Source organism: Homo sapiens, chromosome 13 (genome assembly GCF_000001405.40).
Source record: "Homo sapiens chromosome 13, GRCh38.p14 Primary Assembly".
Classification (NCBI taxonomy): Eukaryota; Metazoa; Chordata; class Mammalia; order Primates; family Hominidae; genus Homo; species Homo sapiens.
Genome location: NC_000013.11, coordinates 111587639 through 111658372, shown reverse-complemented (window position 1 = coordinate 111658372; position 70734 = coordinate 111587639). Strand labels below are relative to the sequence as shown.

The 70734-nt window shown below is 46.8% G+C and overlaps 1 protein-coding gene and 1 long non-coding RNA gene across 2 annotated transcripts, besides 8 other annotated features; both read right to left on the bottom strand.

The window, feature by feature from the left end:
• Nucleotides 1–16293: 16293 nt before the first annotated feature.
• Nucleotides 16294–62364, bottom strand: LINC02337 (long intergenic non-protein coding RNA 2337). The gene is made up of 2 exons (NR_135814.1): nt 62326–62364; nt 16294–16628 (listed from the first exon to the last, which is right to left on the bottom strand). It is a non-coding gene; the product is annotated as a long intergenic non-protein coding RNA 2337 (long non-coding RNA).
• Nucleotides 18548–19467: an enhancer, noted in NCBI's record as "H3K4me1 hESC enhancer chr13:112291253-112292172 (GRCh37/hg19 assembly coordinates)". NCBI's record gives its function as "activates a minimal SCP1, AML or CMV promoter by ChIP-STARR-seq in primed H9 embryonic stem cells {active_cell/tissue: H9 hESC(primed)}" and the evidence as "EXISTENCE:reporter gene assay evidence [ECO:0000049][PMID:30033119]".
• LOC107983958 (uncharacterized) lies at nt 20921–35124 on the bottom strand. The gene is made up of 4 exons (XM_017020886.1): nt 35040–35124; nt 34083–34516; nt 22729–23069; nt 20921–22145 (listed from the first exon to the last, which is right to left on the bottom strand). Exons 1-4 carry the CDS (start codon nt 35122–35124, stop codon nt 21770–21772), a joined length of 1236 nt encoding a protein of 411 aa, XP_016876375.1. The 3' UTR covers nt 20921–21769.
• Nucleotides 21352–21852: an enhancer, noted in NCBI's record as "H3K4me1 hESC enhancer chr13:112288868-112289368 (GRCh37/hg19 assembly coordinates)". NCBI's record gives its function as "activates a minimal SCP1, AML or CMV promoter by ChIP-STARR-seq in naive H9 embryonic stem cells {active_cell/tissue: H9 hESC(naive)}" and the evidence as "EXISTENCE:reporter gene assay evidence [ECO:0000049][PMID:30033119]".
• Nucleotides 23475–24041: an enhancer, noted in NCBI's record as "OCT4-NANOG hESC enhancer chr13:112286679-112287245 (GRCh37/hg19 assembly coordinates)". NCBI's record gives its function as "activates a minimal SCP1, AML or CMV promoter by ChIP-STARR-seq in naive H9 embryonic stem cells {active_cell/tissue: H9 hESC(naive)}" and the evidence as "EXISTENCE:reporter gene assay evidence [ECO:0000049][PMID:30033119]".
• Nucleotides 24742–25241: an enhancer, noted in NCBI's record as "H3K4me1 hESC enhancer chr13:112285479-112285978 (GRCh37/hg19 assembly coordinates)". NCBI's record gives its function as "activates a minimal SCP1, AML or CMV promoter by ChIP-STARR-seq in naive H9 embryonic stem cells {active_cell/tissue: H9 hESC(naive)}" and the evidence as "EXISTENCE:reporter gene assay evidence [ECO:0000049][PMID:30033119]".
• Nucleotides 28836–29654: an enhancer, noted in NCBI's record as "H3K4me1 hESC enhancer chr13:112281066-112281884 (GRCh37/hg19 assembly coordinates)". NCBI's record gives its function as "activates a minimal SCP1, AML or CMV promoter by ChIP-STARR-seq in primed H9 embryonic stem cells {active_cell/tissue: H9 hESC(primed)}" and the evidence as "EXISTENCE:reporter gene assay evidence [ECO:0000049][PMID:30033119]".
• Nucleotides 35729–36253: an enhancer, noted in NCBI's record as "H3K27ac-H3K4me1 hESC enhancer chr13:112274467-112274991 (GRCh37/hg19 assembly coordinates)". NCBI's record gives its function as "activates a minimal SCP1, AML or CMV promoter by ChIP-STARR-seq in naive H9 embryonic stem cells {active_cell/tissue: H9 hESC(naive)}" and the evidence as "EXISTENCE:reporter gene assay evidence [ECO:0000049][PMID:30033119]".
• Nucleotides 36254–36779: an enhancer, noted in NCBI's record as "H3K27ac-H3K4me1 hESC enhancer chr13:112273941-112274466 (GRCh37/hg19 assembly coordinates)". NCBI's record gives its function as "activates a minimal SCP1, AML or CMV promoter by ChIP-STARR-seq in naive H9 embryonic stem cells {active_cell/tissue: H9 hESC(naive)}" and the evidence as "EXISTENCE:reporter gene assay evidence [ECO:0000049][PMID:30033119]".
• Nucleotides 41632–42653: an enhancer, noted in NCBI's record as "VISTA enhancer hs1246". NCBI's record gives its function as "enhancer in: dorsal root ganglion[4/12]" and the evidence as "EXISTENCE:transgenic organism evidence [ECO:0001131][PMID:17130149]".
• Nucleotides 62365–70734: the final 8370 nt, after the last annotated feature.

Sequence of the window (70734 nt, the reverse complement as noted above, 5' to 3'; positions counted from 1 at the left end):
GGAGACCTTAACAAAGAGGTATCAGAAGAGAGAGGCGGAATGCATTCAGCCTTCCCGGGCCTGCTGCCTGGGCCCTGTGGCCGCCGTGCCTGGAGCAAGCAGGGATCCTCAATCTTTGCTGAAATGCATCATGTTTGGGGAGAACGATTTGAAATGGGGACTGGTTTGGTTGGCCTGCTGTGCCTGGGTCTTTAATGTCAAACAGTCAACAATTGTGCAGTTTTATTTATTAATCAGAGTTTTGCTTTGTTGCATTTTGAAGTTCCCCACACTGTGGGTTGAGAGCAGATTGGAAATATTTCAGAAGTGCAGTTCCATGTCCCTAACAGAACTTAGCAGATCATATAGATGAGAGAAAGCAAGGGAAGTGCCAGGCATAACCTCTAGTGCAGGCGTCAGCAAACTTCTTCTCTGAAAAAAGAAGTAATAAATAGTTTTGGCTTCTCAGGCCACACAGTCTCCATTGTGGCTACTCAGTGCTGCCAGTGCAGCTCAAAAGCAGCCCCAGATATGCAAATGCTTGGGTGTGGGGTTGTTCCAGTCAAACTTTATTTAGGAACATTGAAATTTGAATTTTATATAAATTTCATGTGTCATGAGATACCATGCTTCTTGTAATTTGTTTTCCAACCACTTAAAAATGGAGAGACCATTCTGAGATCACCAGCCGTACAAAGCCAGGTGTGGGCTACCATGAGTTGGCCCCTGCTCTGATGGTTAGCAGGGCTTTGACAAACTGGAACTTCCTGGTTCTAAGGTAAGGATGCTATGCCGATGACCTGAAAGTGGTACCTGTGCTTAGAAAAAAGCTAGATGTGGGTTTTCTACTCCCCAAAACTCACCTAGCCTAATCTTTTCATGGTTGATGGAAATTGGAGCACACATCTTACAGGATGTCTGGCTTCCTGCTGGACATCATGAGACGATCTTTTCTAGTCCTCAAAGAGGCTGCTAACAAGTCCATGCAACTAGGGCAGACAGTAAAAGCAGAAATGAGAGTAAAGAGGTTGCTAGTCTTTTGTGAAGGTCTGGTTGCTGGCATAAACTCCCAGTGTCTTTCGGCAATCAGCTTTCTGCTGCATGTTTGCATTCCAGGAGCCAGGAGACTCTCCAGGCATTTTGGACAGACCACGCCTCATCTCTGATGATGCCCTCAGGCTTCACAGGTGCGCTCTCATGGACATAGCAAGGCTGAGGCGTGACTGCTGGGCAGAGGTGAAACTATGAGGAAGGAGGAGGCTCAGAGGAGACACTTCAAGACAAAAAGAAGTCTTTCTTGGTGCTGCTGAGGGACAGAGGTGAGAGGAAGAGGTAAAGTGGTGATGGTGAAGTTTCTGGAGCATCCTTCCTGGGCACGGAGTGAGGCTGCAGGTTCTACTCCTGGGCAGCCGCGGTGGCTGCCAGTGGTGATGGCGAAGTTTCTGGAGCACGCTTCGTGGGCACGGAGTGAGGTTGCAGGTTCTACTCCCGGGCAGCTGCAGTGGCTGCCAGTGGTGATGGTGAAGTCTCTGGAGCACCCTTCGTGGGCATGGGGTGAGGCTGCGGGTTCTACTCCTGGGCGGCCGCAGTGGCTGCCAGTGGTGATGGTGACGTTTCTGGAGCCCCCTTCCTGGGCACGGGGTGAGGCTGCAGGTTCTACTCCTGGGCGGCCACGGTGGCTGCCAGTGGTGATGGTGACGTTTCTGGAGCGCCCTTCGTGGGCACGGGGTAAGGCTGCAGGTTCTACTCCTGGGTGGCCGCAGTGGCTGCCAGTGGTGATGGTGACGTTTCTGGAGACCCCTTCGTGGGCACAGGGTGAGGCTGCAGAGGTTCTACTCCTGGGCGGCCGCAGTGGCTGCCAGTGGTGATGGTGAGATTTCTGGAGCGCCCTTCAAGGGCACGGGGTGAGGCTGCAGGTTCTACTGGGTGGCCGCTGCACCCTTGAGTTGCTTCCTCATTGGATGAGAGGCATGGTCTTCCATAGTTTTCTTCAAACTGTTGATGCAGGTCAGTGCTTTGCAACTGAAAGGTCAAGTTTGTGCTGATATACCACCTCCCTGTTTCATTTTCAAGGTCTTTTACTGTCAGCAAGAAGGAATTATAAAAGTACCTGTAGCAGAGTGCTTCAGACAAGCAGAAAGTGCACACACACACCAATCCCAAAATTTCATCAGGTCACTTTCACTGGCTGAAAAATCGTTCCTGCTCACATTTGATATTTGTATAGAAAACATAGAAGACTTAGAACAATTCTCTTGACTCCCAACCCTACAAAAGAGAGAGCGATCACAAGAGCTCCGAGCTGGGAATAAAACCTGCACAAGCTCAGCTCTGCATCGCCCCTCAGTTGGGGCTGAGCTCCCTCCTGGGAGCCTCCCGAGCACATCTCAGGAAGGTGCGGGACTGAACAGCTTCTGGGGAGAACACTGGGAATAGGAGAAGATACTGGGGACTGGGGCTTAGGACAGAAAATACTCAATCAAGGACACTGAGTTAGTTAATTTATATTTTTTAAGTATAGGAAAAATGTTTAGGAGCACAAATGATTATGAAAGTTTTAAACTGCGATAAGAATCACCGTCATCATAACCTGCTGGTAGCCACAGCATCACCTTGTCTTGTCTCTAATAAACTTGCTCCTCGGTCTCCTACGCTATCCTCTTTCTGTTACCCTCAGGGGATACTGAACCCCCTTCCTGCAGTGGAGCTGCTCACTTTTATGTAAACCAGGCCACAGCAAATTAGGCTCTCAGGCCAACTCTGGCCCACTGCCTGTTTTGTAAATAAAGTTTTATTGGTGCACAGCTATGACCATTCATTTATATATGCCTGCAGCTCCTTTGGGGCTACATAAATAGGGTTAAGAAGCTGTTAAGAGAGATTATGAGACAAGTAAAGCTCAAAAGCATGACTACCTAGCTCTGTACAGAAAACATTTGCCACCTCTGATGCAGACCATATTCTGTGCAATGGCAAGGCCAGTGGGCAGGCGGGACAGATCCGGCTGTGAATTCTGCCCCTGTCCCTTAGCAGCTGTGCGACGCTGGAAACTCCATTCTTTGAGACGTGGTTTCCTCACCGTAAAGTCTGGACCATAATATCCACCTCATGGGCTTGTTGGGGAGGCTGTGAGACTCCATATGTGAGGTACTCAGCATGGTGCCTGGTATTTAATATGTTCTCAGTAAAGGGAAGCTATGACAAAGCAGCTGTGATTTCAGCCCCGCTGCCTGTTCTGGCTCTAATGCCCTTCCTCCATCTTCACTCCCCATCTCTCCTCTCCAATCCACCTTTCCTACATCTTGCTGCTTTTCATGTCCTGGTCCTCTGAGGTTTTTGTTCTCCTTTTCTCCTCCTTTGTGTTACCCCTCTCCCCCTTTGCCTTAACCATGAGGCTCATTCACGTCTCTGAAGACCCTCATTATTCCCACCAGCATCTACACACTGGGGATCCAGTACCCTATTTTTTCTGGGGAGCTGTTCCCTGCTTCTCATGCTTCCCAGTAACAGCCGCCATCATCAGAAAATGATAAATCTAGAGGAACCGAAATCCAGACCTAGGGCTCTGTCCTGCCCCTTGAGAGGTCCTCTTCTTGCTCACGGCTGAGGGCAGCAGCCTGCACAACCCGCACCAGTCTCATCAGAAGCTGGCCCCATTGCATCAGCTCAGCACCTGGCTGCCACGCTCAGGTGTGACTGCCGACATCGCATCAGCAGCCTGCAAAGCATGGGGTCATTGGCTATCGACCCAATTCCACATATTGAGAAATGAGAGCCCTCCAGAGTTAAGTGACTCAAGGAAGCAAAGTGAAAGCATGATCACAAATATCCAGTCAAGTGGATTTGCAGGCACTCTGTCTTTTTTGGAAACTCTGGCAACCCTGCCACAGGTCTGTGTGTGGAAGAATGTAGGTGTTTCAGCATTAATACAGGGGCTGATGTACAACAGTAGATTAGAGGGGAGAGAGATGGAATGAACTAGGTGCTCCAAGGGCCCATGCCACCTGCTGCAAGTCCACACAAGAATTTTCATAATTACCCAAGGGCAGGGATGGTGCTGCTAAGCTGCACCCATCTTTGATGAGCCCCCAGTTTACCTGAGGAGACACACACACAAGCAAAGAGAAGACACAGCTTCCTCATCCCGTGCTGTCTTAGTCCAGAAGGGAGTGCAACTCCCTTTTGGGGCAAGATTATTGTTTCTGATTTAAATCCATCACCCGACTGGAGAGAAAGGGACTGAATTCATCTTCGAGTCTCTGAAGTCTTATAATTGCCTAATATTTGACTCCCTGATTGCAGTATTTATCTTCTAAAGACCTGGGTAAACAGACACAGGTGAAACTGAACCGCCATGCACCACTTTCTTATCTCCGTCCTGTAAGAAACGCTATGAAAGGGTTCCACTGAATTTAACGGAGGTGTTATGTAGCTGATAAATGTTTGTTGATCTCTTTACCCAGAGGTGGCCGTGTTCTAGGAGTGGATTAGTGGCCTCCGCGAATCAATGGTGGGTTATCTTCATTTGCTAGATTTCTAAACGCTTGGGGGTTCTGGAAGATGAAAGGTGCCTTGGAGGGGATGTGTACAGGATTTCAAAACCCAGAGTCAGAAATATGTTAATGGACAGGATGTTTAATAAACTACAAAATGCTTTTGCTTTTTCCCCATAGTCATAGGAACAGAGAAGGGTGTAATTCTTAAATACCCATGCTGTGCTGAGGTCTGAAGTGCACGCTTTACATGTATTTATACACATGATTTCATTTAATCCTCATAATCCAGGTGAGGTGGCATTATCCCATTTCACAGATATGGAGCCTAAAGCTTTAAGAGATTAAATCACAGGTTACACCGTCTCAGGCTACACAGCCAGGAAGCGGTGAAGTCAGAGGGCTCCCACACGACTTATTTAATACTGTTTGCCATCGAACATGTGGCTTCTGAAGATATCAACATCTTCAGTAAAACTCGTTTCACCTCCTGCCACATGTTGAACAGTGCTTCCTAAAACCGAAGCCATTTCGCCAGATGAACTTTCTAACTGAGCGATTTGTATATTAACATAATAGATCTTCTGATATTTATGTCTTTAATTACTTTTAGTTTGCAAGAGGCATTGAGCCCCTGAATTATTTTGAAATTCCTATGTTCTACTGGAATTCTCATCATCTCCTACACTATAATTGTTGCATGCTTGTAAAGGAGCTGAAGTTAATCAGGAAGGATTGGGGCCAACATTGCTCTCTGGAACATAGATATAGAGTCATGGTTTAATCTCATCCCTGTCATTTGGGACCCTGGGAGAGAACAGGGAGGGGAAACCCAGGCAGAGCTGGGAAGACGATAGACTTTGTGAGTGCTGTGCACATGGCTACAATGAGCACCTCCATCTTCCTGGATACACAGGGAACAGCAATGCCTGCAGCAGGTGCCGTTTCAGGGTCCCCGCCCAGCAGACCCAGTTCTACCCAGGCCATATCAACATCTGTCCCTCAATAGCTTCACCTGTCAGATGGGAAAATAAAATCATCATGGGATACCATAAAGGTGCCATTGCACAGTAAGGTCCTTCACCTGCCAGGCATGTGGCCACAGCTCCCAAGAGTTGACCAGCTCGTGACATGAAATACCTAGAATGTTCATTACAGCCCTCGAGGTAGGCATTTTTTACATCCATTTTGCAAATAAAGAATGTCAAGCGCAAAGACACCAAGTGAGCAGACCAAACCAAACAGTGGGTAAGTGCTGGCTCCAGACATGTTCAGAAAGCCATTGCCAATATTCAATATGTTCTGTGGGAAGTGGAATCTTTTATGTTGTTTGCGCCATGAATACACCTGCAAACAAATGGTCACCGTCACTTAATGAGCACATACTATGTGCTGGGGTTGTCTGCATCCTCTCCAGTCCATGTGAAGTTGACACTGTTGTCCACATTTTAAAACCTAGGTAACAGACTCAAGGAGCTAAAATAGATCCCCCAGAGTACAACAGCTAGAAGCAGTAGAACTGGGGCCGAACCCCAAGGCCAGGTGGCTGAGAAGGCCATCATCTTAAACTACTAATTTTTTTTTTGTTTCTTTTGTTTTTGTTTTTGTTTTTTTGGGGATGGAATCTTGCTCTGTCACCCAGGCTGGAGTGCAGTGGCACGATCTCAGCTCACTGCAACCTCTGCTCCTGGGTTCAAGTGATTCTCCTGCTTCAGCCTCCCCAATAGCTGGGATTACAGGTGTGTGCCACCACCACGCCTGGCTAATTTTTGTGCATATATATATATATATTTTAGTAGAGACGGGGTTTCACCATGTGGCCAGGCTGGTCTTGAACTCCTGATCTCAAGCAATGCACCTGTCTTGGCCTCCCACAGTAGTGAGATTACAGGTGTGATCCACCACACCCAGCCATTAAAACTATTAATGTTAACCCCGTAAAAAGAGAGTCTAGAGTCAGCCAGCAGGTAGAACAAATGCTTAGAGCCGTGACACCACCAAAGATGGTGGTGGCCCCTTTTCCCATAGTCTTCAGTGTTGGATCTGTATTTCAGCCTCAGGTGTAACATGACCACAGGCTGCTCTGAGCCCCCAGCTCCAGCACATTCTTCCAGGTGAGGGGCTGTTAGGGCAGCATCCCGCAAGAGGCCTCAAGACCGGCCACTAGGGAAGTCATCTCCTTCCAGCTGCCCTAGAAAAGCTTGAGTATTAAGAAATTATATAAAAAATCATCATTAATTATGCTAATGCTGCCTATGATGTTTAAGGGTGCTTATTGCTATGGAAAATCTCAAGTCATGTTTCCACTGAGGGGAGGAACTGGGCACCTGCTTTCTTCATCTCCAGAAAAATTGCAAAAGCAGATATTTCGCTTTGATAAGCTAATTTAAATAGAAAATAGCTGTGTGTGTACTAAAGCATGAGTTATTTTTGAATAGACCTTTAAATTGAAAACTACAAGTACAAAGCCATAAATCTAATTATTTCCTCCCTTCAGCCCCGTAGTTTAACACAGGAAGCGCTAACACGCAAACAATACAAAACATCAATGGAAATGACATCTAATGGGGATAGAGAATATATCAAATAAAGAAATGCCATTTAATAGGCTAATATCACACATTAAGCTTGAAAAACAGAAACCTGATCTGAAGTCTGGGCTGAACACATCCATTTGTCTAATTCTTTTGCTTTAAAAATTAAGCATTATTTAAATGTCTCTTAAGGCTGCAATTGCTCATCCCATAAGAAATAAAAAGATCAGCAGCATTTCACAGATTCTGAAGGTAAAATAAATAGCAGTCCAAAGAGAAATCATCGATAAAATCTGAATTTGCTCTTACACAGAGGCTGCTTTCAGGGACACGTGATCTGCTTTAGGATGTGAGTGATTAATGCCATATCCTTCTCCCTTAACATTAAAAACACCGAGATGAGGGCATTTTATTTACTGACAATAATGCACTTCTAAATAATGGGAGGCTTTCTTGTCAGATTATTCCATATGGTGAAGCCAGCAGTGCCCGCTTTTGCCTTTGGCTCTGCAGGGTGGGTGAGGCACCCTATCAGGATCTGGACAGTCTCTTGCTCCTACAAACAGCAAGCCAAGCCAGGCCACAAGTGGCCCCTGACTCTACGTTCTCCTGTGTGTGCACCCCACACCTCCACAATAACCACCCAACTTCACCATCATGGCCAATCAAACGAGGTTCTGTGGGGTATCTGTTTCTCATGAAAAATGTAAAATACATTTGGAACATTTGCAAGGTATATTTGATAAAGACAAATTATCTTACCATGGGTCTTGATGACATAATTTGTATCTCTCTCCGAGCTAAATAAAAAAACATATTTTTGAAATAATGCACACAAAAGCCCTTTATAAATGTTACCTGGTGGCAAGTATGTTTCTAGATCCCAGAGGGAAAGGAATTGTCAAGTGCCACATACCAGTAGCCAGCGTACCAGGTACAGAGAGTATCCTCGTAGCCTTCTATTTCCCACAGATGTTTTTAAGCAGCCTTAGAAAGGAGACATTACGCTCCAGAAGCATTACACTTTCTAACTCGGGCTCCCTTGACTGACATTGCTATAGGTCATGGGGGATCTTGAGATTCATTTGCTGCCATAACGTGGATGGTTTAAAACTTTACTTCACACAAACAGGGACGTTGCCGGGAATCGATTTTTAGCTTCCATTAGTTACTGGGGCAGATGCTTGCTTTGTGTAACAAACTCAAGCAAAGAAATCAACTTTGGAAACACTTCTAAATATAATAGAGGGAGGAAAAAAGAGAGAGAGTGGAAACTAGGTTAAAACCACAAGTATTTCTATCCTGTAAGGGTTCAAGATTTTTAAAAGAGTAAGAGAAATAAGAAACGATGGAGTTTATCCAAATAATATCAAAAATGTCTTAAGAATATAATATATAAGGAGAAAGGTGAACTTCTGCATCAATGCTGCATTCAATAAATGGACTGTTTTGTAAGTGAGGAATGTCAGGATCATGGCAGCACTGGTCCACGTCATCTACATTTCTCATTCCTTCACCCCGCCACAAACCTGTGCTTCTTACTGAAGAAGCTCTCATAGAGTCTGCCTCTGGCATTTCAAAGATGAAAACATGTGTAGTATTATACCTTTTAAAGAACTGAATTTGTAATTTTAAAACTCTAGAAAAAGAAATATCCATGCCCAGATGGTTTCACTGAAGGATCTTACAAAGATTTAAAGGAGAATTAAAACCAATTTTACACAATCTTCTCCAGAAAATAGAACAGGAAGGAACAACTCATTTTATGAGGCCAGTAGTACTGTGATAACCAAATCAGCCAAACATAAGACTACAAACCAATGTTTCTAATGAACTTGGATATCATATATATATATATATATATATATATATATATATATATATACACACACACACACACATGTATTTATATATATGCCAACCAAATCCAGAATTGCACAAAAATAATAATACACCATGGCCAAGTGGGATTTATTTTAAGTATGCAAAGTATTTTTCGATATCAATATCCAAAAATAAATCAGTGTCATCCACCACATCAACAGGCTACAGAAAAATCACATGCTCATACTAATTGATGCAGAAAAAGGACTTGATAAAATCTAATACCTACTTATGATAAGAATTCTGAGCAAACAATGGATACAGTGGAACTTCATAAACTGTGTAGACAGTACCTACAAAAAAATCCGCAGCTAATCATGCTTAATGGTAAAAGACTGAATGCTTTCTTTTTGAGTTTAGCAAAAGGCAAAAATGTCGGCTTTCACTGCTCTTATTCAGCCTAGTAGTAGAAGTTCTAGTCAGGACAATAAGGCAAGAAAGGAAAATGAAAGGCATATAGATTGAAAGGAAAAAAGAAAACGGTCTATATTTGCAGATGACTTTCCGTATAGAAAATTCCAGGAATCTGCAAAAACTCTTAGAACTAATAAATGAGTTCAACATGGTTTTAGGATATAATACAAAAATCAGTTGCATTTTTATAAACTAACAATAAACAAGTGGAAACCAAAAGCAGAAATTTAATACCATTTATAATTGCTCCAAAGGAAGAAAGATGTACAGAATACGTATGAAGAAATGAATTTTAAAAGACCTAAATAATTGGAGAGACATACTACGTTTACGGATTAGAAGACTTAACATAGTGAAAATGTCAAATATTTCCAAGTGGATGTATAGGTTTAATATAATTGCTATTTAAATCCTAGCACTTTTTTTCGTAAACATAGATGAGCCTATTCTAAAATATATATATATATGAAAATAGGAATGTCCTAGAATAGCCAAAAGAATTTTGAAAAAGAAGAATAAAGTAGAAGGAAAGAGTCTACCAGATTTGGAGACACACCATATCCATAGTAATCAAGTGTGGTGTTGGCAGAGGGGCAGACACATGGATCAGTGGAACAGGGCAAAGAATCCAGATATAGACACACACAAATACACCCAACAGATTTTTGATAAAAGTGTAGAAGCAACTTAATGAAGGAGGGACAGCCTTTTCAACAAATGGTGCTGGAACCATTGGACATTCATAGGTACAAAAAATGGACCTTGATCCAAACTTCACATCTTACACACAAATTAACTCAAAATAGATCACAGGCTTAAGGTAAAATATAAAACTCTAAAACTTTTAGGAAAAAATAATTACAAGAGAAAATCTTCAGGACTTAGGTAGGGCTGGTCAAAGAATGCTTAGACTTGATACCAAAAGCAAGGAAAAAATTGAAAAATTAGAACTCATCAACTTTTTTTTAAATGTCAAGAGGATGAGAAAAGACCAAGATAAAATATTTGCAAATGATATACCTGGCAAAGAGCTTGCATTAAAATATAGAAAGAAATCTCAAAATTCAATATAATGAGCAAATGGGCAAAAGACATGAATAGATATTTCACCAGGAGGACATTCAAATAAGTACATGAATAGAAGTTCAACATTATCAGCTATTAGGAAAACGAAAATTAAAACCACAATCACTGTATATTTATCACAGTACTGAAAACAAAAATAATAATACCAAAGGTTGGTGAGGATGAGGTAAAACTGGGTCACTTATACATTAATGGCAGGAATGTAAAATGGTACAGCTACTCTGGAAAATAGTTGGATAGTTTCTTTAAAAACTGAAATCAACTTCCCATATAACCCAGCAACTGTGCTTCTAGGCGTGTATTCCAAAGAAACTTAGGTACATACAAAACCTAGACATGAATGGCCGTAGCAGCTTTATACAAGAGAAGCCCAAACTGAAAACAATCCAAGCACCTTCCAGTGGGTGAATGGTCACCAACATGTATCCACAGCATAGATTACTACTTAGCAATGCAAAGGAACAAATCATTCATACATACAAAAACTGGGTGAACCTCAAGAAGATTGTGTGACATGGTTCAACCTCAAAAAGCACATACTGTGTGATATGGGGTGATTCATCTGCCGGGGATGGTGCCATAAAATAGCTTGATTGAGGCTCACGTGAGGCAATGGCATAGAATTGTGTTCACACCAGAAATGTGTCGTGCACAACTGGTGAAATTGAAATGAGGCCTTGAAGGGTGCCCTTGTCAGTGTCCTGGTTTCGATATTGTCCTACGGGCATGCAAAAGCCTCCACTGAGGAAGGCAGGGTTTGGGCATCTGCCGCCTCCGTGTACATGTCTTTGCAACTTCCTGTGAATTTATCCTTATTTCAGAATAGAATGAAAAATTACTTTAAGGCAACTTAATTACAGTACAGAACAAAGAGAAGGAAAAGGAAAAAGAGGAAGAGGAGGAGGAGAAAGGGAAGAGGAGGGGGAGGTGGACAGAGGTGGAAAGGGGTGGGGGAGGGGAGGAGAGGCAGGGGAGGATGAAGGAGAGGAGGAGTGTGCTTGAGTGTACAACTCAGAAGTGTAAAACTGAGAAAGACCCAAAGAACAGAGCCAACTGAGGCCGTTTTTTCCAAGGAGATACTGACAACTTGTCACTGGTGAGTGAATGCTCAAGTCTGAATTGGTCTTACATGTGTCATTTATAGGAGAGAGGAATCCATTCCATTTTACTTTACTACTTCCCCAAAGGCTACCAGCTTAGAACAGGGTGCGGAATAGGGCAGCGTCAGGGAAGAAGGGAAGGAGAGGCACCAGGAGGCCACCGCCCTAGGCAGGTCCTCTGGAAGGCCGTGGCTGCCATGATGCATCTGTCCTGAGTCCTAACAATTGACCGCCTGGGATGCAGACTCTATCCCTCCCCGTCACACAGTTCTCCTGCCTCAGTTTCCTCATCTGGGAGGTGCGGATGGTAAAGACTCCACATGCTGATGCGTGTTAACGGTGTGGGTTTCACAGAGCAGGGTGTAAGCCTTATCATTATAGTTAAGGACGTGTGCTGATGCAAGGGAACAAGAAATCAGAAAGTAGGGGGCCCTGGGTTCAAGTCCCAGCTCTGCCACGGCTGGGAGAAATGACACAGTGACCGTAACAGAGTGGGCCCCTGACAGAGACGCTGGCACAGTGGAAGGAACGCCTGCCATCAGCCCCGTGGGCATCATCTCACTTAAGTCTCGGTCTTGTTCTGCGAGGGAGATTCTGATCCCGCCCCCACTTGGCAGAAACCGGATCCTGAGCAGTGATGTGATGGGTCAGCTCAGCCTGGTGGAGTGAGGATGTGAACAGCCAGCTCACCTGCAGTCAAGGAGGTTCCAAAGGCCAGGCATTGGCGGGGTCCCACCAGCACACCCCAACCAGCCTTCTCTCACTGGACCACAACAGAGGCTCCACAGGCCTCTCTGTGGCCCCGCGCCCCGCCGGCCCCAGCCACAGGGCCAGCCTCTGCTGGGGGGGTTCAGGCTTTTTTCTCCCAGCTGCCGGGCAGCGTCCACCGTTTGTGTCCTCTTCAGCCCTTTCCACTTCACCTATTGCAGCCTCACCTATGGCTGTGAGCAGTCATGCTAACCGGAGGGGCCTGTGACCTGCGAAGGGGCTGGGTGGGGATCCCACGGGGCGTCCATGCCACAGGGATGACAGTGCTGCGTGAAAGCACCACCAAAGGCAGTTGTTCCCACCTCTCCCCCACCCCGCCTCCTGGCCTCTCCCACTGCTCCTCCATCAATTAGGATGTGCACGGTCACCCATCAGCCCCCTGCTCAGCCTGCAGGATTCATCCCACGTCCGAGAGTCACCACAAATGTGAGGGGTGCCCCCCAATCCCACTAGTCCTGTGCTCTTTCTAGAATATAAGCCACCCCTCTCGTGTCCCAGGTTGGAGTGAAATCACCTATACACATGGGACCCACTGCCTGCTTTCCAGAGACCTCGATTTCATGTTCCTGGGGCTGGGCTGGAGCCACTGTGAGAACCACAAGCCTACTGAAGTGACCCCACCCTGCCATGCCCAGCCTGGTCCTGGAACCCTGGCAGCCCTGGCTCTGTACCTCTCTCCCAGGGTGAGTGTCTGGTGAGGGCACCGTGTGCCTGAGGCCACCAGGCTCGCCCGGCTGAGAGCCAGGGCAGCCTCTATGCTGCAGGGCCCGACGCCACACCGGAGCGGCTGGCTCCCCACAAGGCCTGAGCCCACAGCCAGCCCTGTCACAGACACACGGGAGACGCTGCTGGCAGAAAGGAAAGAGCACGGCTTCCCACACTTACACTCATGTCCCGCAGGGCCCAGGAACCCACCTGCCACCACGTTCAGCTCCTCAACGTTTCTCCAGAGATCTGCGTGAGGCACACCTGAGTGGGGCATGAGAGAGGTAATTATCCTTGAAGTGAGGAGGATGGGAAGGGCAGCGAGAGAAGTGGGTGACACAGCGCTGGCCCCAGTAGGGGACGACGGCCGGCCCCTGCCAGGCGCACTCGAGGTGCTGCCTCCGTGAGTGTCAAAGACACCCTGTGCTGGGCCCAGTTCCCTGGGGCGTGGATGGAGATGAGAAACAGGCCCAAAGAGGGAACCCGGCACATCAAGGATGCCAGCCAGCCTGGGGCCGCCCCTCCCGGTGCACACTTGGGAGCTAAGGGGCTCCTTTCCCCCCCTGGCGCTGCCCCAGGCAGGAGAGAGAGGCACCCGCACAGAAAAGCAGTGCACACAGCGCTTTGAAGGCCAGCCCCGGCCATGGGGGGCTGAAATGCACAATGATGATGAGAAGAAACAGGTGGGGGACGCAAATGGATAAGCACCCACCCCCCATAGCCCAGCCCCTCCTCAGGCAGTCCAGGATTTCACTACCAAAGTTTCATTGCAACATACAAAGGGAGAGGGTAGTCCAAGGCCCTGGCAGCAGGCTGGCTACAAAGTGAGGGTCAGAAAGTGTGAGCCCAGTTCATCCTCTCCCCCGATTCATCTCCGTGTGATCAGTTCTCTGGAGTGACGGAACGGAAGTGCATCTTTCCTCCCACGTCGAGGAATTCTGTTTACATGGTTTTTATCCTCAGTCGTCTGTGCTTACAATAGTATACCTTTCTTATGGTTCAATATTTACCAAAGAACTGCAAAATTAAAAGCAATCCTATGGCTGCAGAAGACAACATAATTATAAGGGTCAACTTGATAAGACATATAATCTTCAGAAACCTGCAGGTTTGCCTAATAAAATATTTATATCAGTCACGGTTGGACACCCAGAGAGAGCAACGTAAATGAGTCCTCAACCTCAACTTTCCAGCGCGTGCAGAAATGTCACATGCATGCCATATGCATGGGGAAATGCCTGCTTAACAAGAAGGGTCCTTGTTTTCTTGTAGTCTGTTGACACTAGATATTGCTAAGGAATAACGACTGCTCTATCAGGCAATTCAATTGAAATTGAATTCAGTTTCTTTCATAAATTTGAAAGAAGCTAATATTTTTTAGTTATATTTCATTAAAAAGAAGCAAACTGAAGACACCTGCCTCCTCCCCTTTCCGGGGTTCCTTGGCCTGAGTTCCATTCAGGAGAATTAAACAAGGTTTATTTGGCACTGTAGTTTTTATTCTCATATATTTTAATATTCTTTAATATGGCATCAATGTTTCCTTTTGAATGTAGTTATAATCAAACATTTGGAAATAATAAAATCATATTAACAAATAAAAAGGGATCATTTTATTGTTTCTCCCTGTTGAGTTTAAAATGTGAATTTCCGTCAGCCACTTATTGCAGGTCTTTCTGGCTCTGAGGTGTTTTTATGCAGATTGTCTCTGCCTGCACAGGACTTAGCACTCAGAGAGGGTGAGCTCCTTGGAAATCACCCACTGGACACTTGGCATTCCAGGATGGAGACAACCACGGTGTTGGAAGTTGAGGAACTTACTGGGGGGTACCCCACAAGCTTCAGAGCCCAAGGGGTCTCAAGTCCCAGCTCATCCTCCTGAGAGCCGTGGGGCCTGGAACCAACTCTTTCACCTCAGCACCTCGCTTCCTCTTCCTATCAAACGGGGCTCATCTAACAGCTTAGGAACCTATTGCAAGCGCTAGAAGTTCTTATTCTACAGTAGAGATGTAAAGAGATGGCCGCTCTCTGAGTAAAAAACGTTCCTATGAGTAGTACCGTGTCTATAATGCTAATATCAGACGAGGGAGAAAACCGGGTGTTTTGTTCTCTCAGACCTAAAGATAAATTTGCAACAAACAAGACAACTCTCTCCCCATCCAAAAATTAAATAAAATAGAGTCAACCACAAGAATTTTTAGAAACAAATACATTAGACGTTTTCTTCAGCTGATGATTTTATTTCATTTATGTTATTCGTCATCTTCTGGAGGCCACTTGGGCATTGGGGGGCTGGTTGTAAAGGTATCATTAACTTAGATTTGTGAAAATATGGAAACGTTTCCATATGTGGAACTCATAAGAAGCTAACTAAAAATGAAGCTTTAAGAAAGAAGTAGCAATAAATATTTTTTCTCTAAACATAAGGGATGAGAAAAATACACATGCTTTTTCAATTCCTGGACACAATCTGGCCTGTTCTGCCGCCTGGTGCCTCTTCTTCCCAGGCTGCCCCTGGTCTATGCAGTCAGCACAGTGAGGATGTAGGAGCCTGGCCCCCAGACCCCATGTGTCTCACCACCACCGTGCCGAATGCCCCACTTCACAGATCTGTAAAAGTGGAGGCAGAAAGGGAAAACACAGGGCTCACGCACGTGTGCACACCTGGATTAGAAAAAGAAATATTACTTGGTCTGTTTAAATATTTTGCTTTGAGTTTAAATGAAACAATTGATTCAAAGGAAGGTAGGAACGGTGTGCCCCTGTGGCCTGGGCCCAGGGCTCTGTGTGCGGGCATCTCCCAGCTGGGCTTTGACAATTACTTGAGAAGTGGCCAAAATAGACATTAATGGTCATTCTTGGATGGGAGCAGGTTGTGAGCGATTTCCCACTCATGCATGGCGGTCCTGCCAGCAGAGATGCTGGGGACATGGTGTTCCAAGGCTGCCCTGGAAGGTCGTCTCCCAGAGCTGCGTCCTTGGCCTCTTTTCCCAGCTCCACCTGAGGAAAGGGCTGGCCCAGAGAAGACGGGAGAAATCTGGGCAACGATCCAGAGCGTTCCCTATGAGCAGAATTTACAGAGTAAAGCCCAAAGCAAAGCATTCACTTCTCCCCTCAGTTGCCATGGCCCCAGGGAGCGGGTCACAGTGCCACATGGCCTAGAGGGAGGGAGCCAGGCTCCTGGGTCAGCCAGCATCAGCCATGAAGTCAGGATGAAAACCAGCCCTGGAAGGCCTGCTGCAAACCACATCCAACCCTGCCTCAGAGCGGGCACCAAGACACGAGATGCTGGACAGCGGTGGGGTTCAGTGGAAGGCTAACCTTGCGCTTGGTTTTTAAAGGTTAATTTATTTATTTTTTAGAGACAAGGTCTTGCTCTGTCACCCAGTCTGGAGTGCAGTGGTACAATCATAGCTAGCTGCAGCGTCCAACTCCTGGGCCTCAAACGATCCTCCTGCCCCAGCCTCCCTAGTGTTTTCTTTTAAAAACAGTTCTTAACCCCCAGAATTGTTCACTGTCTTCCCAAGAAGCTGCCCTGGAGGTGAGCAGCTGGCCAGGCTTTCTGATTGCTTCATCACATCATCTGTTTAATGAGAGTCCAGGTAGATGCAGACAGGGGTCCCAAATCTTCCCCCACACTGATGTTTTTTTCTCAGCCTGAGAAACTGCCAACAGAGAGAAAAGGGTTTTGCATTCTGTGCATGACCAGTCGTGTTTATTAAGAGTTACTAGGAGGGGCTACAGCAATTAGCAGGATACGCGCTGAGGATTCTGTGCGACCCCTCTACTCATGAGAACAGGGCTTTGCCCTTCCCCAAAGCCAGAATTAGGCCCACAAATCTGCCAGCAGCACCTCCAGCAGGCCCCATCTATGCGACATGGTGGTCCTCACAGCCGGGACACTCTTACTTACAGCAGGCACATTGCGGGCAACCTCCCTGACCTTCTTAAGTCCTGGTGGCAATGTCAAAAGGGAGAAGGACAGAGGCATTGAGGAGAGCCTTGGTACCCAAGACAGGAGGGGAGAAACAAATATTGGCAAACACTGTTAAGAGGAGAAAGCACCTGCGACAATTCGTGCTCTGAAAGCCTGAAGTCCACGAGGCGTTCACTCCATTTCTATGTGCAGAAGACATTCCCATTCTGCTCCCATCACTGAAGTGATACACATGACAGGATAAAGTCACTTTTAAGCTGAAAATTTGGTAATGTGATCTCTAAAGTAATTCTGAAGCATCTTAGAGTGAATGAATTTACAATTATAAAAATTACTTTTGTAATGCTGGCTGAGCTTGGAGATATGATCAGATGATCATATTGCTAAAATAAAACATGTTAAATTTAACATTATGGCAATTCTGTCATTTCATTCAAGACACCATAAATTGCCACAGCATTCTGGGTGAGCCATTAGCTCACTCTTTTTACTTATGTTCCTTCTTTCTTCTCTTTTTAATCCCAAAGAAATGGCTGTAATGAGTTGCTAATAAAATGACAAATAGGAACAATCTGATTTCATTCAAAGATTGCACATTCAGACAAGACTGACTCTCATTCTGAGAAGGGCTAAAGAAGGCAGCCCTGAGCAGGTAGTACCCTCATCCGTCCCTCTCGTCCAGCTGGGTCTGGTGGGGGTAGACAGACAAAAGGCAAAGGGCCGTCATGGCTGGTGAACACGCTGGGCTCAAGGCCACGGGGAATGTGGCCGTCATTTTCCAGGCTGGGCTCTGCAGCAAAGCCTCTAGTGCAACCCTGGGAGCCACTTTGATTGATCCATGCGGTTTCCATTCCTGATCACCGTCAAGGTCTCCGGAGGTGCTGAGAACTCCAAGCACCCTTGACTGCACTGAAAGGCACTGCTGCACATCATTTGAAACAAACAAGTGCCCACATACCTCACATTTAAACTGATTTTTACTTTAAAGCTTTGGAAGGACTTTATAATTGTTCTTTTGAGAGACAGCATGGGACGGTGCTGAAGTGCCGTGTGGAAAGCCCAGCTCCGCCTTTCCAAGCTGTAGGATCTGGAAAAAAGTTACTTAAAATCTCTCTGCCTCGTCTATAGGATGGAAATAGCAATAGCACTCATCCCATGGGTGATTATGACCAGGAAGTAAATTAACGTAATAGGGACTTGGAGGGAGCCGAGCGCCTCCCAGGCGCTGCTGCGTGCTCCTCTGCACTGCCATTTGGCAGCCGCGAACTCACGTGACTTGCAGCTGGCGAGGCTGCCTTGGCACTCTCTCTGCACACTCAGGGGTGCTTGATGAGTAAGGAAAGCTGACTTATAAGCCATTTCCAAAGGCGGTGCAATTGCGATGGAAACTCAGTGTAACCTTCGCAAACTTGACCTGATATTGTTTTAAAAACATTTAATTAGAAAGTTTAGGGGCCAGGCACAGTAGTTCATGCCTGAAATCCCAGCACTTTGGGTGGTTGAGTCAGGAGGATCACTTGAGCCCAGGAGTTCGAGACCACCCTGGGCAACATAACAAGACTCCATCTCTATGGAAAAATAAAAAATGAATTAGCCAGTGTGGTGGGCACGTGCTGGTGGTCCCAGCTACTTGGGGGACTGAGGCGGGAGGATCACTTAAGCTTAGGGGTTCAAGGCTGTGAGCGTGAATGCACCACTGCACTCCAGCCTGGGCAACAGAGCAAGACCCTGTCTCAGAAAAAAATAAATTTTAAATTAAAAAAAAGTATGAATTACAGTTTTGTAGTTTTCTCATCCTCAATTCTGAAAAAATCTCACATATCTTTATGGATTGATAAAGAGCCTACGGCCCCCCCAAGTCCTTGGCCTAAGGCTTCTGCACTGATCACCTGCTGAGCCGAGCAATGCTAGCTACAATTCAGGCGTGTGGGAGGTGCAGGTTGGTGGGATGCCACAGGCCTGGGCTCTGAGGGCCGGGACATCACCTGTGACTGTCACCTCTGTCACTAAACATCCCCTCTGCGCATTGCACTCTTTCCATGTCCCTGCTTCCCAAGCCCTCCCTCGAGGCCGGAAGCTAGGTCAGTGGCCCCCCCGCCCAAACTACCACATGCAGGAGGGGTTTCTTCCTCTTGCATCGTGGGCAGGAGGGGCCCTGTAGTTCATGCCACCCCCGTGGCTCAGTCTTTGTTGAACTGTCCAGGCTTTGGAATTCCATTGTTTTGAGCTCAGGGCTTTCCTGGGTGGCTGTGGCTTCTTGATGCTGACTGCATCTCTATCAGGTTTTCTTCTAAACATAATCGATCACTCCACATATATTATCTCTTCTAATCAGATATAAAACTCTTCAAAAAACTAAAAATTGGAGGCCGGGTATGCTGGCTCATGCCTGTAATCCCAGCACTTTGGGAGGCTGAGATGGGTGGATCACCTGAGGTCAGGAGTTCGAGACCAGCCTGGCCAACATAGTGAAACCATGTCTCTACTGAAAATACAAAAATTAGCCAGGCGTGGTGGCGCTTGCCAGTAGTCCCAGCTACTGAGGAGGCTGAGGCAGGAGAATCACTTGAACCTGGGAGGCAGAGGCTGCAGTGAGCCAAGATCATGCCACTGCACCCCAGCCTGGGTGACAGAGTGAGACTCTGTCTCAAATAAATAAATTAAATAAATAAATAAATGTTATTTATATTTATGAAATAGCTTATCAAATATAGTCTACATCTAACACTTAATATATAATTTTTAATATATAACCCATACTTATTAATACTTAATATACAATACTTAACATAAATCATAACATATATATAACATGAAATATAAATCCTTCTATAAAAAGTCCTCTCCTAAAAAAAACCTCTGTCATAATCAATATTGCCTGCCAGTTTAATTATGAGACATTAAATGTCACTTTCCCTCCTGTTGGCCATAAATGCTATTTGCAGTGGTCAAAAAGGTATTTAGTACCATGTGGCTTGGGATGGTCCAGTGATAAGCAATTGCTGGGAAGAAGTGGTGAGCTGAATTAATTGGTGGCTGACATTCTGACACTGATAGACACCCATTACCTTATAATGGACACTAATGCACAAAAAAGCACCAAAGCAAATTGGCCCTTCAGCTCCCACTGGCAGCAGAGTATATTAAATGCAAGTCAATGAGAGTCTAACAGAAATGCCAATGGCTTTGCTATTAGCCCTTTATATCAATGTCCATCCGACAGGTATCCAAACTCACCTTTGGTAGTACACCACAGGCTTGCTTTCCCCATGGTGGCTAATCACCATGTAGCCCCCTACCCACCCAAAACCCACCCTCCTGAGAAGTTGCACGTCAGTATCAATGACTTCCCCTCCCCACCCAAAACCTGCCCTCCTGAGAAGTTGCACATCAGTATCAATGATTTCCCCCTCCCCACCCAAAACCCTCCCTCCTGAGAAGTTGCACATCAGTATCAATGACTTCCCCCTCCCCACCCAAAACCCGCCCTCCTGAGAAGTTGCATGTCAGTATCAATGACTTCCCCCTCCCCACCCAAACCCCCTCCTCCTGAGAAGTTGCATGTCAGTATCAATGACTTCCTATCCAGTGTCGCCATCCTCACCCAAGTAGGGAACAATTTCAAGGTTCCCTAGAGCCAGGAAGCATTTACAGCACGAAGAGATTTCTCAGCTCACCCCTGAAGAGTGATTTCTCATGACTTGGTCCATTCACTGAATGGAACTCTCACGCATTAGCCTCCTTCCCCTGAGATATCTGAGTTCTCAAAGCACAACAGTATCCTTTATTCCTTCCGCGTTTTCAAAGGTGGAAACGTGTGTCTGCGTGTGTGAGTGTGCACCCATCCCTGAACCCAAGACGCATGGTAGACTCCTGTGACCTCTTCCTGTGAACAGACCGAGAAGCTCTGATGCAGAAGCAGGTCAGAATCAACAAGGCCTTCCCTTGCAGAGAACGGCCCAACACGGAAATACAGCAGAACATCACTGAGCATCGTAGCGCTACCACGGGTGTTTTTATGAGATGGTTAAGGTAGGAGGCATATCACATACATGCATCTCTCTGCCTCTCTATCTGTCATCTATCTATCTATCTATCTATCTATCTATTTATCTATCTATCTATTTATCTATCTGTAATTACAAAATATTCAGAAGTTTGCCTTCTTTAATCTTTCAGGAGCCCTACTATTTATGGTCACTTTGCATTCTCAAAGGCAAGGTCATAGACCTGGGAGACAGAACAAAGAAAAGGAAAGCCCAGACTGTTGGCCGTTAGTGGGAGGATGAGCGGGGAAGCTCAGCATGTTTACCACCAGGAATCCCAAGCATCCTCTGGACTGCAGGCAGCAGGAGCTTTCCTTCCTGGGGTGTTGATGCCATGGCATGGCGGTGGCAGCCAGGGGAGACAGCAGAGGTTGCCTCAGTTGTCCTCCAGAACAAGGTCAGTCCTGCATCTGACAATACTGTGTAAGGCGCCATAAATACCGCCGTCCACTAAAGCACAGTGTTGGCAGATGCTGTGTGGGGCAACACTGAGCAAATGGGCCATCACGGGAATCTTCAGCTGTCTGTGCGTGTGTGTGCACGTATGTATGTGTGCACATACGTGTATGTGTGCATGTGTGTGAGGGTGCACGTGTGTGTGCACAATGCAAAGAGAGATGAAGAGAGAAAGAAGCAGGGATGGGGCGGATGAGGGGAGGGGCATTGAGATGAGGACTCCATTGTGGAAAAGTTAAGGGAACTGTTGACGTCGATGCCATTCATTGGGATCAATAAAATAAAGACAGAAAGTGGGGGCAAGGCATTCGGCTTTGTAGTAGCATACCAGTTACCGCCGTTTACCAGAGCTGCTTACCGTTGATGGCTAATGACCATGTGCAGAATGACTGTTGTGCATGTCACTAATATGTGGTGGATTAAGTTTTCTTTGATTACAGCACACACTCGGATCCTGGATGCCTGGTCCTTGGTTGTCATGTAGCTGGTGTCGCCATCCACTCAGCTCCAAGGCATTAAATAAGGTTTTTGCAAGGCTCAGGGCTGGGAGTGGAGTCGCATCAATGACATGGCCTCCAACGCAGGAATCGCAAGACAAGTGACATGCAGGACTCAGAAAGAAGCTGCTCCTCAGGGACCTGTCTATGCAGGACTCAGGAAGAAGCTGCTCCTTTGGGACCTGGCTGTGCTGGGAAGAAGCCGCTCCTCTGGGACCTGGCTGTGCTGGACTCTCAATGGGGTGTCTGAGTTTAAATCGATGTTTAGAGAATGAAGCAGGTTAGGGAAGATGGACATGCTGTGACACTCTGCTGCCCAAACAGACTCTGGCAGACAAGAGTGTGGGCCCCACGCCTGCCACTGCTCATTCACTCAGTGGGGTAAAAAATTTAACCTCTGTGCATCTCACTTCCCCCATTTTTAAAAATATGAATATTATTTGCCTGGGAGGGTTTTTCTGAGGATTTTATAAGATACTGACTTAGAGAAACTGACACAGTTTCCGGAATCTCCCAGGTGCCTATTAAAAATATGTATAATATCTTTACTTATCATATACTTTATATCACAGTATATTTTATATGTTACATATCACATGTATTCAAAATTCTTCTCAAAACAGAGAAAGAAAATATGCTATGCTAGGACATTTTGAAGGGATTAGGGTGCTGATCAGGCAGAGTGGCTTATTTATGTGAATGGTTTCTTATGGAGAAGGTTTATTTGTCTACACAAATCTCAAATTAGAGGGGTCCCCATTCGGCCATGACCTCTCTTACAGTCGTCCTGAGCAAGGGGTGTCACCTCTTCAGGACACCAGTTACTCACAAAATGAAGGCATTGCATGTATTGTTCCTAAAGTTCTGGCCAGCCCTGCAATTCCAGAATGGCTGAAACGGGATCTTGGTTAACCAGGAGGAAGACCGTGTTGGCTGTGATGACGCTCTGCATGAACGCACAGCCATGGCTGCTTGCAGGGTCTCTAGCCTTGTGCTGCCTGGGATCCTGGGTTCGCATGCGGTCTCCACCTTCTGGGTGCAGCTGCTGTCGCTCAGCTCTTTTCCTAAGTGAGCTTGGGCGGCTCCTGCGATTGGTTCTCTTGCACCAAATCTGCTCGTACCAGTTGCTTCTTCATTTGTTTTTTGTTTTTGTTTTTTCTTTTTAATTCGCTAAGGAATGGAAAAGAGAAGGACAAATCTGTAGGTTCTTTCAGTAGCTGAAAGGCGTCGCGGTGAATGTCTCATGGCTGAATTTCTCATAGCGGGGCATCTTTGACTAAATTCATCATCCTTCCGAGGATTTTAGGGCAGATTTGAACTTGAGTGTTTTACTTTTAACTCATCCAGGGGTAGATAGGAAATTGTGCTGGATTAAACAGAGGTTAGAAAACCAAATGAAATGAGTTAAACAGCTAGAGATGCGGGAGGTTTGTCCTGGACGGGCCATTTGTCTGAAAGCAGCTCTGACCGATCCCCAAGTCAGTGCCGCACACCTCCCACACTGAGAGACGTCGCCTCGTAGAAACTTTTCACTCCTGTGTCTTACCTCCCTTTTCAGTGACCACCCTTGACTTGCATAAAATAACACACATGTTTTATGTGTGCCTAACAATTACACAGTTCACCTCAGCCTGTTTGTTCTATCTGTAGCCTGGGTTTCAAAGCACATAAAGATCACAAATTGTTTTGTTTCAAGTACTTTATACGGTGCCCACAGAGGAACCACAGGCAATAAACGCTTTCAATAATAATGGAATTATCTTAGTGCTCAAGGTATTACCCCAGTTCTTCAGGCCCCTGAGTGCGTGTGACTTCTGCAGGCCCCCTGTAGTCAATCCATTCACGATACCATCGTACCCCGCATGGCCCAAAGTCATCTCTCTTTGTTATGCATATTATGGATCCTCAAAACTATACAGAGAGTTTAAATATTAATTTGCCTTTCTGTATATTCTAATTTCAGAACACCAAGGAAAAACTCGGCGATTGGTGATTGCTATCACATTATTTAAATATAGCATGTATTTACTTGATAATACACAGTCATTTTTCTGTTGTATATGAAATAAATACACTCCCAATCCATAATGCACTATGATATTTATCTGAGTGATATAAACATTCCTTTGAACAATAATGCTTTGTGTAACCTCCCATGACAGTTTGTCTATTAAAAAGGAAATTAAATATACAAAGGTATGGGAAAAATCACTATAAGGCAATAATGAACTAGTAAATTCAAGAAGAAAAATGAAATAAGACTGATTTGAAGCCTAAACTTCCGTTGCTGTTTCTCATGATTCATCACTTATCACCAGAAATTCGGCTGGAGGGCCCTCGCACCCATGAACGCACAGATCCCGGTGATTATGTGCCGGACGCTGGGCCGGAAGAAGCCACAGTAACTGCGGCTGGACTCACTGATCAGTGAAGAGCTGAGGTCTGTACTTCTGTGGGATGCATCTGCTCTAATTTCTCCAAGTTCCCGATTATTTACTTAGAAATGCTCCCAAATTAATTTTCAATTCACAACCCAGTTCCTGATTTGATATCATTCAGCCAAGGGTCTGATGATTGTATTTTCTCAAACAGTAAAAATCCTCTGGATTCCAGAGTATCACCCAATCTCCACCAGCCTTTTTCTTATTTAAACTGCACAAATCTGTGTAAAAGGGAAGTATTTGGTGTGGATATTCAAATGTATGCTTAGTGATATACGCTTACTTTAAAACTAGCCAAGTGCAGATACTCAAACATTGGAAAACTTTTTAAGTATTTTTGGAGGACAATTGGGGAATGCCACCTTTACGTGTCAATGATAACTATGAGTATGAGCAACAGTTATACACGATACCTGTTGTTTTTCTTTTACTGCCCAATTATTTCTGGCAGCAAATCTGCCTAAAATTGTCACTTAATTGAAATCAAGCATGTATGGCCACAATGACTTATGATTTCTTTTAAAAGGAAAAAACATTTTAAGTTGGGGTGGAAATCTTATCTCCTCAAACAAAGTATAATTTGGCTTTCTACGAGCAATAACAAAAAGCTAGACCCAACTACAAAAAGTCATACCCTCCACAGAACTAGAATTGCCCCTCCCCGCAGTAAGCCAAGCTCTGTTCCTGAGGCTCGGCAGCTGTGGGTGCACTGGGCTCCTACTTGGGTCAGCGATGTGTTTAGCTGAAGGCATGAAAAGACAGTACAGTGCATATTGTGTTGCAGCTATAAAGTAAAAGTCATCCTTGTAAAAGCCTTCCTGGTAACGCCTTTAAAATCAGCAGTCAGAAAACCATTAGAGTGATTACCAGTGCCCAGGAGGCCTGGAGCCACTCTGGGAGCAGCCGGGGCTGCTCCTGAGGTGGGGCTGAGCCGCCCTCCAGGGCCAGAGCAGCCGAGACAGGAGGGCAGGTTTGCTCAGCTTCGCTAGGTGCTTGCTGCGAGTGAGGAATCCTGTTTTCTGCATAGAGGGAGGAGGTGCTCTTTCCTCAGTGCCCTTCAGATCCGGTTCCTCCCTACAGCCCAGGAGGGAGTGGCTTCCCTCTGACTTGGAGTTAGGAACTCGAAGCCCAGGGCATCAAAGCTCTGCAGAAAGCTCTGGAAGTTGAGAACTTGGAAGTCTGGCCTTTTGGCCCCCAAAGCCTGTATCCTCTCTATTCCCCCTTCAGCCTCTCATGTTATTATTACCATTAACACTGGAAACCAAAAATGAAATATGAAGGCCCCCCAACCATCAGAATGGACTTCCTCCTCAACAAGGGCTCTTTAAAAATTTAACCCGAGAGACTGGTTCAGGCCATGACGGGCAGTGAGGGTTAGACATGCCTCACTCTACCTCTCTGCCATTAACATCAACGCAGACTTTCGGTCTGATAAGAAACATTATACAACCGATTCCCTCTGAAGTCTGCTACCTGAAGGCCTCCTTTGCAAATAAGAACTTGGGTCTCCACCGTCCTTTATCTTCACCCAGACATTCCTTTCTCTTGATGCCAGGTCTTTAAATAAACCCAGTCAATTGTCAATGAGAAAACGTTGAAATTTACCTATAAGCTGGAAGCCCCCGCTTGGAGTTATCCCGCCTTTCTGGACGAAATCAATGTATTTGATTTTTCGTAAATGTGTTTGGTTGAAGTCTTATGTCTCCCTAAAATACATAAAACCAAGCCGCACCCCAACCACCTGGGACATATGTTCTCAGGATCCCCTGAGGGCTGGGTCATGGCCATGGTCATACATATTTGGCTCAGAATAAATCTCCTTAAACATTTCAGAGTTTGGCTCTTTTCATCAATAACAACCACTATTGATAAACTTACCCAGGATCTGACTCTTGTGGTACACATTTTACATTCTAGAAGCAGTGTTTTCAATAAAGCCAGGAAAATGAGAATTTTACTCCAAATAAAGTAAAGAGTTCTGCGTATTTGCTTGTTTGCTTATTGTTGTTTTTTTCTATAGCGATAGACACTGGATAACAGAAATTAAATTCACAACTCTTGATCATACTGTATAAAAGGACTAAAGAAAAAAGAAATTACACCACATGTGAAAGTTGACCCCATATGACAATAGAGAGGGGAAACATTTGAAGTTTGCCTCCTGATAAGTTCTTGTCCTTCCTGCCTTTTTTCCCTTTACCTCCTCTTTTGAAGCCTGAGACTTCATTGGGCCTGCAGGGGCCCCATGCTTATGCTGTCCCAGGCTAGACAGCCCATGCCCCAGGTCTCTGCAGCTGTCCCAGGCTAGACCAGCCCATGCCCCGGGTCTCTGCAGCTGTTCCAGGCTAGACCAGCCCATGCCCCGGGTCTCTGCAGCTGTTCCAGGCTAGACCAGCCCATGCCCCGGGTCTCTGCAGCTGTCCCAGGCTAGACCAGCCCATGCCCCGGGTCTCTGCAGCTGTCCCAGGCTAGACCAGCCCATGCCCGAGGTCTCTGCAGCTGTCCCAGGCTAGACCAGCCCATGCCCGAGGTCTCTGCAGCTGTCCCAGGCTAGACCAGCCCATGTCCCAGGTCTCTGCAGCTGTCCCAGGCTAGACCAGCCCATGCCCCAGGTCTCTGCAGCTGTCCCAGGCTAGACCAGCCCATGCCCCAGGTCTCTGCAGCTGTCCCAGGCTAGACCAGCCCATGTCCCAGGTCTCTGCAGCTGTCCCAGGCTAGACCAGCCCACACCTGAGGTCTCTGCATCCTCCTGTCCCTTGGGGTGTGGGCCTGCCCCGGGCTCTTGCCTCACAGCCTGCGACTGACTTCCCAGTTTGGCAAATAAATATCTGCCAAGGCATTAATGGGCAAAAAATGGCTTCATTTTTTCTAGACTCATTCCTGAATGTCTAGAATTAAAGAAAAAGGGAATGTCACTGAAGGTGGCTGGAGACCAGCTCTCATGCTTGACTCAGTGCTTGCCAACTCACTTCCAGGTGACACTGGCCAGGCTAACCCAATTTCCACAGCTGGTGATGGTTTTAAAATGGGACCATGCAAATATATGCTTGCATTCCTCCCTCCAACCTCCCAAGTGTAAGTGTTTAACCTTGTAATCTAACCCATGGGCCCAAATAGGACCTTCATCAGAAGCAGAGTGTCACAAAAAACCTGGGCTTCCGTTTCTTTATTTAGATGGATGAGAAAGCTCTAGTTTCATGTCCTTAACTCCTAGGATTTTCATCTTGGTGGGAAAATCAACTAGGATTCCAAGTTCATAATTTGTTCCTGTAGGGGAGCCCTGGGAAGCAGAGAAACTGGCAAGGCAGGGGTGATGGCACACGATACCCTTACGAGGTAGGTGCTGGAGCATGTCCTGATCCCGTGCTTCAGAGGGCAAGGAGAGCCAGGCGGCCCACAGGCCCACGCGCTCAGCGCCACCTCCGTGATGTTTGGGTAAATGCAGGAAGGTCACCGAAGGCTGCTGCCCTCGTTAACCAAGCAAGAGCATTTGACAGAGCTGTGGAGGTGCTCTGATTCAGAGCCGTGATGAAGAAGGCAGACATAAGTGAAGTTTTAAAATAAAACATTACATTGCCAGTGTTTCCAGCCTGTCAGAAGGGAAGTTGCTTCCCCATAACTGCAAGTCAACACGGAGCGGCACAACATAAGTGTCTCTGCACTTTCCCCATTTCACGCGAGGTCAGCCTGATGGCTGAGTGTGCTTAAGTCAACACCGCAGGCCGTTTCATAGGACAGGTGCTCTGAACGTATAGGCAAGGCCATCCCTATTATTTCAATTAACAACATAAGCTACAAAAACACAGGCGGGTGAATTAATTTAGAGCTTCCATTTAGTGCTGCTTGTGAGGACATCGTTGGGCCCTTGGTTGTCGTGGCAACTTAAGCAACTCCAGCCGGCAGAAGCAGGCGGCTGCTGCTCGCGTCCCCCGCACACACACGGTTCAGATAGTACATTAGCAAAGAATACGATGTCCATGTAAATGTTGAGATATTTTCGTTGCCATAGAGATAAGAAGAATGGCAAAAATACAGGAGTGCTTGACATACTCCAAGGCAGACTTTTAATTAAAAAAAAATCTCCCCTGACAATGCCAAGATGGCTGAAGGCACCAGGAGCTTCTGGGCTCATGGAGGACTGGCAAGGCCCCCACCCAAATGCCATGGACAGGGCCCGAGAATTCTGCTGAGTGGCCCAGGAGGAAGTACAGGGGCACCGGGAGGTGTGGGGCCACAATGATCTTCTTTCCACGGAGCACAGAAAAAGAAAGGAGCAGAGACAGTGGAGCCCACGTGCCAAGGAGGCCTCGGCATGGACAGGTCTCATCTGTCCCAGCCCAGAGCTCGGAGCCTGCACGAGGACGACCTTGCACGTGCCCCCAGTCAATGTGCTTCCTCCTCGGCCTCCCTGTCCTTGGAGCAGGCTGCATGGCTTCGTTGTGGGGGTAGCGTGTGGGTCGATGTGAAGCGTGTGCTCCATCAAAGCAGGGGGCAGTGGGCAAGGAAGGAGCGTTTGCACGTCTTGTTGTCAAAGTTGGGGTTGGCTCTTCTCAAAACTTGCCATTCCAAAGCATTATGGGAGGGAGGGACTTTACTTTTCTCTAAAATTAAGATTTCACTTTTTTAAAAAATGGTAGAAATTTCCATGAGCTTCCACCAAAGGAACCTGCTATAAGTATTTCCCACAGAGGCTACAGCCAAGGCCCAAGGACTGACAGTGGCCACGTCCAGGAAGGTCCCTGAACAGGCTGTGCATAAGGAGAGGCCAGAGTGGTGAGGGTACCTGGCAGAGGCTGGCCTGCGGGCTCAGCAGCGGCACCAGCGACCTCCCCTGCCTCCTGGGCACCCTCCAGCCTTGACTGCCAGCTGTTTGTCCTCATCTGAGCGATCGCTGAGAGTCAGAGTTCCCCACGCCGTCCTATCCCACCCTGCCCACTTTCCTGTGTGCCCTTAGCCGTTTTCTCATCGGCAGCTCCCATCTCCTGCAATTCCCGCACATCTCTCCCAGCCCTGAACCCACTCTGTGCTCTCCGCTGATGGCTAACTGGCTTCTCCACCCTGACGACCCATCCCAAACCTCACGTGTCAGAGGGCAGTTCATTATCTTCCCTTCCTCTCTTTCATCTCCCTAAATGCAGCAATCTGAGACTGGAACCTCAGGTTTTCCAAGCTCCTCCATCTTCCACACCATGGGCTCCGGACTCACTGAGTCCCCAAAAACCAGGGCCCAGTGACCAAAGGGATGCCTCTCCCCAAGTCAGGGTGGACACTTTTCAAAGCCACATCAGTCAGACACCCGTTTCCATGGCTTTGAGCTTTGAGCGGGGCATGCAAGATGGAAACACCAGCAGTGAGGAAGGGGTGGGAGCCTCTCCATTCCCCAGCAGCACACGGAGTGTTCACCTTTCCTTCTGAGTCGCTGCAGAGCTGCCCTGACTGCTGCCTTTTTCAGAACCCGCTTCTTGATTCTCCCATTTAATTCAGTCCAAATAAAAATCCTTTTCTGCTTAAATAGCTGGATTCGTCTTCTGTTATCCGCAATATCAGAACCCTAACTGCTGAAATGAGCCGGACTTGGTTTCTGTTATTTGTGATGTTAGAACCCTACCCAATACAGACCACTGATGGTAGAAATGTTTCAGGAGAAATTTGATGGGATGGAAAAAAGGATGAGACAGAATCTTCCTAAACTATGTCAGACAATCATTCTAAGCTTGAGCTCGCCAGTATCCTTCAAGGTGGAGTTTCCCTGCAGAAGACATTTGTGGATGACCCCTCTGGACTGGAAGGTTGGATTGAGACTTACTCACTGGGTACCCCACATTCACAGAGTGAGGTCAATCACAAACAACTCTGGCCGCTGCAGACACACCTGGGCCCCTCTGCTTCTCGTCCTGTCCTAAGAGCACACTCTGTTCCAAGCTACCTGCTGAGAGAGTGACTTCCAGGGAAGGAATTCCTTGTGGTCAGTGTCCACTCACAGCTTCCAATCTATTCCTTTTGAAAACAGGAATTTCTCATGCGAAACCCAACCTCTTTCCCAAAGTATGCAGCTGTGTGGAGGGGAGCCACTCCTAAAGTGTGTCGGGGGAGCTACTGATCACAGGGGAGAAGCCCAGGGGTCCGGGGTCTTCATGCCGTCACAGGGGCTGGCCATGCAGGTATGGCCCTGCCTCAGTCCTGCCGTCACAGGGGCTGGCCACCCATGCATATCCCTCTATTGCCCGCCATTGCAGTGTCTGTTGGGACCTTTCTATGAGCAGCCGTGCCAGTGCCCAGCACTGCAAAGACATAAGATCCAGTCATAAACCTCAGCGATCATACAGGCGGGGGGGTGGTGACCCGAGAGACACTGTCAACCGTCCTGGGACAGGAGCACAGCGACAGCATCCTGCCACGGGAACGGGAGAAGATAAGCTGCTTGCAGCTCAAGTGGCAGAGAAGGCTGGAAGCATCTCAAAGTGTAGGTTTCAAAAGATGAAGAGAACATTCCTGGGATAGGGCTGGGGCGGGAGGCAAGGGGGTGTAAGGGGTCCTGTGATCCAAGCTGTGAACCGGGGCGCGCCAATGCCCCACTCGGCAAAGCAGACCAATTTGGAGCAAAAGTTTTTGGGAGAAGTCAGAGACAGGGCTGTTGCCGTGTGCTGCAGGCAGATGGTGAAGGATGAAGGCTGGACCACTGTTAGCACCTCTCCAGTTTTCATGACACTTTTTCTCTGGTGACCAAAGAGAAGCATGTCGGAAGGTGGTTGTCGGCATCAAGCAAGGCGTCATAGCAAAGACCCACCCCCAGGCCTGGTGCCCACAGAGACTTGACATTCCCAACAACTGCCAGTTCCCTGGGTGGCATCTCTCCACTCCACCCCATGTCCCCTGCTTTTATGCTCCTGGCCTCTCTCCTGAAGGGGCCACACAGCCATCTCCTACAGATCTTGGCATTCAGGGACAACTTGAGTGTGAGCTGCTCATCTTTGAAAATCTAAGCCTCATGGTGTTGCTCACACATGTCCCTCCTCTGACAAGATAAAGTACGCAGCCCTGCAAAGCCACCCAGGAATGCCAAATCCAGAGCTGAGGACAGTCCTGAAGCCAACTGCAGCTGCCAACCCTGCTCTCACTGTCCCAGGGTTTCTGAGATGATGGCTGAGAATAACGGGGAGGGAGCCTGGCCCTGCACGTCCGGGAGGGGTGGCTGCCCGCCAGAAAGCTGCGAGGTCAGGGGTGGGAGTCCCCTCTTCCCCTCCTGCCTTTGCGGTGGCTCCATTCCTCCCCACGCTGTTCCAGGCATAATTGGATGATGACAGGAGTGCCAGGCTCAAGTGTGTGGTCAATGTGGGTGAGGAGTGCTGGAGCTATCTGCTTGAGAGAAGAGGAGAGCGAGGTGCCCTCACCTCCCCATGAGGTTTGGGCTCTGCCAAGTCCTTTGGCCGGGAAAGAGAACTCAGTGTCCCGGTGGGAATAATTGCACGGCTGAGCTTATGCCAAGTCAAATCTGAGCCTTTCACAAGCCTGAGCTGCCATGCACTGTGTCCAGCAAAGCCCGGTGGGGTCGCAAGGCTCTCCTGGAAGCACTCCCTCCTGCCAGGGCCCAGGTGGGAGGGAATCTGAGCAGCCTCCCAAAGCGGGGGCAGACATGAGTCACCCAGGAGATGGGGTCCTGGAGGCTCCCCGAGTTAGATCAAGCTCGCTCGTCTTCACTTTTGGAAGGGGCTGCGTAGACAAGAAAGCTTGAACTGGAGCTAGGGAAGGGCTAAGAAGGGAGTGCATGCTGCCAGTGTGGGAGCTGTGGATGCAGTGATGCTTCCAAAGGGCCAAATTCTACCCTAACGAAGACAACCAGCACTGCACAGAAGTTCAGGCAAGTGGTCCACTCCCCAACACGCTAGCGATCACAAGGAAAGAAGACACAGGCTCAAACTCACCCCGTCCTCTTCCTTCCCCAGAATCCACCAGAGGCTCTAGGCACGGGAGGCGTTTCAAATTTCTTCCCCGCCACCACTTCCTGCTGGATACCTCTTGGGCCATGGCCCACCTCATACTGCTATTCTGAGAATTAAATAGTGTGTGTAACATAATTAGAGCTTAGTAATAGCTAAATAAATATTAATAAGAAAAACGAGACCATGTATTAGAGTTCTCCCAAGAAACACAACCAATAGACCTGTATCTGCTCTCTATAGAGCTACATCTTTGTTTGTCTACCTCAAGGTTTATGTTAAGGAATTGGCTCACCGTGACTATGAGTGCTGGCAAGTCCACAGTCTGCAGGGCAGGGGGCAGGCTGGGGACCCAGGGAAGAGCCGATGCTGCAGCTCAGCGTCTGTCTGCAGGCCGAGCTCCTTCTCGGGGAGTTCTCAGTCTTTTGCTCTTAAGGCCTTTAACAGATTGGATGAGACCCCCCACATTCCAGAAAGCCATCTGCTTTACCCAAAGTCCACTGATTTGAGGTTAATCTCCTCTAAAAACACCTTCACAGCAACATCCAAACTGATATCTGATCCAATATCTGGACACTGGGGCTTGGCCAAGTTGACACACAGAATTAACAACACAGATCAGCCCAGGTGTCTCCTCCTTTCTGACCACCACCTCTCCTGTCTCTAGAGTGCTTTGCCCTAGACCTCGGGATCCCAGGTTTGGAGCCACGTGGACTCATGGAACACCTTCCATGTGGACCTGCTCTGTATTCATCTCAGAGAGGACTTGGACCACCAAAGCATGTTCTGAACATTTGGGGGTCTGAGAAGCTCCTTGAGGAATCAGGTACTAGCTTTGGATTTTTGCCCCAGAAAATTTACATATGCATAAAATTGCATGACATTTCAGGGTTCCCACGGCCTGACCTCCTAAGTTTGTCTACATGTTGAATTTCAGAATCCTACATCTAAAAGTACTGCAATTGCCTCAGCTTCAGCGGAAACTGTTCAGAAGGGAATGGGCTTTGTTAGGATCTGGAGATGTTTCCACCCCCAGAAATGACGAGGGACAGGGAAGGAGTGCTGTTTGCGGGGCTGTGGAGATCGAGAGGCACCATTGGAGGCATAGACCATGTTCTGTCTCAGCTCGACCCGCCAGAGCCTCGCCAGGTAGGCCCCACCAGGTAGGCCACCACTAGAAAGGAGGCCACTGGCCCAGGTAAGAACAACCAGATGCCACAGATGCCGCCCAGCTGGGACCTGTGCGCCTCAGGGCCCACGTCCTCCCTGCCCCTTCCTGCATCCAGGTTGAGGGCTGAGACGGTGGCCCTGGTTCTATGGGGCAACCTTGTTCCCACACTCAGAAAGTATCCCCTGCCTGTGGGTCTGTGAGCAGGCAGTAAATACTGTTAGGAAAACAACAGAATATTCCATGAAAACTGCTTTGATTTATTATTAACACAAGTGTTTCAATGGTGAACTCCACTTCAGAGAGTGTCTGTCTCACCCCTTCTTACTCACTTCACGTCTCAGTGTTCTGTCTTTGCAATGACAATTATTCATCGCGGTTGGTTTTCCTGAACTCTTCACTATTGAAACCAGACTTTTGCAAGCCATCTCTCAGCTCTTGGGAGTCAAATTTTAGAGCCCCCAGAGTGAACTTCTGGGCCAACGGCATTTCTCTCACGGACGCGTGTGTGCCGTAAGCCTCACGGGACCAGAGCACCACTAAGAGAGGAGGCTGCAGACCAACGCTGGTCTGAAGCCTTCAAAGCAATGAGGGACCCGGTGGGGAGAGCAGGGGCGCAGAGCAGACGGGAACTTACCGAGGAGGGGCTTTGCAGGGAAATAGGAGGGGTCTGCAGAGAGGATGGTGCAGACGATGCTCTCAGGGAGGCCAAGCTAGGATGAACTAAGGCGTTTCCAAAGCAGCACAAACACAGAGACTTCTTAGTATAACAGAGTCCACCTGACTTCAACCAGGAAAGGGATTGCAACAGTGTTTGGGGATAACAGCGCACTCGGATCCGGACCCCGTGGACTGGATTTGAGGATAACAGCGCACTCGGATCTGGACCCTGTGGACTGGATTTGAGGATAACAGTGCACTTGGATCCGGACCCCGTGGACTGGTGTCCCTGAGAACGTTTACTAAAATTCCTCACAGGGGAAAGCTGGAGTGGCCTCCTGTCCTTGCACACGGAGAGAAATGGTGGTAGGGAGAAGCAGCAGTGCAGGGCACGGATTGGATCAGGACATACTCAGTGGACACCTGCTATGGGTCAAGTCAAGGATCACCCCCGCCTCCATCGGACTACACAACCCGTGACAGCCTCGCTCCCATTCATATTTCCTGGGCTTCTTAGGAGAAGCTCGTGAAGGGGGTGGACGTTATCACCCCTCTACTAAAAACAGGGAAACTGGGAATGAGAAAGATGATCCCGGGCCACATGGCTGTAAAGTGTCAGAGCCAGAACAGACCCTGGCTCTGCCTAGGGTGGGCCGGTGCTCCTGCTGCTGCTGCTCAGAGGCAAGCCTTGGGGTCGTGCTGATATAAAATATCTCCCTGCTGCCCTTGGAGCTGGCCACAGGGCAGAGCCAGTATAGGGTGCGAGAGTCACAGGCTCTCAGGGTTGCTGACTCATTCCTCCAACAAATGTAACAGGAGTCGTTTCAAATACCGCAGGGGAATGCGCTAGCGTGGCGCCTTCTAACGTGCGCTCAACAGTCAGAGCTGTTCAGGGCAACGTTCCCTGCTGGAAAGCGTTGCTGGGCGGTTGTACCTTGACTCAGCTGTGCCGGTGGCTGGGGGCAGCAGAGGTGGCACTGCGGAGGCGAGGCGGCTTCTGCGGGCAGGAACAAACTCATCGTAACTTAGGGAACACGGAGTCTCTGCAACCGTTTTCTGAGCATTGTTTTAAATCAATGGCTTAATTAGACCCCAGTGGCGTTTTCTTCTCCATGAATCGAAATGGCCTTGGCGTTAATACACATCAACATGTTTTCTCAATGATGCCCAAAAAGTCAAGACAGCAACAAATGTTTCGCAGGGAAGAAAAGGAACTTGTGTGGCTCCCGAGGCCCTGCGAGCTCAGCTGTAGTGCAGGGCCAGGAACTGCGTTGGTTTCCTTTTTTTTTTTTTTTTTTTTTTTTTTGAGACGGTGTCTCGCTCTGTCGCCCAGGCTGGAGTGCAGTGGCGCAATCTCGGTTCACTGCAAGCTCCACCTCCCGGGTTCATGCCATTCTCCTGCCTCAGCCTCCCGAGTAGCTGGGACTACAGGCGCCCGCCACCGCGCCTGGCTAATTTTCTGTATTTTTAGTAGAGACGGGGTTTCACCGTGTTAGCCAGGATGGTCTCGATCTCCTGACCTCGTGATCCGCCCATCTCGGCCTCCCAAAGTGCTGGGATTACAGGCTTGAGCCACCGCGCCCGGCCTGTGTTGGTTTCTTGTAAGACACGTTGCATGATGTGTGAATTTAAGGAGGATGGAGGTCAAGTGTTTAAAATTTCAGTCCCAGGTGGAAGCAAGCAAAACATGCCAGGAATTCAGCAGCTTGGCTGTGGCCTGAGAACAGGTGAAGGCTGGGCTGCAGAACCGGGAGAACCTGGGAGGCACAGCGGCCTCCTCTCGCCGGTGCTCCTCACTGAGCCAAACTGGTGCGAGGCCCACACTGGTGAGGGGTGGATGGCAGCGCCCGGGCAGCACCCAGGAGGCCGGGCCCCAAGGGACCGTTTCTGTCTGATTGACAGGGACCTTCTGGGCAGCAGCACCTGATGCCTGGGCTACCGAGTGGGGATCGAGGCCCATGTGGCTTGGGGCAGAGGCTCCCAGTCCGCATTCGCCCCGCAGGTCCCAGGGGCTGGGACCACCTCAGGAGCCATATGAGACATGCCAGGGGCTTCTGCCTGAGCTTCCAGCAAGGGCCATGGCCGCGAATGAGGAAGAATGGAAGGCGCCCTGGCCGGGAGGGAGGCCACCTTGGGAGCCCCCAGAGCCGCCTGCATATGCGGGCTGGGTGCTGTCCCCTGTGCGGCCCCAAGACCCAGTTTCCTGATGGATGAGGCGCCGGACCTCAGAGGGCAACGTGGACAGTCGGATGCGGCCTAGGGACGAGGGGGACACGTGGGGCTGATGGAGACATGGGCAGAGGGCACCAGAGGGAGAGCTGGGACTGTGTGCTCCACACACCACAGAGAGATGCACACACACCACACGCACACCACGGACACACACACACCACAGACATACACCACACACACCACATAGACGCGCACACACCACACACACACCACACAGACACACACCCCACACACACACACACCACGAATAAACACACACCACACACACACCACGGACACACACACCACACACCATACATACACCACACACACACCACACAGATACACGCACCACACACACACACCACAGACACCAAAGACACACCACACATACCAGACACACACACACCACACACACAACAGACACACCACACACACACAGACACACACACCACACCAATACACACACCACAGACACACACCACACACACACGCCCGCCCACACCCCATGTACATATACCACACACACACACCACAGAGACACACACCACACAGACACACACACACCACACATACCACAGACACCTACCACACACACAAGCCCCACACACACGCCCCACACCCCACATACATATACCATACAGACACACACCACACAGACACTCACCACACAGACACACACACTACAGGCACCCACCACACACACCACACACACACCACAGACACACACCCCCACACCACAGACACACGCACCACACGCATACCACACACACACCACACACACAGACACCCACATACTACAGACACCCACCACACACACCAGACATACCACACAAACCACAGACACACACCATACACATCACAAACCATATGCACACACGCACACCACACACACACAACACACACTACACACACCAGACACAAAAACACACCACAGATACACATACCACAGACACACGCACACACCACACACCAGACACACACCACACACACCACAGACACATGCCCACACACATCACACACACATCAGATACACATATCACAGACAGATGCACACACACAGCCTCCCCTAGACACACCTCCAACCTCCCACAAGAGACACATATGCCCCACAAACACGTAAACACACACTCACCATACACCTACAGACACACACACCTCAGACACACACACACATCCTGGTTCCCCACTGGCACGCACAGATGTCCTCTCACACATTCACACAGGTATGGGTGTCCCCATGAGCTCACACTGGGCCAGTGTCAAAGCTCCTCCGTGGGCTGACCTGCAGCCAGGCATTCCCACAGCCCCCCAGGAGAGGGCCCTGCCGCCGGGGCCCTTCACAGCCCCACGGAGGACAGGGATGCAGGCAGAAGCCAGCCTGGCCATTCCAGACGTTGGTCTCACCATGTTCTAACCCACCACATTATTAGACGCCATGACACGTGATATGCCACCTCCACAGACACACACCACATCACTCTGCCACTTCATGGAAGTTAGAGCTCTCGCCTTTCTGAGCCGTCTGCCTCCTCCCGTGATAAGTCAGTTTTCTGTGATCAGAGAGTGTGCACATTCTTGCCTCTATGTGAAATCCCACAGCCAGTGAAAAAACCACCATATCTCCCATTAAGTGTGGGGCTAACATTTCCTTTCTGCTGCATTCAAAATACACCCACGGCTTCCATCATGATGTCCTTTCTGTTTGTTCATCCTGGTGTAAAGAATTGCTTCTCCAGGCCTGGTGCTTGTCAGTACCCATCAGTATCAGTAGTCCATCAGCAGCATCCCCCTGCAGGAGAACCTCCCTTCAGATTGGAATCCTGCAGTTGGTTCAACGTGCACCACGCTAAGCCCACCACCAGCTCCCAGAGGGCTCTCATTTAATATGTCTCTGCAGGGACACCTTGCAACACAGGAGAAAGGGAATAATCATCTAAGATTCAGTGGAAAACTGTACCCTTGGAAATTATCTACTAAAGGAGGTGAAAAGCACTTTTAGAGAGTTTTACTTGACACTTCTCAACAGGAAAGAGCGTCATAGGGAAAGCAACAGGAGCAGGGTTAAAATATGCACTGAAGGCAGCAAAAAGCAGAGTGGACCGGGTAGAAAATGGAATCAATGCTGCTGGGGAGAGACAGAAGACTTTCTCCCAGAGAGCCAAGGGAAGGTCGAAGCAAGTGCAGTTGAAAATGATAACACGGAAAATGAAAATCAAACCGCTAAACATTATCATCAGAATGTTAGTTCTCCAAATTAATCCAATCCAATCCACATCCAAATCCCAAAGGAAATTTTACAGACTTTGACTAGCTAATTTCAAGATTCATCTAGGAAAGAAAATCTACAGGAAAAACCAATAATTAGCAGTGTAAAATATCAAAGAATATTTGATAACTGTAGTGCTCAAAACATTGTGGTGTTGGCTCAGAAACATAAAAATTCAATAAATGGAACAAGAGGAAGAGCCTAGAAGTAGGAAATGCATGTATGCATCTTGGTGTATACGGTAGAGGTGACATTTTTATATCAAGGAAAAATTTGTCAATTCAACAAGTGGTTTTGAACTACTCCTTTCAAAAATATTAAATATTCTACACAAAAATAAATTTCAGATGTGATAAACACAAAATACTATAAAAGTACTAAAAGATATCACAGAACACTTTTTAAAAAATTAACCCTTTGCCCATTTAGAAAAATAAAGTGCAGCTCACTGCTGGCGCTCATTTACTTTTACATAAACACGCTCTTTGAGGCTGAAGCAAATCTGACTGATTTTCAAGGTAAAAGTAAAATATAAAAACTGTTCTTGGAGTTATTTCTAAACAGAGCTAACATCAGAATCGTCTGAATCATCAGAATTGTCAGTTTCGGAAAAATCAGACTCATCAAATGAATCTTCGGCCAACAACTGTTTGAGAATGATGTTCGTATCACATGTGAGAATGCCACGTTTTCTAGGATTTGACATTTTCAGCGATTTTGTAAATGGAAAGTATCGTTACTAAAAACAGAATGCTATAAATAGAATGTCTTTTGTTTCCAAAGTTGATATATTACAGTGATGCAAAAATAACAAAAGCGAGGTATTTCATGACAAAGTTATCTCGGGGTAAACACTGCAGCCGCAAGTGCCACTGCTGCGTCCTCTCCAAGCAAACGGAAAAGGGGTAATCATGAAATGGGGATAAAAAAGGCCTTCTGTGTCTCTAGACAAAAAGGCAGAGCGGGTTGAGGACAAGCAGCCCAGGACACAGCCCCTTGGCCTTTGAGGAAACAGCAGAAGCAGGAAAGCTCCTCTCACCTCTCTCCACCCTGCTCCGCTGAAGCTGGTCCTGAGACCCTCGTGGGAGAGGTGTGCTCCCTATGCCCAGAGGAAAGGAACATTTTTATCTCTAAAGACAAGGACACAGAGAAGATTCAGAACACACAGGCCCTGCTAAGCCTCCCTGTTCCCTGGTTTATTACTGCTAGGCTATCCACCTCATTGTCCAATCATACGTCCCCATTTCTAAAGGTTCCTGTGGCATGTTAAACTGACATTAAATAGATATGTCTGCTCTTCTCCTGTTAATCTGCCTTTTGTTACAGGGGCCTCAGCCATGAACCTAGCAATGGGTAAGGAAAATTAAATTTTTCCTCCCCTACGACTCTCATCAATGTCTATGTAATGATGTCAAAGGCAAAATGAGAGACAAATGGAAGACTAGGAAAAAATAACTTCAACATAACAGAAATAACTTCAAAATAACAGAGAACGGTTCACTCTCGAGACATAAAGATCATGTTATTATATACACTCTATAATCCAGTAGAAAAATGGGAAAAATTTGTAAGTAGAGAATTAAAAGGAAAAGGAAGATTAATATGTCATCAATGTGAACGTCTGTCCAATCTCACTAATAATCCATGAAATACATTATTTTCCCCATAAGTTCAGTAAGACATTTTTCAATGATAACACTCAATGTTTCTGTGCATATGGTGAAGGGCTATGTTCTGTGGGAATGAAGTGAATGGCAAACAGACATTGTGAGGGTCCCACGTATCCATACGTACACACTCTACAACAGTCTCTCTACCTCAGGAATGATGCGGCCTATCAGGGCCTTCCAATAATTACACGTACAAATTAGCAATTAACATTGGTTACCCCTCTAGTCAGAGGTCTCACAATTTCATGGTTTTTTTAATGCTATATATTCATGAAGCACCAGAGGAAAAAAAGCCAAATCTCAAATCAAAATTTTCCTCTTCCAGGAAGACTTTCCTGGTTCACTCTTTGTGCTGTACCTTCTCTCTCCAACTGCTACTCCTGCTGGATTTTCTCCATTTCTATGGCATGAGATGAACCTTGGTTGTTCTTTTTATCTGTGTAAGATTTTTCAGTCCCTTGACCCTTGTCTAGATTCTCTGAGAGCAGGGCTAGTGCTGACTGGCTTGTAATGCTGTGCTGACCACATGCACATTTTGTATATGCCTTGCAGATAAAAACAGAAATGACTTTTATGTATCCTTAGACTTTGATCAGCTTTCAGATAAACTTAGGAGGGCACTTTCTTTCTCTACCAGTTAGATTAAAGACATCACTCTAGGGAGTAAACACGGGAACGCCAAGTGGAAGAATCTTGTGAAGCTGGAAGAAAGAAGGATGTTTAAGTCCTAGAAACCAGACTCCTCCGCTTAGCAGCAGGTGCCCTCCAGCAAATTACACCCCCTGAACCTCACTTTTGTTATCCATAAAATGGAAACAGGACAACCTTTCTCCCTGAGCTAGGACTGGAAAACGTGACAGTCACACAATGCCTGACACAGTACCTGGCCCATAGTATATGCTCAATTAATATGAATTCCCTCCTAGTATACACTCAATTAATGTGAATTCCCTCCTAGTATACATTCAAAGGCCAGGGACAAAAGGGCCTCATTGTCTTTTCAAACTCCTGTCACTCTTTGTTCAACATAAATTTGTATGTACATTAATACAGAGGCAGGGGCCAGGGGCAGAAAATGGAGATCAGGGGAAAAAAACCAAAAAACCTTTGCAAAATGATTTGAATTTTATTCCTACAGTTTTTGCTTTGACCACAAATGTTTCCACATAAAGATATATAACAAATTCTCTTGTGAAACAAAAGATTTAGAAAAATAGAACATAAAACCTGGAAATGTAAACAACTTTTACATGCTCGGAAACTTCCTCAGGGTACAACTTCTCACTTTTCTTGAAAAGATGTATAAATAGAAACATCACTCCTGAATTAATTATTCTTTCCAGGGAAGAAATTGGCTGGTTTTCAAGATTGGTCTTTCCCAGTGATTCACCAGATGATGTGTAATTGTACTATACGATTTGATGGCTTTTTTTTTTTAACATATCAAAACATGTAACATTGTAAAGTTAACTATCTTTGTTTCCTGTGATTAAGCCAAGAAGTAGTGATTGCAGATGAAGCTCAGGATAGGAAGGAGGTCGGTTCGGGAGAGATCGGCCACCGACTGCGTTCCCTGCATTAAGTTATGGACATCGAGATGATAAATGCTTCTCGGCTGTTGTTTTAGTGCCTTCCTTTGGTAAACCCCATTTGATTGGCATGAACAGTATTAGGTAAAACAGACTGAAGCTGCAGTGCCAATATTTTCGTGACTATTTTGCAATCGGCGTTAATCAATGAGATGGGACTGTAATTGCTGCAATTTCCCATGTCTCTTCCTGGCTCCAGAATCACAGATATAATAGCGCTCCTAAGAGTTTCTGACAATCTGCTATTCACAAATGCTGTATTAAATATACCACATGAAACTGTATCCCAGCACTCCATCTTTTTTTCAAACCCCTCCTGGAATGCTGAAGTCCTGGGGTGGCAGGGCCCCAGGAGGAAGCCGTCTCTCCACAGTCCTCCCCAAGCTCCCCGGTGGAACGTCTCCTTGAAAGCCATGTTGGGATTTTGGCCTCATGGCCTCATCACATTTCATGAATTCAACTTCGTTTTGGAAATTTTTCAATCACTTTGGTGACATTGACAATTTTCCATTTCATTATAATGCTACAAAATTCAAGCACCTGCTTTGCTTTTCAAAATGTAAATCTACTGAAAAATCAGAGAAAAAGCAGGTGTTCTACCTTAATTGACAGAATTGAATCTCCTATCAGAAAACAAGCCTCCAAATCAAAACAGAGACTCCAAAGTACCCGCCGAGGCTGGGGGAATGTGGCTCAAGCCCGTCGCTGAAGTCAGTTTGGGGCACCATAGAGATGCCTTCCCGGATGGGTTTTAAGCCTAAGGAACAACAGGGTGTTAGATCAGAAATGAAACAGAAGCGACTCCTCCACACCTAAAAGAAGAATTCAGTGAAACATGGACACCAGTGACTCACAGGCTGCCCCTTCAGGGTATTTGCGTCTGAGATGCGGGGCTGTCAGTGGCCTTCAAGCACACTGAGCTTGGAATCAGGTGCAGAAATTCTATTCCATGGAGAAAAATGCTTCCTGGAAAACTTAATTGTGCTTTTAAGTTTTTTCACCCCTTAAATTCACAGAAGACTCTGTACGACTTTAAGAACATTTTTCCCATCCTAATTCCCTGGCAATCTCCTCTTGCAAATGTCAGTGTTATTCAGCCTGATTAACTCCAGCAATTTCATCTTTCAGTGATGTTCTGCTCTCAAACTGCCAAACAAAGATTCTTCTATTTCATTATTCAAAATATTAAGTGAAGCTCAAAAGCCACAATGATAGACTTTGGGGTAAAGAAATATTGCTCTGTCTGTCAAAAAAGCTGCAAGTTATTTCATTACATAAAATAGTACTTAGGGCATCTAAACCATCAATTCTCAAAGAACAGAAAGGGTATGGCTAAATCAAATCCCAATCATCCATTTTCATCAAATGCATGCTTCATCACCCATCAACCATTTTACCAGAACTTAAAAAAATAATGTAATTAACTACTCTAATTTTATTTCTCCAGCTGCTGTTCTTATTTGGGTAAAGTTGCTAACGAATAAACTTGGTGAAAATACTGACAAGTCAGAAAGGAATGGAAATCGATGTGCAATTCACAACTGTATAATTTCTACCTGAATAATTTAAAGTGTAACTTTTTCCCACACAAAGCATTTGTATTCCTAGCCTTGTCAGAGCAGAATATTGTCATGTTTGTTAAGGACAAGTAAGGAGTCAGAAAATGCTGCAACATGGCTGGTACCACGCAGGAGCTGAACTCAGAGTTTATTCACCCTGAGCTGGTAAATATTTAACTTCTGTGTTTCAGTTTCAACTGGGAGAAAAAGGTGATATCATACTCACCTTGACAGTTTATGGTAAATATCAGGACGTCGCCCAAGGGATGTACATTATGTGTTGGGGACTCAGGAAGGACACATCCCCGCTTCCTACCCAAACCATAGCTGTGACAAATGTATATGTATTGAAAATTGTCCCTACCAAAAATGGGCTTTGCAAGTGTCAATTTAAAATTAAGGTCAGTAAACCTAAACCTATATATGCCAACATCCCAAATTCCATAATAACAGCTGCTGACGCTCTGTCTACAAGAGGCAGTGGCAGGGCACCTCCAGGGTGTCACCATGCCCTGGGCTTACCCCCTTTAGAAACAGGAAATCACCACCCCTCATCTGACAAGCAGAACTACCAAGAGACTTTGAGGCTGGACCCCTAATAAAGAAATCATTTGTCAATGCTTATGTAATTTGCACCAAGCAGATTGTGTAATTTCCAGTCCTACAGTATCTCATCCCGGTGCCGTTGACAACACCTGATCGACGGTCCTTGCAAAGCTGGCACGTGCCCTAGGGGGCATTTAAAAATGAGCTGGTCTGCTTTGGACTGTCCCAACAGCTGGGCTCACTCTGGCACTTGGCCATAGGGACCCAGGATATTAAATGTCCCTCAGTGTCTGCAGAGTCACATGAGCAAGACCTGCCCTTATTCTTGCGTGACTTCCAAATAGTCTATGAGACGTTCATGTAAGTGCAGATCTAGGCAGAATTCTTAATTTCAATGTGCACCAAATTTTTCATAAAATCAAACTACCAGGAGAGGTAAGGGGAAATTGCATTTGGCTTTGATCGAAACCGACAGTGGATTGCTTACCGTCTCAGGAAAATCAGCAGCAATTCTGTGTGGTGTTTGGGTCCACAGGGAGGTGCACCTCCATGGGTCCCCTAGATCCTCACAGGGAACTGACTCAAAGCCTGGTGTTGCACTGACCTCTCATTCCAACCACACCTTCTGCAGAGCCACGCCAAGCATTTATATGGGAAAATACATATTATTCTGTGCTAAATTACCTTCCTTTTATTTCTCTTTTATAATAGAGTTAGGGCATTATGTTGCTGTTGTTGTTGTTTTGAAATTCTATGTGCAGGTTTATTATTTAAATTTATTTTTAATTGAAAAATAAAAATTGTATGTATTTATCATGTACAACATGCAGTTTTGAAGTACATATAGATTGTGGAATGGCTAAATTGAGCTAATTAGCATGTGCATGCCCTCACATACTCGTCTTTTTTATGATAAAAACGGCATAGATAAAATCTATTCTCTTAGCAATTTTCAAGAAAACAATATGTTGTTATTTACTACGCAATAGACCTCTTAAGCTTGTTCTTTCTTTTTAACTGAAATTTTGTATTCTTTGATCAACCTCTCCCCATGCCTCCCCTCACAATAACCCATATAATAACACACATAGGTCAATGCTATGATCATCCCCATTTTACAAATGTGAAAAGGGAGACGCAGTTAAGCTTTGGTTCCCAGAAATGCAGCTTCATCTGGGACTGGGGAAGGTTCAGTTTTGGCCATGCAGGAAAAGCAGGGCTTAGCACAGTGACGGCCCCCACGTGGGCTAAGGCAGTGGTGCCACGGAGCCACGCGTTGCTCACTGTGTGTCCTGTGGCTGGTGGTACAGCCGCTCTCTGGCTTTAGTTTTCCCACCTATAAATAGGAATGGAGACAGCTACGCAGCAAACATAAACTGAGTAGAGCAAGCCGCACACAGGCGCCGCCACCCTGTGCTTTTCTCTATTGACTGAGCTAAGCCTCACAAGCACCCTGGGAGGTAGGCAGTATGAAGTTCCTGATTTTACAAATATGGAAACTGAGAGGGAGAGAAGTAAATGAGTCCATGGGGTAGCTGTGCAGATGACCTTGTAAAACGCATGAAGCAGTGCTTAGTGCAGGGCTGGCTCGCCCATTACAATGCATCTTATCCTAGCTTTGACGGCATCACTGCCTCCCGTTCTGAGCCCTGGCTTACCCTGTTCCACACAGGCCGGACGTATCACTTCATTTTCAAAACTGAATTTTTCACCTGGGATTTTGGAATTGCCTTGTTTACCTCTCAGGGCAGGGTAAGGATCCACTCACTGAAAGCCCACAGCAATGTGCCTGGCACCCGCCAGAAACTCGATGAGCTGGAATCACAGTGACTGCTGTAGCTTCCATGGCCGTGCTCGTCTTGGAGCAGGTGCTAACCCCCAGCATTGGCCAAGCAGAAATATGCAAACCCCACGGCTTGCTTTCCAGCCTTCAAGACAGCCCGGGGAGGAAAGAGGCCAGCACTCTGCATTCTGATGTTGGCTAAAACAAGCCTCGATTTTCAACGATACCCATTGTTTACTAAGTGCCTCCTATGTGCAGTGTCAGGAGAGGCTTGGAAAACAAATGACATTATTAATATTTGTCTTTATGCAAAAAAATCACTATTAGAAAAAACAGCAGCATAGACTGAACATGTTTTGACTTGAGAATGTGAGGGCACACCGGGCAAGTTCATCACGTTTCTTTTCTTGCTATGATTTACTATGAGCCCTAATTTACGTCATCGTTCAGAGAGAATCCCTATTTTACACAATCATATGAGTGCCCCTGCTCCCATGGCCCTGCTAAAAAACCCATCCAGGCACACCCCAGCAAGGATGAACAACTGCACGTTAACTCTGCTGTGGAAGGACTGTTGCTGTTTTCTATTGGAACTAAAAAGAGGAAGGTGCAGAAACAGTGTCCTGTGAATTCCGTCCAGAATTCACTTTGCTTCCTTGAGGGCGATGATGATTCAATCCATGGATTAAAGACGGCTAGGCTGCTTTTGAGAATCATTTTTAGCTCATTCTGTATATCATTGTATTTCCCAGTCTGGCACCGTGAACCATAAATAATCCTATCATTTATTAATTACATTTTCTAACCTAGTCAAGAAGAACCCTGCAGTGTGGAGCAGAGAATCATGAACGAATGGTTCGTTGAAAAGCAACTCTTATTGCCAAGTAGTTGTAAATTAGGATGTGATAATTACCCACTTTAACCTTTTTAAACAGGTTCCTCTAAAAAGCTCCAAGATGGATGTTTTATTATAGCAACTTTGACCTCCAACACACAACAACACAATTAGTTTTGCACCCTGACAAAGGGATGCTTTGATTAAAATCTGGTATACCACATTATTATAAGGTATTATCTGCATAGGTATTGAATGTGGGTGGATACACACGCACACATTATACATACACAATATTCACATATTACGTCCCACATCTATTTGAAGTATAGATCTAGCTAAGTCAAAAATAATGAATAAGTGAGGACTGTAATTACATGAAAAGCAGCCAGCTCCATCATCATAAACCATTATGAGCGGTGCTCCTGTGGAGTGTGCTGTCCCCTGCATCCTAACCCCACTGAACACCTCAGCTAATGTCACACAAAATGCAGAGACATTGCAAGGCAATGGGATCTGCTCAGCCCATGCATCACAACCAGGACCCAACACTGCCTTCCAGAGGCCCAGAGGCCCATGGTCCAGTGTAGACAGGACCACAGACACAGCCCTCCGGAAGCCCAAAGTCCCATCATCCAGTGTAGACAGGATTGAAGTCACAGCCTTCCAGAGGCCCAGAGTCCCAACATCCAGTGTAGACAGGACTGCAGTCACCGCCTTCCGGAGGCCCAGAGTCCCATCGTCCAGTGTAGACAGGACCACAGTCCTGAGACCCCATGGCACTCAATCTCGATGCTTTTGTGAATCCTCCCTCTGCCTTCGCCAGGTTGCCTGGTCCTTGACAAGGTGTTATGCTCACTTCCAAGCCCAGGGCAGGAGAGCTAGAGCCTCCATGCCTTCAGCAGCCTTGGTTCCCCAACCATACTCCCCGCACCACACTCTGCCTCAGCATCTGCCTACATCGTGCTTAAAAAACCCTCCCCCAAGGCCTACTATTTATTTTATGAAACAATGAAACCAAAGCAGAACATGCTAAAGCCCTGTGGAATAGGAGTGAGAGGGAATCAGAGTCTATGGAGGGCCCCAGGAGGAGAGGCTTCCAGGGAAGGAGGACTGAGATGAGAACCCATGGGAGCTGAGGGCCACCCTGAGCTCTTCCAGGAGCAGTACCTGGCTTCAGGGTAGGTCCCGCTCAGCCAGCCCCAGAGCCACTTGAGACCTCCGGTCTGCTCTGCTCTTACTAAGAGGGGATGACTGGGTGTGTTTTGTTTTGTTTGTTTGTTTTTAGGAAGTCAAAGGGGGGCTTGAGTTTCATAGCTGGGTCAATTTGCGATGGAATAAAGGCTGAATGATAGGTGTATTCACCTGTTTTCACATTGCTATGAAGAACTACCTGAGACTGGGCAATTTATAATGAAAAGAGGTTTAATTGACTCACAGTTCCACAGCCTGTACAGGAAGTATGACTGAGAGGCCTCAGGAAATTTACAATCATGGTAGAAGGTGAAGGGGAAGCAGCTGCATCTTACATGGCCAGAGCAGGAGGAAGAGAGCAAAGGGGGAGGTGCCACACACTTGTAAACAAGCAGATCTCCGGAGAACTCACTCACTAGTACAGGAGAACCTGCACTAGTCCCGCACAGGAGAACCTGCACTAGTCCCGCACAGGAGAACCTGCACTAGTCCTGTACAGGCTGATACAGTCTACTATCACAAGAATAGCAAGGAGGAAATCTGCCCTCATGAGCCAGTCAGCTCCCACCAAGCCCCTCCTCCAACATTGGGGATTACAATTCCAGTTGAGATTTGGGTGAGGACGCTGAGCCAAACCATATCAATAGGGAAAAAAATCCAAAAACTGAACAAATGTAGTAGGAGCATGAGTTGAAAACCAGACATGATACAAGAAAGTAAGCACCCAGGGGAGCCCCAGCTTTCACTGGGCACAGAGGGCAGCAGGCTGAGAAAAATCGCACCTAGCTCTCTGGGGGCTTGAAAGAGGTACTATCACCCTAACATAGGAAAGTGCCCTCCTGACACCTCACCCACGAACAAACCTGGGTCAGGAGAAACCGAGGCTGGCCCTTGCATGCGAACGCTGGGGCTGAGGCAGCTGGAGTCCCGCAAGTGCAGGAAGAGCACACGCACACAGGGCCAACCGAGGCACCCCCCAGACTTCGCTGTTCGGGAAAGCAACTTGGTAAAGTGTTAGGAGCCTTGAACGTGCTCATATCTCCTGTCACAGCAGCTTCACTTCTGAAGATCCACTCTTAGAAAATAATCCTTGATTCAAAGAGGTTCGCTGTAAGATGATTATAGTACCACAAACCACGTTAAGCGACTGAGTGCCCAGTCATAAAGCTGGGATAAGGGAATTCCACTGCAACGACATCCAGAAAGTTCTCCAGTCACTGAAACATGGTTGACCGAGAGCTTTAGTGACATGGGAAGACGTCTCCTGGAATGCGCTCATTCCATAACGCTCTAAGAAGAAACCAGGACACCAAAGTGAGGATCTCAGCACTGCAGAGTGACAATCACAGAAAGAGAAACAGACCTTTACTCTAGCTGTATGCTGCAGCTGTGTCCGCCATCACTGAGGAGTGCTCCTGCCAAGCTATACTTCATTTGTAACATAACCAGAATTACATTTAATATAAGAAAATAAGTTTTATTTTAAAAAGGGATCATGTACGTTTACAAGTGAAAGACCCAGAATCAGCCGTTGTATACATTTTTACCCTTCATCTTTTGAAGTTAGCAAAGGGCACAGTTGTTAGGCATATTTATTAACGGGACCATTCACAAGACTTCTAGCAGCAACATCTATGCAGATAATACCTTATAATAATGTGATATGCCAGATTTTAATCAAAGCATTGCCTTGTGAGGGTGCAAAACTAATTGTGTTGTTGTGTGTTGGAGGCCAAAGTTGCTGTAATAAAACATGTGTGGTGGCACAGCTATGAGGCGCACCGAGCTGACTGCTCTGCAGTCTCTATATGACTGTGGGTGTGCTTCTATGCATGTTTGTGTATATGCATACTTCCGTATGTTTATCTCTGCTAATGTTTATCTCTGTATATATACATTGTATATATATGTTAATATATGTATGTGTATATGTTTATGTGCGTGCATTCCAGATTCTTCCCTCAGCTTCCAGCTACATAATTTCAGAAACTAAGCTTTCCATCTAAATTTGTGATTTCATTGCCTGGGTAATTGATATGGTTTGGATTTGTGTCGCCACTCAAATCTCATCTCGAATTATAATCCCAATGTTAGAGGAGGGACCTGGTGAGAGGTGATTGGATCATGGACGTAGGTTTCCTCTTCCTGTTCTGGTGATAGTGAGTTCTCACGAGATCTGGTTGTTTCACAGTGTGTAGCACTTCCCCCTTCACTCTCTTCCTCCTGCTCTGGCCATGTGGAATATGCACCTGCCTCCCCTTTGCCTTCTGCCATGATTGTAAGTTTTCTGAGGCCTCCCCAGCCATGCTTCCTGTTCATCTATGGAACTATGAGTCAATTAAACCTCTTTTCTTTAAAAATTACCCAGTTTCAGGTAGTTCTTTACAACAATATGAGAACAGACTAGTAGAGTAATGGTATTTACTACTGAATGAATGGGAATTTAAAAAAACACAAAAAGTTAAAACCTAAATAGTTGAGCTAGTCCTGTACAGGTTGATACAGTCTACTCGATGTTTTCAATTTTGAAATAATTTTTATACCTACCACTTAAAAATGCATTACTGAGGATTTGGAATTTTATTCTGTTGATATTTTGATATGATGGTCAAATTAACTAACATGTAAGGAATTCTTCGTCTCCATGTCTAGAAGCAGGGCACTGAAGGGAATGCCTTCTGGTGTAAAAATCCACTGGAACTTTGATTAAACTTTTTTCAATATTATTACTTTTGACCTAATTGAAGCATAGAATCTCCCGTCTAAAGGAACATTTTGAGAAAGTTTAAAAACAACAAAATAGAAGAATTTGCAATGGAATAAATGTATTTTTAGCCTAAACAGCAGTTGACATTTCAGACAACACTATTATATCATCAGTAGCTTTCTTCTTTACCCATCGGGGCGTCTGTAATTATGTCATAATTCATATTTAATTGTTTCATCTGAAGACTGTTATCTCATTTCTTCATGATTGTCTTATTCTGGCTGTTTATATTTTTTCCTATTCACAATGTCATAATTTTCAGACTAAAATATTGAGCGTAGAAAATATAGTTTTGTTATAGTTGATATATGTATATGATTTAATTTTTAACTTTTTAAGAAAATCAAAATATAATAAAAAAATGTCTTGTGTCTTAACTATAGATTCCATCTGAATGCTTTAAAATGTCATCTTGCAGTGGGTATGTATAGCTATAGTTCCTTGTATAACAAATATTAAACACTTTTTTACAGGGTATGCTGTCAACTACTATTATAAATATTTCCAAATAAAAGAATAGAAGAAATTAAAAGACAGTCTACAGAAACTATAGTTTCTTGTGCACACCGAAGAACTAAAACCCAACATTTCCCCTGAGAAGTCAAAGCTCAATTGAAATAGCCTTCTTCTTTGGTAAGTAGTCATTTCAAAATTGTAACATGAATAGTTTTATACAATCATTTTGTGAAATGCAGAAGGACCATTAGCCCACAGTTTGGCCTTTGTTTAGACCTAACACTGGAGGAAAGTGAGTTTCAGTGAGGGAGAGAATTGCTGCCTTCTTGGTGAGAAAGTTTGATGAAGAGGGAGTGTCTCTTTTCGGGTTCTGGAACAGCGGCTGAGGCTGAGGTCATGGGATTGATCCATGCAAATCCATTTCTACATTCGGAAAACAACTTGAAATGATTCTTATTGATAAGTGAGTGCCAGTTCTCATTGAAAGAAGAGGGTTACCGAGGCTTCGTTCTAGTAAATGTTTCTGCAATGGGGGACAGAGGGTCAAGAGAGCCCTATGGGACAGTGTGTGACAATTTCCAGGGTGCAAATACTTCCAGAGTGGTTGATTTCAAGCCAGCATTGTGACATTCTTAAATGCCAAGGAGAGGAAAGGAGAGGGAAGGGGAGGGCAGGGAAGGGGAGGGGAGGGGAGGGGAGGAGTGCAAGAGCATGCCGTTATGCATGCAGCAGAGGTGCCACATAACACATCTAATCACCCCAGGAGCATGAACAGCAGTAAGGTGTAGCACACACACTAGCATAAGTTTTAAGAATGTGTTGCCTTTGTTTTTCATATCAGTTAAGTGTGCATTTAGAAAATTTTAATAATAACTGTGTACAACGAGGGGCTCATAAAAGTCCTGGAAACCCAGCAGTCAGTTCTCACGAGCTTTTGGAGCCCCCCAGCACTGCCATTTGGTGCCTCTCACCCTTAAACATGCCTGGCAGTCAAAAGGCACCAGGAATTTGAGGAAACATTGCTAGTAAGAAAGAGACCAAAACAAACAAACAAACAAAAAGAATAAACAGCAGAAAGAAACCTAGGCAGAGATCAGAAAAAATTTAAGCAAATTTTAAAATAATGAAACATTAATAATGTCAGAGAAAAGAGAAGATGCTGCACCTTGGTAACAAGAATACCCAAAAGTTACATTAAAAAAAAAAAATGGGCAAGGACTTCATGACTAAAACACCAAAAGCAATGGCAACAAAAGTCAAAACTGACAAATGAGATCTAATTAAACTAAAGAGCTTCTGCACAGCAAAAGAAACTACCATCAGAGTGAACAGGCAACCCACAGAATGGGAAAAAATGTTTGCAATCTACTCATCCGACAAAGGGCTAATATCCAGAATCTACAAAGAAGTCAAACAAATTTACAAGAAAAAAACAACCTCATCAAAAAGTGGGCAAAGGATATGAACAGACACTTCTCAAAAGAAGACATTTATGCAGCCAACAGACACATGAAAAAATGCTCATCATCACTGGCCATCAGAGAAATGCAAATCAAAACCACAATGAGACACCATCTCACAGCAGTTAGAATGGCGATCATTAAAAAGTCAGGAAACAACAGGTGCTGGAGAGGATGTGGAGAAATAGGAACACTTTTACACTGTTGGTGGGACTGTAAACTAGTTCAACCATTGTGGAAGACAGTGTGGCGATTCCTCAAGGATCTAGAACTAGAAATACCATTTGACCCAGCCATCCCATTAGTGGGTATATACCCAAAGGATTATAAATCATGCTGCTGTAAAGACACGTATGTTCTTTATATGAACACGTATGTTCATTGTGGCACTATTCACAATAGCAAAGACCTGGAACCATCCCAAATGTCCATCAATGATAGACTGAATTAAGAAAATGTGGCACATATACACCAAAGAATACTATGCAGCCATAAAAAAGGATGAGTTCATGTCCTTTGTAGGGACATGGATGAAGCTGGAAACCATCATTCTCAGCAAACTATTGCAAGGACAGAAATCCAAACACTGCATGTTCGCACTCATAGGTGGGAATTGAACAACGAGAACACTTGGACACAGGATGGGAACATCACACACTGGGGCCTGTCGTGGGGTGGCGGGAGTGGGGAGGGAAAGCATTAGGAGATATACCTAATGTAAATGACGAGTTAACGGGTGCAGCACACCAACATGGCACATGTATACATATGTAACAAACTTGCACGTTGTGCACATGTACCCTAGAACTTAAAGTATAATTTTAAAAAAAGGAAAAAAATGAGTTCTTAGAAATAAGATAACTGAAATTAAAAATATATGACTGAAATTAAAATTTTAATAGAAAAATTATTATCCTATTATACAGAAATTAGAGCAAAAGTCAACAAGATGCAAAACAGAGATAAAATTTTAAACATTAAATGATCTATACAAGAGAGATACTATTTGATTAGTACAAGTTTCAGAGAGAAGGAATAAAGAAAATGTCGATGAGGAATTTATAGAAGAATTCAGGAAAATTTTCCAGACTGAAGAATGTGAGTGCCTAGGCTGCAAAGGTTCACCCACATATAAATAATAGAAATAAGAAAGACCAGAGTTTTACAGCTTCTAGGTACTGAGAGCAAAAGAAAACCCTTTTCAAAAGCTTCCAAGGGAAGTGGGGAGAGGAAGAGTCCATCACAAAGGACCAGGAGTCACAATGGCGTGACATCGCCCCACCCTGGAGCCTCAACAATGAGGACCACACCTTCAAAACCTGAGGGGAACTATTCCAGATTTAACTGTCTATCCCCAACCAAACCCCCCAATTCAGCATGAAAGTAGGAAGTAAGATCATGATTTAAATTGCCATTTTCCACACACGCCTTCTTCAGAAAGTTAGTGAAGTCTCTAATTCACCAAAAGGCAGGCAAAACTATGAGTGGGCGAGACGGGGTCTGCTTGGTTTTATCTAAAAGTTATCAGACACGCTTCCAGTGACAACTACAGCCTCAGTCCCATTGCCCGAACAAAGGTAGATCAAGGAAATGAGGTCGAGGGCATGGAGTGGCTCAGCCATCCCAGGATGCTCCAGGAAGGGGCGTCCGCAGTGACAGGGCCGGTCCAGAAGAGGCAGCATCAGTCCAGGAGGACGCGGTGGCATCGCCGAGAAGGGATGAGAGGGCGAGTTGATCTAATATTTTGTATTTAAATTCCAAGAATTTAAGGATGAATTCGTAAAAAATATGCAGGAACTTAAGCAAATTGAATGAAACAATTATTAACTCCAGGGAAAACAAAAAGTTGTATAAGGAAAAACCTCAATCATTGGCTGTTACATGACCTGGCATAAATGGTAGGTAGAAGTAAAGACTATACATAATATAAAGACAGTGTTATCAATGTGACAAGTCACCAACAATCCACACGGTGTGGCCCAGGGTCATAGCTTCATCTAAAAGTTATCAGAGACACCTCAATGACACCTGCAGCCTCGGACCAGTCACCCTAACAAAGGTCTTTACCGTCAGGCACTGCTGCCCTCTTTAAAGGATCTGTTATTAGCCTTTTTGCCCAAGTCACACAGAGTTATGAACCTCAATCTAAAGGAGTTAGTTTGTTTTGGTGACACACAAGCTACTGTGACAGTCCTTTGAGGGGATTTTTGAAAAGGGCAGAGGAATTTGAGAGCTCCTCAGATGCCGCCAGGAATTCTTCTCTGTGAAACCCATGTTCCTGATGTTCAAATTAGCACCCATCTGGAATGTCACATCCGCCTCTGCTTAGACGAGGAATAGTGAAACCTATAGTCATGATAAAGATCATTCTTGCTTTTCCTTGTGTAGAAAAGAAGGAATGCTACCAGCTGAACTCCCACACAAAGCCATGTGCCAGGGCCAACAGGTGATACTTCAACAGCATCCAAAGAAGGTTGTAAAATTAGCAACCCTACAAATGAAATGTTGACTTCAGGGACCTAATGTTTTAGCTGGGGAAATAAATCCCCATGAAGCTAGCTTTCCAAAACAAGATTTTAAAAGGCCCACAAAATTACCACACCCCTCTCTGAACAGATTCCCAGGGAGCCCCAGCCCCTCAACAACCTCCCCTCCATTGTGACATTTCCGTTGTGAGGCTGTGTCGCCGCTGCGCGTCATCACGTGTCGATGGAGGCATCGCAATGCAACAGCCAAGTATCGGATCCGGCCTTCTTCAGCTCTCTGTTGTCTCCATCAGCTCCCCTGGGGGCACTGTGACATTTCCGCTGTGAGACTGTGTCGCCGCTGCGCGTCATCACGTGTCGATGGAGGCATCGCAATGCAACAGCCAAGTATGGGGTCTGGCCTTCTTTGGCTCTCCGTTGTCTCCGTCACCTCCCCTGTGGGTGCATGGGATGGGCTGTGAAGGGCTGTCTCAGTGTGCGGCAGGGAGTCAGGGCATCCAAAGGTCCAAGGGGACTTACTGAGTGACCTTGACCAAGGCCATGGAGCCCACTGCCTTGGGTTTTTCACTTGCCTGGGCAGGTAGACACACTCGGGAGGAGGTAGCAAAAATGATTCCTGAGCTTAAGTCAGCTATTACAAGGCTGTGTCTGGTTCTCCAGCTCTAGAGATGCCCAATGCACAAGACTCCCGATGGAAAGAGAATGCCGATGGAGTTGGGCTGCCAGGCCTTTTCTCCTAGGTTGCAGCACTGGTGGAGAGGAGAGGCATCTGGAGGAGGGGAGCCATGTCAAGCGCGTATGAGCACACACCTTCTCTCTCGGGTCCTGGGTTCCTTTTTGAGCCGTGGATGAGAAAATGAGAGGCGTAAACAGGACTGATTTCAAACGTTCTGCCTAACTATCATGGCAAAGAGAAGGAAGTCATCCCCTAGAGTGATGAACTAGCTTCTTCAGAACTTTCTTGGAATGAGAAGAAAATTTAATTAATCCAGGGTTATTAAATGGATTATTACTAATTATATTATTAAAATAGAAGAGTCAGTCTTTATTGCAATTTTTTCCTGGGAGACAGGTGCAGCGTCTTCCAGTGAAGAAGATGTGGCAGCCGCAGGGGCACAGGCGTCTCTGTACCTGCAGGACTTGGCTCTGTAGCCAGCAGTCACAGCTCTGGCAGAGCAAATGTGGTGTCCGAGGCCACAGAGGTCCCAGTCAACATTTGTCATGGTTGGCAAGACTCACAAAAGAAGAAATCTGAGTAGATGATGTGTGGTTATAGGAACGATTCGGGGAGCCACCGTTAATGATTGAGACCACTGACTTTTAAATTACATTTAACTGTAGTTTAAATTTATGTGACCCCAGCACAACATGATTTTGCTCTGGAGACAGTGTTGAGGCCAGAAATTAATTCTCCCTAGTGGACTGTCAAAGTGAGTATATAAAAGATAGAGTAAGTCAGTCAGCCCAACAGTGAATGCTGCTTTACTCAACCTGTTGCATTATTTTTCATTACCGTTATATATTATCTGATCTCTGCAAGCACCGAACATAGATGTAACTTCAGAAATAATTCATTTATCAAATATATTCAAAATAATAGAACAGTCATTGTTTTCAAATAGTATACTAATAGTAGTTCATTGAAATGATCAACATTTGAACCACCTTCAAATTAAAAGAGCCTTTGCAGACGTCTCCAAGAGTGTCTGTAATAAAAGAGAGGCAGGGCTTTTCCCAGGGAGGAAGATGAAAGCTCAGACTAATGAGGAGTCTTTGTTTGTCTCCCCATGATGAGTTTCATTTTTATGGTGACAAAAGGGAAAGCCTGCCTGTGATACCAGGATAAACAACCTGTAAATACAACAGTCCATTTGCTTTCACGGTTTCCAGATTTCTTTCCCAAAACGCGTGTGGCTGAGATGATGTGACTTAATGCTGTTGGCAATTTCAGAGCAAAAAGAAAAGTTTCCACGTGAGGCAGGTGTTGCCGCACAGTCTTGTGGGCAGGACGGGAGCATGTCTCTCCCCAGCATCTCAGCACCTGCTGTACGCAGAGATTGTGACTTTCTGATGAGATGTGCACTCACCTGCACTGGTACATCTAGACTTATTGCACTGAAAAGTCTAGAGTTTCTTTTAAACTATCAGCAAAGAGTTAAACATGGAAATCCAGGAGGAGCCCTTTACAGAAAGACATCAGCCTGAATGCCATGGCCTGATAACTTATAAATCATTAACTTAATGCTAAAGGTGTGAAGTTATTAATGCCTTATTAAAAGATGACTCTGTTTTCACTGGCCATGAACTCTTTTTTACTTTTATTTTTTTGAGATTGTCTCACTCTATCACCCCCAGGCTGGAGTGGGGTGGTGCGATCTCGGCTCACTGCAACCTCTGCCCCCAGGGTTCAAGTGGTTCTCCTGCCTCAGCCTCTTGAGTAGCTGAGATTACAGGTGTGTGTCACCTCGCCCGGCTAATTTCTGTATTTTTAGTAGGGATGGGGTTTCACCATGTTGCCCAGGCTAGTCTCAAACCCCTGCCTCGGCCTCCAAAAGTGCTGGGATTACAGGCGTGAGCCACCACTCCTGGCCTGCCATGAATAGTTAAGGCTATCCCCAAACATATTAATCACACTGCCACAAATCTAGAATGTTCCAGGCGTGGTTTCTGCCAAATGAACTTCCTCTTTTTCAATCTGCCTGCTGACCAATGAATGCATCAGGTCATCAGTCATTCAAGCCCCCCTGTACTTTGTGTAAGCAGAGTGCGTTTCCGGGGGCCATGCCACCCATAATTTCTTATGCCAGTGTCCTCATCCTCAATTCGCATTTCTAAGGTGTTTCCCACACAGGGAAGGGTCCTTTCCTGATCCTCCCAGGCTTCCTCCGGGCGACTTTCAAATGCATCCCACCTAAGGAGGATCAGCAGCACCCCACCTGCTGACTGGGGCCACGGAAGCACAAGATGTGGGAGACATGAGGGAGGCAGGGCCTCCTTGCCACTGCTGTTATCCTCTCTCTTCCTCACTCTCTCTCTGCCTCTCTCTCTCTCCCCCTCCCCCAGCCCCTTGTCTTTACCTCCTGCATCCAGCCGCATGAAGCCCTGCTCCTGCGTCTTGGTCAGTGGCTGCAATGGCTTCCAGGCCTGTGTTCCCGGCTCTGGACACTTCCCCTGAGCCCCTCCCCATGTGCCACCATCACTGGAGCAATTTTCCTGGAAATAGGATTCGGATGCCTGAAAGTCGACTGCAGGTCCTCCTGGCTCTTCCAGCCGACCCCTGCTGGGCTTCCTCCCACCCACTCCACTTTGCCACAGAGTCACCCTCCACCCCACTGGCCCTGCCCATCACTCACACAGCTCCCTGTTTCTTCCCCACCACAGAACTTACTTGTGTTCCTGGACACACCACGTTCACTCCCGACCCCCGGGAGGTTGTCTCTCCACTAGGAAGTCCATTCCACACCCGCCAGGAACAGACCCAGCCTGCCACCCCCGAGCCCTCCCAAGGCCACGCCTGCCCCTTCTCCCTCACACCACTGTAGTCGTGCTGTGACCTTGGGGCTCCTTCTGACCTCTAAGCTTGTCCTTTCTGTCACTGGCTGCACACCATGCCATGTCCCTTATGGATGTACAGAGTCATGGGACACCGCCCCCGCTGGGTGGCCAAGTCCACGCCAGGAACGCAGATGGGCTCTGCTAATGTGGGCAGCAAGAAGGGACCAGCAGAGGCTGATACTGAGCCTGGATCTGTTCTGCGAGTGTCCATCTGAGCGTGCATGGAAGGAAAGCATTCATGCTAGGAATGGATTCCCAAAGGGACCACTTTCTCACCTTTCCGGCTGGTTTGAAATGTTTTGAATATTTTGAAAGATGCTTGTAGGCCACACCTTGCTGACTGGCAACAAATGTGTGGTGTCCTCGGCGAAGATCGATGATTCAAAAGCAGCTGTCGTGACATGGCACTGCTCCCCACCAACACACCGATTAAATAAACATAATTCCTTACCATCTATTTCATTATGTTATTAGGAGGGACTTGGATGGAGCCCTGAGTGTTTGGCTGTCTTTTAACTTGGATGGAGGCCTCACAGCCTGAATTTTGACCAAGCCATGGGCACACTTTCCTTGCAAAATAAGTAATACTTAAGTCCAGTTAACATGCTACACACTAAATACGCGGTGAGATATCGGGGCCCTGTGTGTTCTACATAAGAAGGGCCAGCCCTGGATTGCTTTTGGAGCTGTGCCCACGCCTTCACATTCATTATTCATTTGATATCACAACATTCGTTTTCCATGTAAAGAACAGAGGTCCAGAGAAGGTAGTGCCCCTGCAGGCTCACACAGCTGTGGAGAGCAAAGCTGGAGGTCCCCCGCCTTCTGCTCACAGACTCACGCCCTCTCCACCATCCCATAGCCCCTACACAATATCAAGCCCCACTGCAGGAAATGCAGCTTTTTCTAGTCCACGGTTGACCGAGCCACTCCTGTTTCCAAGCCCTTCTGCCCACCCTGTTCTAGGAAGCGCCTCCTACACAATGCCCAGACAGGAAATTGCCAGGCAGAGATGCTTCAGCTTCAGAGCTCCAGGTTGGAGGGAGGGAAACTCAGCCACAGGCAGCCATGAGCACGTGAATGACAAAGTCACCAGCTCACCCACCTGGTCCGTCTGAGTGTCAACTGAGCTGGGCAGGTAAGCATTTAGAAAATGCACCCTTAGGCAAAAATCCACAGGTGTACTTATTAAGAGGATGTCCTCAGACCAAGAAAACAGTATCAACCTCACCCAGTCTGCATGTCCTTTGCCACCAGGGACAAGAAGAAATGAAATACCTGACCTTAGGGGCTTCATCATCCCATGCCAAAAGCACTCAAGTGGGGAGAAAACCCATCAGCACTGGTTGTGACAAGATGTGAGTGTCCGGGCCCTCCTGCCAAGGGAAGCGGGCCAACTGGGACCCGGGGTGGGTCCAGGTCCATGCTGTGCTCAGCCTGCTGCTGACCCATCACAGCCTCTTTGATGGGGTGAGCCCCCCAGGTGCACGGTTAACGTGGAATATTGATCCCATCCATTTGCATGTATCTGGCAGCAGTGAATGGGTAAATTGACAACTCTGTTATTTGACTCCGGGAAGAATGTAACAGGAGCATCTTCAGGAGCACATCAGAAATATTTGAAGCCAACATGCCTGCCCCTGAGAACAGGGCCATATGTCAGGATATTTTCAGGGTATATGAAGTTTGGAGCTGCTGCTTGTAAGTGCATTGACCCCTTCTCACCATTAAACACTAACGGGGACCAGGCTTTTGTCAACAATAACTCTAGGAGGGACTGGAGAGCAAGAGCAGGAGAGAAAGGAAAAAGAATGGAGACCACACGTGTGGAAGAAAGAGCGAAGAGGAAAACAGAAGGGAGAGGAGGGCGGGAGCTCAGGGTTGTCGGTGACAGGAAAGGAAACGCGCCACCCTCCCTGCAGGAAGCCACCCTGGTGCCTGGAGGAATCTGGAGAGCCAGCCCAGAATGTGGAGGGTGCAGGGCCTCAGGGGCACGCAGCTGACACCTCCCGCAGGGTCACGTCAGGGGCTACTCGGAGGACGGCGTTTGGGGTGATGGCAGCATCACTACCTCCTGCACCAGGAACTGTTCCCAGTGGCCTCATGTTACCAGACAACTGCTCGAGGCCCAGCTTCACGCCATGGGGGCATCACTGACACCTGCTCCGTCAGCCTACATCCACAGTCACTGGTGACTGCAATCAAAATTAATCATAAAACCCTTAAAATGGCTGAATCTCATTCCTCCCAGGCTGGATGAGAGTGAACAGGGGACGGGGGCCAGCACCAGGGCCAGTCCACCTCCTGGAAATCACTAATTGACAAGGAGCCGGGTGCCCCTTGACAGACCTCTGTGAAGCAAAAGCTTCTATTCCCAGATTCAATGCAAACCAAGCCTGAGGCCAAGGATTCTGGACAGGCAGTGGAGCATGTGGCCAGGGCGGTTTATTCTGGGGGCCGGCGGAGGGCCAGCCTGCTCCGCCTTCATTCTGGGTTCATGCGGCCATTCCCCCTCGGTTCCGGGAGCATCCACAGATTGCATATCAGTGACATCGCCACAAATGTAATGAGCAGAGGAAATTGATGGCAGCTCAAGTAAATTACAGTTTAAAAGACAAGGGAGGTCCCCAGAGACGGCCAACAAAGGGGAACTCAGCTGACCAGGCCCAGGTAAAATTGAATTGGAAATGTTCCCTGCCTGATTAGCATGACAACAGTTCCAGTGTTTAAAGAAAAAAAAAAAAGTCATTCTCTTTAAATGAAAAGGAGGGGGCAGAAGCCCATCTTCCCACAAACACAGTTATCTTTAATAATGTCCAGTCTAAGGTAGGTCAGAACTGCGCTATAAACAACATTCTGCAGAGAATGGGCTCTTAAATAATCCCCTCTCAATCCACATATTTTCCCTTTTTATTTGGACAGGAACTGACCTCTTTATATATGTGTGCAGACACAAACAGATACACACACATGCACATATAAAATTTTCACTTTAGGGAGGACTGAAGGTGAGCTTGGCCTGTAGCTACTAAGAATTGAATTCTCTTTCCATTTCTTGCTTCCACAGGGAGCCTGGGGTCTCCCTCCCATCAGTGTGGGTCATGCTTTCCCTTCACAGACATATTTCTTCCAGTTTGGTGTGATGGAAACAGCTCTGGTTGTAAATATTAGCTGGGAGTAGGTTTAGCTGGAAGTAACAGCAGCAAAACCCTGAGGGACAAGTGACTTCAACCCAACAAGAGCTTATTTCTCCTCCCAGGAAGGAGCGCAGAGCAGGAGGGCCAGGGAGGTCCTGGGGCATCAGAGACCAGGCTGCTCCCTCAAGGGATGCCTCACGACCTGTAATGGCATCTGTCATGCTGGTGCTCCCAATGGCTGGTAGGCACAGCTGAGGGATGAAGAAGAGCACATTTCATGCCTTTCCAGAGCTGTTCAGGTTTGATCTTATGAGCTAGAAAGTAGGCACGTGGTCGACAGCCACTGCTGCAGAGGCTGGGAAATGCAACCTTTATCGTGGACAGCTCAGCTTGAATTTGGGGTTCTGTGACCCAGGGAGACAGGGAAGTGGACATGGTGGCCCTGCCAGCACACTCTCCTGCAGTGTGAGAACTAGAGAACATTCTCTCATGCTCACCGAGTGACACGTTCCACCAAAGCGTCTTCATACGAAAAGGGGAAGACCGTCTGCATGGTCCTGAAGCGTTCCCCAGAACCCCTTTCTCAACCGGTGTCCACCCGACCACAGCCACATCCACGGCACTCATCCACAGATTCTCCCCCACCACGGAGCTCCACACCCTCTCCTGCCCTACATCCCTGTGCAAGCCCTGTTTCTTCCACCTTAGAGATGGCCCCTCGCTGCCATCGTCCTCCACACGCTGCCACCACAGCCTGGCTCCTGCTTCCTAAAGGTTCATCACCACTGCTCCCCACAGGCAGGCCAGAGGGTGGCCCTGACCTGGGTTTCTATGACACTTCGTCTCCCGCTTGTTTAGTCAATAGTTATGGTCCTGTGACATGCACTCAGCTCCACCTGGGTGCTAATAAATAAACCTGTGTGATGCCAGTGCAGAAAGCAGGTCATGCGGCAGGCCTGGAGCTGAAACCCGCAGGAAGGCCTGCAAGGGTGGCCCTGCGCTGGCATCTGGGAACCTGGGTTTTGGAAGGGTTTCCACCATTCTCTGCTAAGAGGGGCTCTTTGTGCAAACAGTGTGGTTGATGTGGAATACCTGCTTTCCTTCTGGGAGTCTGGAATCTTGGGGTGTGCTGAGCAGACGGTGCCTGTGTGACAAGCCCCCAATAAAAACCCTGGACATGCAGCCTCTAAGGAGCTCCCCTGGTAGAAGACACTTCATATCACACTCACTTCAATGCTGTCACGCCCCCCCCAGTGCTGTCACGGTGCAGTGCTGTCACAGTCCAGTGCTGTCACTCACTGCAGGAAAACCCTTCACATGCTGTCAACCCCCTCCAGTGCTGTCACACCCCCTCCAGTGCTGTCACACCTCCTCCAGTGCTGTCACTCACTCCAGTGCTGTCACACCCCCTCCAGTGTTGTCACACCCCTCCAGTGCTGTCACACCCCCTCCAGTGTTGTCACACTCACTCCAGTGCTGTCACACCCCCTCCAGTGCTGTCACACTCACTCCAGTGCTGTCACACCCCCTCCAGTGCTGTCACACTCACTGCAGGGGAAACAAAGCACATCCCTGTGACTACACTAGGAGGGGGGCCTGGAAGCCTGTGCCTGTCTCCCCCACACACCTTCCCTCTTTGCTGAGTGTGCCCTGCATCCTTTTGCTGTAAAAAGCCACAGTCGTGAGTGCGATGGAACCCTGGGTTCTCTGAGTCCTCCTGGAGAATCATAGAACCTGGGGTGGCCTGAGGGACTCCCGACAGTCCCTATCCTCAGAGAATTCACAGGGGAGAGTGTAGGGTGACAGACGCCACAACACAGTGACCTAAGTGTGAGTCGTGAGCTCAGTGTTGTTGGAAGGTGAGATGGAGACTCGCTGGGGATAGCGAGTTTGCAGGTTGGGACGGGGTGGTCTGGAGGGTGGATGGGATGGAGGGGAGACTTAGGCCAGAGGAGCAGCAGGCCCAAATGTACCGTGTTCAAACACAAGGTGCATGGGAGCCAAGCCTGATGGAGGCCTGCAAACATTTAGAGTATCTAGAGGGTAGGGCACATGAGAGCCGTGGCAGGATGAAGGAGATGGTAAGCGGGGCAGTCCTGCCGCCCCTCCCTCACCAAGCTGAGGCACCCAGGTTGCACACAGGGTTCAGATGGTGGCACCAGGCATTGTACTCCAACGTGGGTGGGCAGGGGGGCGCACATGGTGGGAAGGACCACCAGCCCCTGGCCTGTCCCCAAGTTCCTCCCATCTCTAGCTCCTCCTCACCCATCTTAACCCCTTCTAGGAGATGGCTCTGCTTTACGGCTGTAGCCTTCCTCACTGAATATAAACGTAAAAAGTGGATTCTGTTCTTTCTGTTGAGTGTCATCAATGTGAGTGGTCCAGGACACTCAGTCAGAGACCACGGACTAGCTCTCAGATTTCACTTGATCTTAGCCAAAAGGCCGAGAAGCGATAGGCTCTCAGATTTCAAATGGAAGCTCAGGTCACTCGTTAGTAGTCAAATAAAACTACTCTCACCAGAAACGTAAAGAGCTTTTACTTCTCTAATTATTTATATCAATTCTTTGTTTCAAAGGCTAGTGAATTTTGGCTTGCCTTCAAATGCCTCACTAATAGTAAAAGAAAGTTGCATGAAAAAATGCTCATGATCACTGGTCACCAGAGAAATGCAAATCAAAACCACAATGAGATACCATCTCACACCAGAAAGAATGGCTATCATTAAAAAGCCAGGAAACAACAGGTGCTGGAGAGGATGTAGAGAAATAGGAACACTTTTACACTGTTGGTGGGAGTATAAACTAGTTCAACCATTGTGGAAGACAGTGTGGTGATTCCTCAAGGATCTAGAACTAGAAATATCATTTGACCCAGCGATCCCTTTACTGGGTATTACCCAAAGGATTATAAATCATGCTACTATAAAGACACATGCACACGTATGTTTATTGTGGCACTATTCACAATAGCAGAAACTTGGAACCAACCCAAATGTCCATCAATGATATACTAGATTAAGAAAATGTGGCACATATACACCATGGAATACTATGCAGCCACGAAAAAGGATGAGTTCATGTCCTTTGCAGGGATATGGATGCAGCTGGAAACCATCATTCTGAGCAAACTATCACAAGGACAAAAAACCAAACACCGCATGTTCTCACTCATAGGTGGGAGTTGAAAAATGAGAACACTTGGACACAGGAAGGGGAACATCACACACTGGGGCCTGTCATGGGGTGGGTGGCTGGGGGAGGGATAGCACTAGGAGAAATACCTAACGTAAATGACGAGTTAATGGGTGCAGCACACCAACATGGCATATGTATACCTATGTAACAACCTGCACATTGTGCACATGTACCCTAGAACTTAAAGTATAATAAAAAAAATTTAAAAAAAAGAAAGTTGCTTTGAGGCACACTCAATTCTGAGCCTGCCTCAGTAGCCCCCATGATCTGATCTTGAACACAGATGTTTAAAAATGTGTCCTTGTGTCAGACACCAGTTCCCAGCACACAGCAACCAACGACTCTGAGAGCAAATCCTTGCTTCTGCCTTAGGGCACACTGGTCCTGGGCTTAGCCATCCCCACATGTTAACCATCTAATCCGCACAGGAGCCCGATCTGACGGATGACTCATCGGCTCCTTATTGAAAACACTGAGGATCAGAGATGCTAAGTCGGCTCCTTGAGGTCACACATCTTAAAAGTCACAGGGCTAAAATGGTAGCCCACATTATTTTAGCTCCTGAGCCTGTAGCCACTGTAGCATTATAAATTTTTAATAAATATTCAAAGACTCCAAAAATGAATGAGTCCCCAAATATCTTTAAACACGTATTTTACTCTAAAAGTAATTAAGATTATTTTTGTTTTCAGTTATATTTAAAACTTAGTTTTGATTACAATATATAACTTGCTGCAATGAGGTAACAGAACCAACAACTTGAAACTCTATTTTTGCTGTCTCTATTTTGCTATTTTTGCTATCTTCACACATTCTACAGTTTGCCAGTTGTAACTTTATTCCTGTTTAACAGTTCAAAGTTCCACTTTGACCTTTTTGTATCTAAAGAGTCAAAATAGACTCTTTAAAAATCTAATCTGAAGTTTTTCCATCTAAAATAGATTCAAAAGATTGATTTTTTCTATCTAGAGTCAAAATAGAGAAAAAAGAAAGGAACTATAGCTGAAGGCCAGTTGGTTTCATTTCATGACACAATCAATTAACGAGAACCCATGATCTGGAACAGTGTTTCTGGATCACTGGCACACACAGGTCACCCTCTAGAGCAGCACTGTCCGCTAAAACTTTGTGGTGGTGACAATGTCCACACCTGCTCTATCCAATATGGCAGCTCCCAGTCCCCACTCTGGATCACTGCTACACACAGGTCACCCTCTAGAGCAGCACTGTCCACTAAAAGCTTCTGTGATGGTGACAATGTCCACACCCGCTCTATCCAATATGGCGGCTCCCAGTCCCCACTCTGGATCACTGCTACACACAGGTCACCCTCTAGAGCAGCACTGTCCACTAAAAGCTTCTGTGATGGTGACAATGTCCACACCCGCTCTATCCAATATGGCGGCTCCAGTCCCCACTCTGGATCACTGCTACACACAGGTCACCCTCTAGAGCAGCACTGTCCACTAAAAGCTTCTGTGATGGTGACAATGTCCACACCCGCTCTATCCAATATGGCGGCTCCCAGTCCCCACTCTGGATCACTGCTACACACAGGTCACCCTCTAGAGCAGCACTGTCCACTAAAAGCTTCTGTGATGGTGACAATGTCCACACCCGCTCTATCCAATATGGCGGCTCCCAGTCCCCACTCTGGATCACTGCTACACACAGGTCACCCTCTAGAGCAGCACTGTCCACTAAAAGCTTCTGTGATGGTGACAATGTCCACACCCGCTCTATCCAATATGGCAGCTCCCAGTCCCCACTCTGGATCACTGCTACACACAGGTCACCTTCTAGAGCAGCACTGTCCACTAAAAGCTTCTGTGATGGTGACAATGTCCATACCCGCTCTATCCAATATGGCAGCTCCCAGTCCCCACCGTGGATCACTGGCACACACATGTCACCCTCTAGAGCGGCACTGTCCACTAAAAGCTTCTGTGATGGTGATAATGTCCATACACGCTCTATCCAATGTGGTGGCTCCCAGTCCCCACGTGGCATTTTGAGCACTTAAAATGTGGCTAACAAGAATTAGGAACTAAAATTTTAATTAATTTAAATTAACAGCCACAGGCAATGAGGTGCTAGCATATTGGATACTACAGCTCTGCAGGAATAATCCAGATTAAAAGATTTGTATGAGTAAATACTGATTTGCAATAACATCTTTACCCAACCACATGGCTGCAATTGTCTATGTCCTTAAAACTGAATCTTAAATGATAGATATAACCAATGCTTGTGAACATTGATTTATCCTTCTGCTTAACAATGGGCCCTTGTTCCCGTCGTGAGGCAGTCCCAACCCATCAGCAGGGCAAGTGTGGAGTTGGAGACGATGAAAGGGTGGGAAATGAAGAAAAATCGAGAACTGAGAAGTCAGCAAAAAAGCAAAAATAGAAAAATAACGAAGAAATAAAAGAACAAGAGGGAAAGTGAAACAAAAGGAAAGAGGAGATGGTCGGTGGTGTTGCCAACTGCCCCAGCAGTTGCCAGGCTGAACCGCGCGGCAAGGGCGGAGCAGCCAGGTGCTGATCCTGGGCGGGCTCTTCGTCAGCCGCTGGGGAGGGAGGACGAACAAGAGACAGACAGCCCAAGGGCACACAGCCTCGGAACTGCAGATGTGCAAGCCATTATCAAAATGCCATGCAGTGAGGGTCCTGTCTTTGGAGCAGAGAGACAGGGCAAGGAGCTGAGCACACGGACAGAGGTCAATTGAAGGCCTCGGAAGTGTAGTCAGAGATGTGGAGTGAACACTTGCCTTTCAGCCTGAATCTCTCACAGAGCACAAATGTGATTTTCTCAGTTGGCTGTCCTCACTGTCCTTTCAAAGGTCACACACCCAAACATCACCTCCCTGGAACTGCACCTGGAACTTGCTTCCACCACCTACCCATCCACTCCACCACCTACCCGTCCACTCCACCTGTCCGTCCACTCCACCACCTGTCCGTCCTCTCCAACATCTATCCGTCCTCTCCAACAGTTGTCTGTCCACTCCATCACCTGTCCGTCTACTCCACCACCTGTCCATCCACTCCACCACCTGTCCGTCCACTCCACCACCTGTCCATCCACTCCACCACCTGTCCATCCACTCCACCGCCTATCCATTCACTCCACTGTCTATTCATCCACTCCACTACCTATCTGTCCCTCCATCGCCTATCTATCCCTCTATTACTGTTCATCCGTCCACTCCACTGCCTGATCGTCTCTCCATAACCTATTTGTCTGCTTTGTAGCCCATTCTTCTGCTCTGTCACCTATCCATTCATCCACTCCATCAACTGTCCATCCATCCACTCCATTGCCTATCCATCCACTCCATCACCTATCCATCCACTCCATCACATATCCATCCCTCCATCGCCTATCCATCCATCCAGTCCATCATCTATCATTCCACATCATTCGCTCCATTGCTTACCCAACCATTCCGTTGCCTACCCATCCCTCCATCGCCATTCATCTGCTCTGTCATCTATCCATCCATCCCTTTTGTCACCTATCCATCCATCTACTCCATTGCTTATTCATTGGCTCTTAACCCTTTACAGCTATCCAAATTGTACATTTAACATTTTCTACAAGGAATCCTTTACATATGCATTTAATGGTGACTAAAAATATCATTCAACTTGGCACATTAATAAATTCACAGACCTAAAGAGTTGTCAGACCATGTGTCCTGTGAGATGTTTCAGGAGAAGTTTTGAGCTGTGTTTGCTATCTCCTCTGTTTCAGGCTTAGTCTCACCAATTGCCCCAGAACCAGCTCCCCTCCTGACAGTCACATTCTCCATACATGAGGTACAGTGATGTGCCTGCCCTGCGCTCAGGGACAGGTGTACCTGCCAGCCTCTGCAGGGTATTGGCTAGAGTCAGCATCTGGGTGTCCAGTGCTGCCCAAAGTTGTCATGTCCAGCTGAATACACAAGACCTTCTGACCTCACTCAGGGTCCAGGCAGCCCACTTGCTGCTGGTTTCCAGCTGCTCCCATTTCTCAGGCACTGGGCTTCACTTCACTGGAGCTGTGCTCCCAGCTGACCTGATCCTGAAGGTCAGCTTTGGTCACTCTGCACCTGCTGGTGCTGGGTGTCTACCACAGGCTGTGCTCCTAGGCCTGGCGGGGTCTTCCTAGGTCAGTCTGTCCCCACACTCGCTCACTGTGGCGGGGGTATGACTGTCCTTCAAGGCTCAAAGCTTCTCTGGTCTGCATTCTCCAGTACTTAGGTTAACTGATCTACACTAAACCAAAATAGATGGCAGAATACAAGATCTGGCAACTTTTTTTCAGGTTTGTGAATTTATCCACATGCAAAGTTGCACGACGTTTTCTCTATCTTAAATGCATATGCAATGGATTCTTTACAGAAAATACTAAATGGTGTAAATTAAGATAGCTGTAAATAAACTAGGATGCACCAATGACCGTCCTTTACAGCCAATCAGTTTCTGATTTAATGTCTTCTATTGAACACTGTTCTTTCCTCTTCGTCTGTCCTGCGAAGCTCATCACTTTGCACCTGTATTATTGCCACTGGCCTTTTGCTTCACCCTCGCCAGACCCACCCCAGACATCCTGTCCCCTCTCTGCCATTGTTAACTCGTCCTTCTGAAATTTTTATTGCGGTTTTGGTGGGGAGAGTTTATAGCACTGTGGCTGGCAGTAGCTCTCAGGGCCCCAGACTGATGGTCGACACCTGGTACTTGGCTAAGATGCTTGGAGTAAATTACTCAAACTGCTTTAGGCCTTGGTGTGCTTATCCGGCAATGAGATCAGGAGTTCTCCATAAGAGGACTAAACTCCACGAAGAACACAGCACCCGGTGCAAGGTGAGACTATGAGGACACCTCCCTCCCTACAGAGCTGCATGGTCAAACTCTCACCTCTCAGGCTCGCTCACTTCCACTAGGCCCAGAACAAAACATGGTGCGTGGAAAGCACAGGCATCGGCTGTGAGCGTTTGTATTTGAGCTGGAGTACCACCTGCAGCATGGCAGAAGTCAAGCCTTCCTCAGCCAACAGGTTCTACTCTGATTCAGCAGATGTCACAGACTTAACCACCCAAAGGCACATTCCCTCCCAGATACGCTGAGATGTCCGGAACTCCTCATCCATGCCACAGACCTGCGTCTCCTCCCGGCTGTGAGGTGTGGCTTATTCCATAGAGTGGCGACGGGGCCAGTCCACATACCTTCTCTTCTCTTGCACTCACAAAAGTTCAGGAACATGACATCAACCAGGTGATCACAGGGTACAGCCAGACACACAAATATAACTAGCACCAGTCAGTGCTCTGGGCTGAATGGTGTCCCGCAAATTCACAGGTTGAAGCCTTAACCCCCAGTACCTCAGATTGCCCTTATCTGGAAATAAGGTCATTGTGATGTAATTAAGGTACGATGTGGTCATTCTCACATAGGGTGTGGGTCCTAGTCCAATATGGCTGGACACAGAGAAGAGGCCCTGGGGAGTGACTGTGTGAGGACTGCAGTGGTGCTGCCCAGCCAGGGAACCCCAGAAGCCTTAGAGACATGGGGATAGATCCTCCCTGGTGCCCTCAGAGAGACCATGACCCTGCCAGCACCTTGATCTCAGGCTTCTGGCTTCCAAAACTGTAAGAGGACACGTTTCTGTTGTTCTAACCAACCCAGTATGCAGTACTTTGTTATGGCAGCAGTAGGACATGAAAGCAGCCAAGAGCCTTAAGGCTATCTATGGTCTGCCATCTACATAGGATCTGTCCTGTGGAATAAAGTACGGAGCTTTACCTCTGATCGTTTTATTCCCATCTGGTTTCTGTCTGAATCACAGCCTGACCTACCTTTGCATCTTCCAGGGTGATTAGCCCAGGAATGGTCAAGTGAGAGTTGTTCATAAATATTTGTAGTTTTTTTTTA

Bases quoted from the DNA above. Each gene is read 5' to 3' on its own strand.
- LOC107983958 (XM_017020886.1), bottom strand. From the start codon at position 35,124: ATGAGTTTGTTCCTGCCCGCAGAAGCCGCCTCGCCTCCGCAGTGCCAC. The intron at 34,517-35,039 runs GTACAACCGCCC...GTGTCCACTGAG, and splicing joins ACCGGCACAGCTGAGTCAAG to TATGTCCTGATCCAATCCGT. The intron at 22,146-22,728 runs GTGAGTAACTGG...ATTTAAACTCAG, and splicing joins ACATGCAATGCCTTCATTTT to ACACCCCATTGAGAGTCCAG.